The following is a 72,089-nucleotide window of genomic DNA, read 5'->3' as shown; positions in this document are numbered from 1 at the left end:
GTCAGACATTAATGTCAGGTGTGACTAGGAAAATGTATGATTCATAATTTGAGAGAATGCTGGTCAAAATAAATTTGCATTTAAATCATTAGCATAAATGACATTGAATTCCATAAAGCCAGACTGATCATAAGCTGAATAGTGAAGTGGGCAAATTAAATTTGTGACCCCATTCACGTCTCCTTCCTGTGGCTTCCATCTTCCTTTTGGTAGCTTCATTCTATTCATGCCATCCTATTCCCCTCCCTGCTCTCACCAATACCAGTTTCCAGGGAAATGACACAAGTTAGCTTGGTGAGTTGAGTGATTTCCTGAGTCCTAGAAAGGGACATAGCTTTGAAAAAAATGTCATAGGGGAAAAAATATATAAAGGCCCACTCTTTGTAACCTCCCTCTCAATCAGATTAACTGCTTGTATCTCTGTTTTGCAGTTGAGTTACTCCATAAGATTTTCCCTGCTGCTAATACAAAACAAAAAAAAACCCAAAAATGAATACAAAAACTCAACAACATCTGAGAAGTGTTACAGTGACAGGAACGTGAAGCATGGCTTTGATTGGATTCCTGACTCCAGTAGTCATTACCTAAGCAACTTCACCTTTTTGAACTTAATTTCCCTCATCTGAAATCCTTGAAATAAGCAAAGAAAATATGCTCACAGGATTGTTATAAAAATGAAAAGAGAAATGTTAGTCAAATAACTACCATAGTGCTTGACAGGTAGGAAGAATATGAAAAGTTACTTTCTAAATTCCAGTCCTACTTCACTGTATTTTTTGATGTTTGTCCCTTGTCCTTTGCTATGTTGAGGTTGCATATAATCATTCATTTGGATGTGGACAGAGTGGTAAAAGCAATGATGCCGTTCAGTATGGCACTTAAGTCAAGGATTGCTTCGAGGTAGATAAAACATTATGGGCTCCTGAAAGCATTCCATCTACCTCCAAGGGCAAAAGGTCCATCTTGAGAGGGACTTGCCTATTAAGAAGATGCCTTGAAAAGGAGATCCTCAAGTAATCCTATATAATAAAAAAACTAATATGCAAATTGTCCCCTTGATCGGGGATTCAACCAGGAGTTTGACCAGTGGGCAGGGCCAGCCCACCAATCGCCTGTGACTCCTCCTCCCATCCAGCCAATCAGAGTGGGCCAGCTGGACTCCACCCATGCACGAATTCATGCATTGGGTTTCCAGTACTAAATAAAAATCCATGGCAGTGTAATCCTCCTGTCCACAGCAGGCCATTTTTTTCATTTTGGCGTTTGGAGAATAAAGCAACCTTGAACTTCCATTCCTGGGTGAATCAGAGCTGGTACAGATTGAAAGCAACAGCTAGACAGTTTCCCCATCTGCTTCTCTCTTCATTGTCCAGAGTGGCCCTGCCCATTGAATGACGAGTGAGAGAAAAAAAGGACACGGATTCTCATATCCTTTGTCAGGCTGCCGGTGATGGCCTCACGGAGTTTATCTGATCGGTGAGATAGACCAGAACTCCTTAAAATGTGGATTTTTGTTTATTTATTTTTATTTTTTAAATATATTTTATTGATTTTTTTTTACAGAGAGGAAGAGAGAGGGATAGAGAGTTAGAAACATCGATGAGAGAGAAACATCTATCAGCTGCCTCTTGCACAGATGTGCCTGCAACCAAGTTATATGCCCTTGACTGGAATCGAACCCGGGACCTTTCAGTCCGCAGGTGAACGCTCTGTCCACTGAGCCAAACCAGTTTCGGCAAAATGTGGACTTTTAAAAGTAAATCTTTATTGTTGGAAGTATTACATATCTTTTTTTCCCCCATTGCCCTCTCCCACACTCTCTTCCCCCCAAGTCTTCACCACCCTATTGTCTGTGGATTATGCATAAACTATATGAGTTCATTGGTTGATCTCTTCCTCCTCTCCGCCCTCCCCTGCCTTCCCTCTGAAGCTTTACAGTCTGTTCAATGTTTCTGTATCTCTGGGTCTATTTTTGTTGATTAGTTTATGTGGTTCATTAGATTCCACAAATGAGTGAGATCACGTGAAATGTTGATTTTCCTAAGTGGATTATTCAACCCTTCTGGCCTCTCTTGTTTTCATCCTGCTATACACTTCTTTTAGCTCTGAATAATTTCCACTCTACAAAGTAATAAAAATACCATTTATTTTTTATAGCACCTTCAAGTTTTCAAAATGTTTTTACATTCCTTATTTCGTGTGATCCTGGCAAAAATCTCGCAGTAGAGCATCTTATGTTGATTCTTTACCGAAGAGGAAAGGGAGGTTCAGAAAGAGCAAATGACAGCACAATTCTCTACATGATGCAAACGCTAGAAAATTATAATTGCCTTTTTCCTCATCCCAAGCATCCTGATAGTTAAATTGCGCTTTTTTTGATGGGTGAGGACTGTATTTTAAACCTCTGTCTTACCACCTAACACTAGGCTCAAGTTTGGCTGTTTCTGCTTGTCAATTCAGCAGGATGCTGATGTGTCTTTATTTCCTTTTGCGTTTATTTTGAAAAGGGTGTAAAAACAAGTGCCCTTTCCTTTTTCTTTGATACTTGACTAACATTTTCCTAAAGTCACCTGAGAAGTGTTCTTTTCCTTTTTAAAGCCCTACAACCATTTTTAGTAAAAGCTGTGCCTTCCATGGATACCTAATTAACAGAAATCCAATAAGTTGTAAAAGATTTACTGCTCCCCATGGATCTGAGCAAAGTAAACTTTCCTCAATTTAATTATACAACACCATTTATCTTGAGGTGATTTGGGTGACTGGAATAGAAAATGGATCATTTATGTTTTTCCATAGTTAGTTTTAAAATAGCACATTGTGGTTCTTGGTGTTTTTTTTTGTTTTGTTTTGTTTGTTTTTTGGAATAATTACTCTCCTTTTTATTTCACTCACGATCATGGTTTGTGAGTTTGTGAGAATTTCGATATTTGAATATGAAACACCATACCCCCTCAAGATTCATGAACGTTACATTCTATGGAAAAAGTTACCTACAGAAACTAAGCTTCAATAGCAGTTTAAACTTTAAATAGCAGTTTAATTTAAGTTCCTGAGATTTTTTTTTTATAATTACTTGCTAGAAGGTACTATAGTGTGTACTTTCCTTTGCAAATGTCTTACCGTCTTGTTAATAATCAGAACGCATGAAAGCCCCTTTCTACAATTATTCTTATGTGCCGTAGGATTTAGGATGTATTCAGTAAACATAAAAACAAGGTGGCTATGTTGATATGGTTATAAAGAAAGGATGCTAGGCTAAGAGCCTTAACCTATCTATTATCTATCTATCTATCTATCTATCTATCTATCTATCATCTATCTATCATCTATCTGTTGATCAATCTATCGATCAATCTATCTATTGATCGATCTACCTACCTGTCATCTATCATCATTTAACTTTTCCAAGTATCTGCAGGTGTTTGCATGTGCACATTCATTCAGTTGGCTCTCTTGTGTTACTAACAGGAAGCTTCAGAAAAATACCTACTGCCCATCATCAGGAGTGATTTGGGCCTGAATTTAAACATCAGCTCTATCACTTTCAATAGCAATACAATGAAAAATTACCTTTCCTGATTTTTAGTCTCCTCCTCTGTAAAATGGGAAACAATACTTACTTAATAGGTTTTTGGTGTTGTTTTTTTTTTAAGGACTAAATGCAACAATATATGTATTGAGCATAATACAGTGTCTGTCATAGATATTCAATAATTTCTTTTTTTCACAAATCCTGTCTATTTTGATGAATTAACAACTTTCATTAAAGAGAGAAAAGCTAAATGGCTGGCTAAGGTAATAGTTCAAAACATGCTTATGAATTTCTAGTAGCCCTGCACTTAACAAATCAGTAAATCAACCAAAGAGTCTTTCAAATAATCAACTTTAGTTAGACATCAAGGTTTGTGTTTTTTCCCACTGAATTCACCACTGTTTCAGAGTTGGACAAAGCGACTGGGGTTTCTGTAGTAAAGATAGAGTTAGGACTTCCACCTGAAACTATTTATAATGGAATGCAAAGATCCAGGACACATCTATTGTGGTTAATCAGCGATCATCCAAAAATTGTTATTTTACACATATGAAGGCTACAGGTTTGAAGACCAGAGAGCACCTGTCTTATTCCTTTTAGAGGCCAACAAAATTAGGAATCCACAGAAGAGAGTAATTTTATCATGAAATAAGGGGAGAACATTGGAGAGAGCACGGTCAACTATGGTTATATATATTTTACCAGATCACATTTTATTTTCTTTATTCTTAAAAAAATATCTATGTGTTTTCTAAAAACACCAGGCTTCCTTTTGTGCCAAGGTGAGAGTTTCTCCCCTGCCAACAGTTCTGATTCAAACAGCTCCATGTGGTGCATTCATTAAGGCAGATGAGAAAAAGCAGCATGTTACAGTCTGTTACAATTTTGTATTCGGATTCTGTGAAATATTTCAACTAGTACTAATGTGATAGTTGTATTTGATAACAAGCTGACAAGTTTGTTCAGTTCCACTTATTTCTTCTTCAGATAAGCGATGCTAAAAATCTCCCGGGCAGTGAGCCCTAGCAGCTACCTTCATTACTTTTTGTTGCTGCTTTTCACAGCCTTTTGACATAGATTTTGTTGTTGCTTTTTGAAGTAGAAATGGTCAAGTAGCGTGCTTCTGATTGTATTCCGCTGCTCAAACCTTCCCATTTGTGGACCTCACATCTGTATTTGATCATCCTTATATATATCTATTATTTCTTGGTATTTTTGCTCAAACTATTGTTGTACTGAATTGTATTATACTTTGATTTACCTAATTTCCTTTACTATTATAATAGTAATTTTATTATCTCCTTAAAGTAATTTGTTTCATTCATCTATTTTTGCCCCCACCCCCACCCCTAGGACATAGTGCATAGAGGATGCTGCTTAAACACATGTTTATTGATTCATTGAATGGTTTGCACATCAACCAAAAGCTCCCTAAGAGGGGAAACGGTGGTACTGGCTACTTTACTCTTGTACAGATCTGCCAGTCCTTAGCTTTAAAGTTTCCATTTTCATCAATCACTCCCTTCTACTTAATCATCTTGAGCTAAAAAGATAATGAGTGAAAAAAGCCTTTTATTACTTATAATCAATATTTGCATATATGCCCTGACTTCTTAATTAATATTTTAGGTTTCTATTTGTGGATGTGGGCCAAAACTATCTTCATAACTTTACTATAGATAATGATAGATAGCTTAGGTAGATTAGATGATAGATAGACATCACTAAAGAAAATATGACAGAAACTTGGCTATAATTTTGTGTTTGGAATTACCTTTTATTATTTTTTTTTTTTTTAACATTCCAGGATGAGATGGTTTTTATACTAGAGGCCCAGTGCATGAAATTTGTCCACTCAGGGAGGGGGGTAACCCTCAGCTGGGCCTGCACCTTCTTGCAGTCTGAGAGACCTCGGGGTCTACACAGCATCTATTACTATCCATTATAATTTATATTATTAAAGTTTTTGGAAAGCAAGTATCATAATTTATATAAAGATTTCTTTATTGACTGATATGTAGGCCACTCTGTAATATTTTTCCTATTAAAAATAAATATGGAACCAGCAGTTTCACACTCAGATATACCCTGAAGAAAAATGTGTTTACCTGAATACAAAAAGACATGTAAAATATTGTTTTATAGCAGTTTCATTCATAATATTTAAAAATAGGAAATAAACTAAAGGTCAATTAAAGAGTAGATAAATTGTAGAATATGAATACAATGGAATGCCAAAAAGGGAAGAAAAGTATACCTACTACTTATAACAGATCTTGTAGATCTTACAGAAATAATATAGAGTAAAAGGAACATACACAAAAATACAAAAACTATATGTTATTCAGCTTTTATAAAATCCTGGAACACAAAACTAATTTATGGTGATAGAAATGAGGAGAGTGGTTACCTAGGGTTGGGGGACACAGCTGGAGGTCTCATTGCTATTGACATTGAAGACAGAGGAGCCTGCTGGAAATGTTCTATATCTTGATCTGAGTGGTGATTACATGGTATATACATAAGTAATAATTTATTGAACTATACACTTAAGATATGTATCCTTTGTGGTGTGTATTTTATACCTTGTATAAAAATCAAAATAATATATTGCTGTAATAAACACTTTTATTCATAAGATATTTTATCTCCTCTTTCTGGGTAATTCCTTAATTTAAGTCAAAATAAATAAACGTTGTATTTATTTTAAAATATTTGGGATTATTAGGAAATTCAGGTCTTCTAAGGCAGAGTCTTTTATGTATTTGCGCCTTTTCAGTACAGATTCAGCACTGTTTTATAATAGTTCTGGGGGGAAACCCTATACTATTAGAGGAGGCATGAGTTGTTTGGGGAATATAGTTTTAATGGTTTTTGTCTGCTAATAGCTGTTTTATTGCAGATACAGATTCCTGGCTTCTTGTTTTCACCTATACTAGTACTAGAGGCCCGGTGCGTGAAAATTCATGCCCTGGAGGGGGAGTCCCCTCTCACAGTCCAGGAGCCCTCAGGGGCAGGAGGTGACCCGGAAATCAGAAGAAGGTGATGTCCACATCACACCTCTCCTGTTGCCTTGGCCAGCCCTGGTTACCTGAGCGTCAGGTGGCCCTGGCCATCTGGGCAGCCACCATCCAAGGCTTGCCAATGCCGTGGGCCAGCCCTGGGTGGCTGAGGAACTGAGGGGACTGGGGGACTCCAGAGGCAGGTGTGTGGCAAGGCTGGGCCTGCCCTCGGGTGGGTCCGGCCTTGCAGAGTGCCTGCCACCCAGTGGGGCTGAGAGGACTGGGAACCTCCATCTTGTGGCTGTGGGTGCCACCATCTTTGAGGGTGGGCATTTCCCTCTTTATTAGGTAGGATATGCTGCCATGTTTTCAAAGTGTTTCTGGTTATCTCCCCTCACATCCATAATGGTAAGCTGAGAGATTCGAGTATTTCTAATTACTGAGAAAGCCAAATAGGACATCCACTCTCAATAGTATGAGTGACATTTCAGTTGATTCTTGACTGAAGGGTTTTAAGACTATACAATTTCCTCCTTTAAAAAAAAGTGACACATTTGTAAGTCTTTTAAAACCCATGTTGTTATTTTAAATCTGTGACTGAGTCTTTTGAAGTATTTCTATGTCACGATCCATCATTTGTACTAACTCCACTAATTTAATTAATATGTTACATGACAGCATTGACACATGTCATGATTGTTTTTTGCTATCTTTTGAAGCTTCTCTCTGCATTACCAAGACCTTACTTCTTTTAAAGCATTATAAATTAAGGAGATGATATAATTCTGGAAAAGATGATGGCTGGGAGTCAAAATATCTGTGTTCTGTCGCTGGCTCTACATTGTAGTTTAGACTCAGATGGTTGATGGATACTTTTTCTTCACTACAGCAAGACATGTAAAAAGAATTGGATCAAGTGGGTTTTATTTTTGCGCCAATTTGGGTCAGTGAATAGTCTTTGAATTGAGATTTTTAGTAAACCTTATTGTAAGCATAATGATAGAATATACTGACCCTTGGTTTCTGCAAAAATCATATGAAATCTTATTGATAACACATGTTCATATAAGACCCTTTATTTCATGGTCTTCCCCGTCCCCCAGAAAGGAAATAGAGATCTATCAATCTCTTTCTGTAGCTGCTGCACTATTTCCAATGCTAATGCTGGTTCCATTTATAGGAATTCTTCCTCCTGCTTTATCTCTGACAACTTAAACGTATCCATTGAAAAGAAGGGTAATAGGAGACAAGAAAGGAAGCTATAGTTTAGGAGAAAGAATTTTTTTTTAAACTTTGTGTTAGAAGCAGGTCATCTAAATATAGTAATTCATCTTTCTAAGGTTAAACTGAGCTCCAACTGTCCTGAGCACTTACCCTTTTCAAGGAAGACATTTTTGATGAAAATATATTTTGACCTTTTTTCCCTATCTTGAAAACTAATGGGATTATTGTCTATATGACTTGGTTCTGGATTAAATGCCTGGTGCTGCCTGGCATTCATGCCCTGGGAGCACAGCTGATGGGGACACACATTGAAAGGTGACAGAATTCACATTCTAAACACATCCCCAGGGGAGGTTAGAGGCACTAATATGACACATCACACACCCTCTCTGCTAGGTGCTGCATAATCACAGTGTTGAAATGGACATATTTGTCACAGACAATCACAGGAAACTTTCTGAAGCTATAAATAATAGCAAGGACACCTATAATAATTTGCAGATGCAGAGAGAAGGCACTTTATCTTGATGTAACCTGCACAGGGCAGAGTGCAGGGGCATTGTATTGAGTGCTATCCTGCATGGGTTATTGCATGACAACTTAGAGCTCCCCAAACCCAACAAGTCTCCCCGAGTTACAGGCAATCTTACAAGAGTAACTGGCACAGCTCCCACGAGGACTATTGCTCCCCATTGACTTAAGAGATTTCCTGAGATAACGATTTAGGTACTCAATAAAGATTTACTATCAAGTACCAACATTTGTTGGCCATATACCCTACATGCTTGATACTGTTCCAATAATATACAACTTTAATTAATCTTTATAACACCTCTCTTTGAGAGAAACTAGCTTTTACCCTTATTTTATGGATAAAAGAACTATGCCACAAGAAAGTTAAGGGCTGGTGTTAACTAATGCACTATAAAAGGTAATTCATTTTAATGGTTATGAGTGTGGTTTTTCAGGCCCTATTTGTTTTTAATATAATCCCATCTCTTCTATTTATCGATTCTGTGACATTAGTCAATATATTTAAGTTCTCTTGGCATTAGCTTCCTCATTGGTAAAACGTGGGTAGTAATTATAGCTACCCCAAGGGTCAGGAGGATTATATGAATTGAGGTAAACCTATTAGAGTAGTATCTGACTCATAATATGGGTTCAATATTTGCTAACGCTACACTGTTCTGTTTTCTGCATTAAGAATGTTTTATGTTCAAGCACTACAGTGATATGAAAAACTTTTTATGTCTCTTTCCCCTATTAGGCTATTATAGGGACATAGTTTAACTCATGCTAAGTACCTAATAAGATAGATGTCACACATAACGTCACTGAATTAATGCATGAATAAGGCACACTGCCTCTTTTTAAAGGGTGTCATGATTACGATAGAGGAACCAGAACTAGAATACAAAGCAGTGTGTGCAACGTGATGGTAGCAGAGCTCCTCATACCTTTTCCTGGTCCCTGTGGTATTTTTGGCAATAATCGTTTTATCGTATTTGTAGTAAATTACAATGTTCCTGCTTTCTGCTTTCTTTCTCTGAGAGAGAGAAAAATACACTGAGCTCTCCTGGGGCAGCCCAGCAGTCATTCCATCATCTTCTAAACTGTAGTGCCTGGCTTACAGCTTGTATGTATGTTGTGAGTTTGTGTGTGTGTGTGGTGTGCATGCATGCATATATGTGTGCTTTTGGGTGTGCATGCATGTGTATAGGTGAGGTGGAGAGGGAGCCTCAGCGCTCCTGTGGCAGCTGTGTTGTAATCAAACTGAAACAGGAGGAAGAGATCTGATGGACGGGCCCTGGTCAGCCCCTTATTTGCTGCTTGGCCTTGTGCAGAGCACTGGGAATGAGCTGTGGATGTCAAATAGAACCACTGTGCCCTTTAATTCCCTTCTCCATAGCTCCTTAGTAACTGGGATCCTGAGTAGAAGCTATTATAAACAGTTGTGTGACTCTAACATGGATTTTTCCAGGACAAATAATAAATTCTTCGGTATATATGCGAATGTATCCTGAAACTGAAGGGAATCTAATATCCATTGCCAGTAAGGCTCTAAGCTTCAGGAAGCAGTTTCTGCAGGAAGATAAAGGGACGTAGCTGAGTAAATGCGGGAGTTCTGTAAGTAGGTCATCTGTTTTGCAAATTCCTCCGGTGTACATGAGCAACACAAGGCCAGGGCTTTGCATATCTTCTTTCAAAAACAGGCAAACCAGCCCTGGCTGGGTGGCTCAGTGGGTTGGAAGGTGGACCTGTGCATCAAGAGGTTGATGGTTTGATTCCCAGCAGGGTACTTACCTGGGTTGAGCTTTTATCTCTAAATATATGGCACACAAGCAATCGATATTTCTCTCTCACATGGATGTTTCACTCTATGTTCCTTTCTCTCTCTCTAAAAACTAAAAAAACAAAAACAAACAAACAAACAAAAAACCCCACACCACACACACAAAAAAACAAACTAATAAAACAGGAGAACCATCGCAAGCTCACAGTCAATAGGAGCTCCACCCCTGCCTCTGGTTTCTTGCAGACGTGAAGATTTAGTGCCCACATATTGCTAAAGTGAAAGAAGAGGTCAAGAACGCAGTCAGACCTGAATTAGCACAATGGGACAGAAGACACTGCTCCACAGGCTGTGTTTTCCATCATTCTCTCCTCTTTAGTGCGCGCTCTGTGTTTTGATTGTGTCTCTTTGCAACTATAGTTGTAGAAAACCTTCTATCTGAGATCAGTGAGGTTAAAAAGGAGTTGTCATTTTGACAGTTGCCAAACAATCTCTTCAGAAGATCGCAAGGCCTTTTCATTTTATCAAAGATGAAACTAATTTTCAGAAGGTCTCAGGTGAGAGCTATTTTCAACTATAGTGGCTTGTAATCAACAGATACCTGTTGGGACTTAAGTATGTATTAAATGGTAGTTTTCTAGGTCTTCTTAATACAAAACAAAATGGTCTTTTCACAGGAAGTCAAATCCCTGGCTATGAAAAATGGCAGAGCAGTTACCAAAGGGCATCTGAACATAACGCTTGGAGAATCAAAACGTGCTTTGAGGAAGACAGGGTCTCAAAGATAATTTTTTCTAGTGTTCAAGAATTATGATACTCCATACTGAAAAAAATTCTAGTGAGGGTTTATTTTTTTTGTCTTAGGAGCCTAAATAGTGTTGGTAGTTAGTTGAGTGGTGAAGGGAAAGGCCAAATACAAGGAAAATAAAAACAATTGAATAGAAAACCTCAAATATTTAATGTATTCACTAGACCACCTTAGGTTGTTCAGAACCCAGGTAGAAGAATTTAGCTATAATAGGTTAATACTCTAAATACAACTGTTGTCATACTTTTTATATGACATTCTAGCTTTTTATAGACTCATTTAACCAGAGGTCTGGATTCATGCCTTCAAAGGCATGATCTGTGTCTTACTCCTTTCCACATCCTTATGGCTAGCATAGTGTCGATCAAATAATAGATGCTCAACACATTTAAATAGAAGTATATTTACAGAATGAGATCCTTGCTTATATGTAAGGGTGTTGCATATTTCCTAATGAATAATTTACAGCAATCTGTTTTTCAAGCCTTATTGTAAGAAAATATCTGCAAGACAAATAGATCCTCCTAAAACCTGGCTCTATTTTGCATAATGTCCTCAAATTGCAGGGGATAAAGCCTTTGCCTCATTCTTTATTTTCTCTCTCTCTCTTGCATACTTATCATTCTTGATTTGCATCATAAAGGTATTCCTTTTGGCTGCTTTGAGTTAAGGTTACTTTATAGATCCATTTCTCATTACATTTTCTAACTTGTTAAAATCAGACACTTGTCTTCATTGTATGTCCTCTATAGCACTTAGCACAGTGCCTCATAGATATGAGAAAGCTTGTTAAATTGAATTACATTGATAGTGATCACAAGGTTGAGAAAATAGGATGCTTTAGAAAAGATTAAAAGAACACAGATTGTTTATCTTAAACAAAAAAATCAAGTGCTATTCTAAGAGCTACAAATCAATAGAGATTTTATATCCCTAGCGGGGGAAATGAGAGATAGTAGAACAGCGGGGTGGTTACAAACTTCTCCAAAATATCTCTTTATTTTGGGGCAGAATGGCCAAGGATATACCTCCTTTTTTGCTTTCTAGTTTTATGAGCTGGCATCTTTAGACAGCCATACCTCATTAGCCCTAGTAGTCTAAATAATTTAATCTTAAATTCTACATGTATTTATATTTGAGGAGCTATGGTTTTGCAAATAGAATCATTTATTACAAGTAATTGTTCTGCTGTCACAGCCATATTATCCTTATGAGTTTAACTTGTTTACTGTATTTCACTGAATCATATACACTATTTTATCAATCTTACTCAACAGATATTTACTGAGTACTTAATCAGGGGCATGCTATCAGATCTATAACAGACATCTAAAAATAAAATATAGGCACTGCCCATGAAATGCTAATAATCTGGTAGAGGAATATGCAAGTACAAGAAAATTATATAGCAACATACTATGCAATTATAGGAAAATTGAACCATTAAGTTCTGTGGGAGCACACAGATGGGAAGGAAATGATTTTTTGGGATCAGTGCTATCTAATAGAATTAGAATGCAAACTACGCATGCAATTTTAAGTGTTCTAGTCATTTTAATAAAACATTTATTTAACCCAATATAAAAGTCATCAATGAGATAGTTTACTTTTTATTTTTTAACTGAAACTTGAAATCAAGGGTGCATTTTATACTTCCAGCGCATCTCAATTTGGATCAGCCACATTTCAAGTGCTTGATAACATGTGGCTAGTGGCTCTGATATTGGACAATCAAGGTTAAGAATTTAAAGATGGACATTTAAATAATTTGATCGTGAGTTGGGTCTTAGAGGTTGAAGAAAAATGCTCAGATCTAAGAGGAGTTTCTCTGCCATGGGAACAGCATATACAAAATCACAGGGAAATCCAGACATATTGCCCGAAGTTTCACATATGTAGGCAGGACAGAGAATTAATTGGAAAGAAAGGATGAGGTCAAAGCCTTTTAGTTATCATTGAAGACCCAATAAGACTAGAATCAATAGCTAAGAACTCATTATAATACTACTGGAGGCCTGATGCATGAAATTCATGCAAGAGTAGGCCTTCCATCCCATAGCTGCCAGCACTAGCTTCCCTCTGGCACCCGGGACCTGGGCTTCCCTCACAGCCCAGGCTTCCTTCGGAAGGATGTCTGGTCTAATTAGCATATTATGCTTTTATTATTATAGATTAGGTCTTATAGCTAACTAATATTACTATTTTAGTATTACATGTCAGGTAATGTTCTAAGCATTTTGTACATATTCACTTGTTTAACCTTTGCAACAACTCCATGAAGCAGGTATCATTATAATTTGCCCAACTAAGTAGAATAAACAGGATTTGACTCTGAATCTGGGCTCTTAACTGCTATTCTATATCACTCAAAAGATCACTCCCTATTCTATACTATATAGACCGAGTGCTGAATTTAATGTTCCGTATAAATCAGAGGAGGCTAAATGTTTAAGAGCTCACAGAGTTATAAAAGGAGCTAATGAAGCAAATTTGTTTTCCTGAAAATAAAAAAACTGATTGAAGACTACATAAAACTCAAAGCTGTAAAAACAAATATGGTAAACAGTTCATTCTATTTTAGGAATGTAGTGCCTGCTGTATAAATAGAGCCTAATGTTATTTTATTAATAAATAAGATGAATAAATTTGAAAAATTTATTTCACCCAGGTGAAAGAAGTTTTAGGCATAAAATAGGCAGGTTTGGGTGTTTTAGGAATAAAGAGGGTTCATGGGGGAGGAATGCATACGTGGGGGCTTAGAGCCGCCAGAAGGCATGCGTTCTCAGAAAATAGAAAAGTGCCACAGGATAAGGGAAGAGGAAGACATTTTTTCACAGAAGATAAGGAAGAGCCACAAGTATGATGAAAAAGGAAACAAATGTTCACGGAAGACAGAAAAATGCTGACAAATGGCAGGAAGAGGAAAACAGATTTTCACAGGAGGTAGAGAAATGTTACAAGATAAGGGGGAGAGTCAGAGGGAGCAGCATATGGAGTATAGGCCTTGAAGCTGATATTCTGCAGAACGGGTGACCAATGAGAAGAGAGCATGAAGAAAAAAAAGAAATACAGCCTTTATAAACTTTAGAAAAAAAGGGGGGGGGGGCTTTGTGGGTTATCCCCATTGGAACCCACTCCTTACATGGGAGTTTGTATTTGTTTCCCTCCTTTCCATAAGTTTCCATCCTTTTCATCTGCCACCTTTTTCCAGGACTTCATTCTTCAAATCCATCTGGACAAGTACCCAGGAAAGAAATCACCCTTGCATCCTGCTCAGTAAAAGAACACGAATCATAGGCAATTTCTATTAATCCTCTACAATATAAAAGAAAAAAAATACATTTATGTTGCAGATAAGAAACACACCTAAAATATAAGCAGTTTGGAAGAAAAAGGATGACAAAGTTATACCATGCAAACACTAACCAAAAGAAAGCTGGTGCTGTATCAATATCAGGAAAAATGTAGATTTGTAGGCAAAAGGCATCCCTATAGAGAAAGAGGAACACGTCATAATACTCTTAAACACAAACTCTCATGGCTGAAATTCTTTCTAAAACAAACGTTTTAGAGCCATATGTTAGTCAGAACAAGGACAGGGTCCAGGGCACTCAGTTGAAACCAGAAGCAGCAGGGCTAGTGGAGAAAACATGTCAGCTATTCTGGGGTGGATGGGGCCCTTCTCTGTAATGAGTAGGGGGAAGACAGGTATCCGGTGTTATGAAGGAATTTCCATTGGCTCTAGATAAGGGATGGGAGAAGGTGAAGCAGGGCTGGTTCTAGCACAGGTACATAGTCTGTAAGAAAGAAGTGTTTGCCCTTTTGGATTGGTTGTGGGCAATGGTCTGGAAAATTCATGCATAGGCAAGATGAGGTGGCACCTAGTGGTTGGCTATTGGCTATTCATGGAAATAAATACCTAAAAGTTAATTCAGAGTTTCAACATCCATTCAGGAATGTAAGCAGTGCTCTGTTGGTTTTGTCCCACAGTTGTTAGTTAATTAACCTCTCTGCCTCTTTCTTCTACCCTCCAACCTGCTGCAATTTTATTTAGCACATCACAGAATGCATATAATACATATATATACATATATTTGTCAGTGATAACTAATTAGATAGATTCATCAGAAAGGTGTAGCAATGTTTCAAAAGTTTCATTTAGCTAATTACTTAGGTTCCAAATATTTAAAGTAAAAACTGAAAGAATTAAAGGAACAATGGAAAAATTCATAACCATTGAGGGCAAATTTAACTAATTCTCTCAGGAACTGACTGAGAAATGCAGACATGAAAGCTGTAAGGATACAGGAAATTTGCCTATCGCATTTAACAAACTGGTAATTGATTCAGATGGAACTTTGCACTCTCAATTGCACATCACTCATTACTTTAAGAACACAGAGAAGTTTTGCAAAAATTGATTAGAATGTCTCAATAAAATGCAAATAAATCTACAATAATATAAGTGTAATATGCTAATTAGACCTGACGAAGCCTGGGCAGAAGCCTGGGTCCCTGGTGCCAGAGGGAAGCTGGTGCCAGCAGCCATGGGAAGAAAGGCCTACTCTTGCACAAACTTTGTGCATTGGGTCTCCGGTTTAATTATAAGAGTATATTCCCTAACAATAATCAGCTTAAGCTATAACAAAACAATTTTTAAATCCTCACACGTGTTGAAATACCGTATTTTCTGGCGTATAAGACGACTTTTGAAACGAAAAAAAGCCTGCTCAGATTGGCCAGAGTCAGAGAGGCGGTCTATTAAAAAAAGAACTGGTGTTGCCTCGGAAGTGGGGGGTAGTCTTATACAGCGAATATAGGGCCAAACCTATGTTTTAACTGTAAAATTAGGGGGGGGGGTTGTCTTATATGCCGGAAAATACAGTAAATAAATATACTTGTAAATAACACATATATCAAAATGGAAATGACAACTGAATTTAGAAAACTACTTTGAATTGCACACGTAACAAAATTCAACATAGTAAAACTTGTGAATGTAGCTAAGATGTGCCTGGAGTGGAATTTATTCCAGTGTATGTATATTTTAGGAAAAAAAATTTTTCAGTCCATAAGCTAAATGTCCATCTCCAGAAAAGAGAATAACAGCAAATTAAACATAAATAAATGGTAGTGCAAAAAATAAAAAGAAACATAATTAAACTGATAAAAAATACTAAACAGTGATTATTTGAAAAGATTAAAAAATAAACTGTCAAGAAAAAAAAAGTATCCACATTAAATCTTCCTAAATACTGGAACAGCACTTTGATCTCATTTATTTTCTCTCTTGTCTCTATAATGAATAAAATTAATTATCAAAGCTGAACTTTCTTTGTATCATAAACGTGAGGAAAAGAGTCACGAATTGAGCCTTGAAAAATAAAACTTTTTATTTCCTGTCATTAAATACATTTTGCACATATTTCATGTATCACACCTTGCTAGACTATCACCATTGTTTTGCTTCTCGAGTCTTCCCCCTGCCTCACCCAGCGTGCAGCTGTAGCCTCCCTGAGGCCATCAGAGTAAGAGAGTAAAAGTGGAGAAGAATCTGGCTCAGAGAATCTAGGACACTTTTATAGGCTTTATGATACTCTCTGCTATTATGAGAACTTGTGACGCAAAACCTCAAACACAGCATAAAAATAGATGAAGCCGTTTATCAAGCAGCAACATTTTCATCTTTTTTCAGTTCCGCTCTCTTCTAAAAAAAAAAAAAATCTATATACCCTGATCAGCTGAGGGAGTGTTTCCAGGAGAGTTGGAAGGTCAAGGCTGCCAATGTGACCATCACGTCTAACTCAAAGTTGTTTTTCCCTTGGCAGTTCCAGGGATTATCAGGATTATCATATTTTTGAAAGCCCTGACGTATTTTTGATATATTGAGTTCAACTATTAGTAATTAAAAACACTCCTGTTAGTTATTATTAACACTTAGCCTCAAGGATATGGTTAGGCCCATGCACAGGCTCTGCCTTGGCATACATGATAGATAACAGATAGCAATTTAAATGCATTCAGCCAAAACCAGTTTGGCTCAGTGGATAGAACATTGACCTGTGGACTGAAAGGTCCCAGGTTCGATTCAGGTCAAGGGCATGTGCCTTGGTTGCAGGCACATCCCCAGAAGGGGGTGTGCAAGAGGCAGCTGATCCATGATTCTCTCTTATTGATGTTTCTAACTCTCTATCCTTCTCTCTTCCTCTCTGTAAAAAATCAATAAAATATATTTTTAAAAAATGCATTCAATTTGATAGATATGGGATTCTAAATGGTCTCAGCTATAAGATGTGGTAAGCTTAAACAGTCAACTCTAGATGTTCTCTAATCACAAAAAGAAATAAAAATAGTTTAAGATAAAAGAAATGTCATCAGATAACACAGATTATAGATAAGAAGTTGCAGTCTGTTGGAGCTTTCAAGCACTTCTGAAGGGAAGATAAGGAAGAGGAACATAGGACAAGTCCAGCATAAAGTGTCCACAGAATGGCATTTTAATAATTTTTGGAATACTATGGGCACACCAATCCTTAAAGTTTTACAGGAGAGTAAAATAATTGCCAAGGGACATCTGACAGAAATTAATAAGAATAGGAATCTGCCTGCAAAATATCTAGACCAAAATATCTAAACATTGAGGTAATTAGCAAAAGGTTGGATATATGACACTTTGAAACAGAACAGAGAAACAGAACAGGATTTATATCTAAATCCGACCTAGATATGATAAGTATGGAGAAAGCTATTTTTTTAAAAATAAATGATATTAGGGCAATTGACCATATTAATTCATATCAAAAGATATTAATTCCATGCAGATAGAATATAATTATTAAAACAATGTAAATTATCCTATCTAATAAAGAGGGAATTTGCTAATTGATCCTCACACCCTCACATATGGCCACTCAGTGTACTTCTCTTGAGTACCTCATTTATTTGATATCAAAAATACTATAAATCGTGCACCTGATCAGTTTTCCCCTTTGCACTTGCTGATAGAAAGCTCAGGGCAAATAGGTCATTGATCTCCAGCAAAAGACTACAATACTTTTGGTACCCATTTGAGATACAAATACACTGAGTGGCCAGGTTATTATGCATTCAGAGATCATAATAATCTGGCCACTCAATATATATAATCTCCATATCCTTGGGTGAGGATTCTAAATAAAGAAAGAAATAGAAACACATGTTTCTAGTATTTTTTTCTACAAATATGTAAAGACCAACAACCTTATTACAAATAAACTAGATATCAGTATAATTACTAAAACGATCAAATAAATAAGAAACACAGCATTTAATTTAGCAGTTTCTTCTGGGAAGAGGAAAGGGATTCCACTGGTAAATGACACACAGTGGTTTTTAAAATTTTTGTTAAATGTTGGTTTCTTATACTGGTTAGGGAGCTGATAGTTTTTTGTTTTTTTTCTTTGTACTTTATGTGTACTTTTTATTTATTCTTTTTATATATGACATTTACATGGTAAATGGGAACCTGGGCCCCCTCCCACCTAATGGGAAGAGGATGAAGGCCATTAGGCCACTAGTAAGAGCATTATAAAAACTTGGGAGCCAGGCCAGTTCCTCAGTCAAGAAAACAGTGTGTTGATCTCACACAGTTTGTGGGAAAACAAGTCTCCTCCCCCTCCATGCCCTGTCTGCATTGCTTTCTGTACTTGGTAAAACCTTGTCTTGGGGATGGCAAAACAATAGTAATGGCCAACCTCCCAACCCCCTTTACCTAGCTCTGTGCTGGGGTCCAGCAGCTGGTGTGCCAATAAACATCAAGGGCGGGCCGCCACTGATGCGAGTGTAAGCCCTTAAAAACCCGTGTCTTTCACAGTCAGTCCTCCAGGGTATTTATTTGGGAATGCAGCTTTCTGGGTGGGATACCAGCACTTTGTATAACAACATGAAAAAAACAAAGTTGTGTTGTTTTTTTAATTGAGAGGGAGGCCAGACTGGTCATTTGAGAGCAAATTTACTTCATTGTCTAATAAGCAATGCAAAGCAGCAAGGTGGTACAAAGCCACCACTAGGCAACATGGTTCTGGTTCTTTTAGTCCTATTAGCTCACACTCCACCCTCTGGGATATATAGCACCCAGACTGGATGCAAAACTTGAGCAATTTCTCATCTCCTTTTGGATTTTTAAAAAATATATATATTTTTAAAATTTATTTTAGAGAGTAAGAGAGAGGGAGAGAGATACAGAAACATCAACGATGAGAGAGACTCATGGATAGACAGGCTGCCTCCTGCATGCCACAACCCTAGCAGGTGCCCTTGACTGCAATCAAACCAGGACCCTTCGGTGGGTAGGCCAAGCACTTTGAGCCAAACCAGGTAGGGATCCTTTTGCATTTTCTTAACCAGCCACCCTGTGCAACTTCAAAGCACACAATCAGATGTGGTTTCAGATTAGAATTCTACAGACGACAGCTTTATTTTCTATATGAAGAACACAGGCAGTGGTAAGAGAAAGCAGTATATCCTGTGTAAACTATTGGGTAGCAAGCAGAGCTTGAGAATAGAAGCCTGGGAGGTCCTAGACAAATCAGCCTAAACCAGAGTGGACCGCCTGAATCAACATTTAACCGGGGTAGAACTGAAACTTCATTTGACCTGCACACACAACTTTTAAGTTGTTCTGTATATAGCTAAATGCATGTGGCTCTTATCCCATAACACAATTTAGCCATTTATGCTAATCATTTTTGTTTACAAATAATCATTAAATGATTGTTTTATTTGTGGAGTTTCAGATTTTAGAAAATAAAGTTCAGAAATACAGAAACATATTACGATGACAGTGCAAGAGTTCCTGTATACCTCACCTTTATTTTCACTGTTATTACGGTAGTATCTGATAATGTTACTTCATAGACAGAGGCCAGGCCTGCTTCACTAATCTGTGTCTAAATCACCCTGCACTTACAGAAATCACCTGTGGAGGAAACCTAACAAACACCAATCAAAATCCTCTAACTCAGCTGTGGCTAGTTTATCTTGTCCCGAAAAAATACACCTGCTGACCCTGTATGGAAACTCCAGACCATCTAGCCAATCCTGCCCTGTTTCTTTGTCGCCTCTTCCAGTGCTCTGCAAAGTTTGTTCTTGCTCTCAATTCCTCTGGAAGCCTGCTTCACTGCTTGCAAGGCACTGTACTCCCCCAATCCTTGGACGGTTTTCCCTTGAATAATGGATATCAAACGCGTTGCTAAGTTGTTTTAGTCTTGTCATTTGACAAGTATGGCAATGAGATGGGATCTGAAGGCCGCTGCCAGATTCCGGGATGAAGGTGCTCACAGCGCCCACGCTTTTGGTTTGCTGTCTCCTTGCATGGTCAGGTAAGTTTCTCTTGGATTGAGCTTCCCCTATTTTTTATGCCTAGCCCTTTGTCCTAATCCAGTGGTTGGCAAACTCCTTAGTCAACAGAGCCAAATATCAACAGTACAACGATTGAAATTTCTTTTGAGAGCCAAATTTTTTAAACTTAAATTTCTTCTAATCAATGCCACTTCTTCAAAATAGGTGCTCCCAGGTCGGGGTATTTTGTGGAAGAGCCACACTCAAGGGGTCGAAGAGCCACATGTGGCTCACAAGCAGACTTTAGCCAGCTCTTAGGGGAATTATCTTAACTTTTCTTTTGGCTATCTTTGGGAGTCGCTGTGAATCCTGGGAAGGCAGCGTTTTGTGTGTGTTTTTTCACCCTCTCTTGGGTCACTTCTTGGGTTTATGGGGTTGTTCAATAATGCTAGGATATTTTTCTATTTGTCTTGGCTGAAACTTCACAAGATATTTGAAAGGATTTTTTAAAAACTAGCTCCAGGGCCAGAAGTTGGAAGCTTATATTCAGAGCCTGATAAGACCTTCAGGGGACCTTCTCACTTAAGCTAAATAAAACTATGTACCCAGAGGGAAAGAAAAACATTCCGAAGACGAACAGCTCTACTCTAAAACACAGAAATATTGATTGCTATCTTAGTTAAAGATATTCCTGATATAAAAAAGCAAATTGAAGATACTGTAGTTGAATGGGTGGGTCATTCAGGTTGCAACCAGTTTTCTGAGGAAGTGAAATCTGTCCTTGTTGTGTAAAGTCTGTCTTCACAAGAACAGAAATGCAGCTCTAGAAGCAACTCAAAGTCTACCTGTCCTTTAAAACAGACTGATTAATTTGCCTCTCAGCACAACCATTATGGCTTTTCTCAGTTTAGGTTCTTACAAGGGTATTTCTTAGATCACAAGATCTTACACATCTAGAGGAAATGATGAACAACGTAGACGGATGAACAAAAACAGACTCAGAGAAAGAGAAGCACTGAACAGACTCTCAAACCTCAGAGGGAAAGTAGGGGAGGGTGGGGGTAAAGGGGAAGAGATCAACCAAAGGACTTGTGTGCATGCATGTGGGCCTGGCCAGTGGCCATGGACAACGGGGAGAGGGGTGGGGGGGGTTGAGGGCATATATAGGGAGGGGTTTGGGATGGGATTGGGGGGATGAGGACAATTATGTGATACCATAATCAATAAAAAAAAAAATGGGGGAAAAAAACTGTCTCCAAATCCAACTATTCCTCTCAAAAGGCTTGTAGGCATTGTAAAATTCTGAATTTAAGAAACAAAAGTCCTTCTTAGAGGAACTTGCATTCTTTCCCTGTGCCTTTGAAATGTAAATGTTCTATCCGATCCTCTCTAGGAAATTTTATCTGAGTTATCTTGGTTTATACTCCAGTGTTACTTTATTTGTCTTGTTGTTCACACTGTTTCATTCTTGGTGATTCGGAGCTCTTTCAGTGGTGTCTGCATCTCAATGACACCCCGTCGCTGAGGTTTTATGGGGCACATCCTTTCTGGAACTGCATGAAACTCCAGGCTCATCCTGTGTTATTTCCTGCTCCAGTCATAAAGCCATCCATTTATGTAATGAACCTGGTTCGTTTTATTGCAGAATATTAGAAACCGATAGATGGGCTCTGGTGTGTTCCTTACTACTAGTAATAGAGTTATTACTTCTAGTCCTTCAGCTAACAGAACAAGGATGTAAGTGTGCATGTGTGTGTGTGTGTGTGCATTTCTATGTGTAATCGTTGCTTTTCTATTAAGATGAACATAGATTTATGCTGATGTCTCTAACTCTAATTCAGCAACACATGGAACATTCAAGTCTTTTGTCCTTGCTTATCTGTAACCTTCCTTTAAAATGATAAAAGAAAAAAAATAAAATAAAATGGTGATAAGCCCTGGCTAGTGTGGCTCAGTTGGTTAGAGCATTGTCCCTATGCACCAAGGGGTTGCGGGTTTGACTCCCAGTCAGGGCATATATCTAGGATGTGGGCTCAATCCAAGAGAGGGGCATGTGCAGGAGGCAATAGATTGATGTTTCACTCTTGCTTTGATGTTTCTCTCTCTTTCTTTCCCCCTTCCTCTCTAAAATCAATAAAAAATCATGTATTTGGGTGATGATTAAAAATAAAAATAAGTAAGTAAATAAATAAATAAATAATTAAAGTGATGATAAATCTGGCTTCTACCATCCATCAACATTTTATTAATCATTCTATTTCATTATAAATGTTTAGTAGTGTCACAATTGTTACCCGAATCCCATGGGAAACAAGTTGATCAACTAGAGCAGTACTAGAGTTGCAATGCTTATGTCCTGCTCCTTTTGGCTTTAGTTTTCACTTTGGACTCAGTTATTTGTCATCATTACTTATTCATCATAACTTTTGGTGAGATTGTAACACAGTTAGATTGTTTGTCATTATTTCCTTTCCATCTTGACATTCTGAATCCTCCAACATTATTTTTGAATTAAGATTCACTAGTGTAGAAGCTGCTGGAGGCATGAATGGATATGATGCTGTTATGGCTCTAGTACACAGAAATAAGGATAGAGAGAAGGAAAAATCAAATAGGTAGCACCCATATAAAATAAGAATAAGAATTTGATAATAAGAATCTGCCCTGGTTGGTATGGCTCAGTTTTGGTTGAGCAACATCCTGTGCATCAAAAGTTTTTGGTTCAATTCCTGGTCAAGACACATCCCCAGGTTGCAGGTTTGACCCCCTAGTTGGGGTGAGTGCAAGAAGGCAAATGATTGATATTTTTTTCTCACATGTTTCTCTATATCTCCCTTTCCTTTCCCCTCTCTCTATAAAATAAATGTGTGTCTTGGTGGGCTAACACCTTTCATTTTAGGAACAAAAACATGACTTTGTGGTCATCCTTGATAAATTTGTTATTTGTAACTGTAGACAGTTTTTCATATTAGGTGTATAAAATTTTCTTATCTTTGAAATTATCATAAACTTGCATAACCAATAGCTTTTTTAGTCTTCTTGGTCAAATGAAATAATGGTTTAGATACTACTTTTGAAAATGTTTGTGTATACTATTAGATTATTTTTTAAATATTTCTAAGGATTGTGCCATTCATTTCTTAGTTCCTTCACAGTTATGATAAGGTGGCCTGATAGAGGATTAAAGGGAGAGAGAATATGGAAACTGATAGTAGCTCACACGTTCAAGAGGTCGTTCCATGCTGTTATGATTTTATATAATTTCCTGCTATTGTGATGTGGGTGAGTCCTCAGGTGGTCATTCTACAGATGTTCCCCAAAGTTTATGTGCTTTGTTTTGAGATGAAATCTCAAGATTCCTGAAATTTTGGGAACATTTAGTTAGATGTGGGTTTATTGAGAAAAGAAAGTCAACAGGATATGCTAATGGACTGAGTGTAAAGTGTAAGATACAAGAGAGGGACCATAAATGATTATGCCATTTACTAAAATTTTGAACACAGGATAAGGGGAATTCAGTTATAGGCATGTTGAATTTGAGTTGCCTTGAGAAACCAAATAGAAATGTCATGTACATATTTTTTTCTATCCTAGTCTAAAGTCCAGGGGAAAGGTCAGGGCAGGAAATTTACATTTAGTAGTCATCTAACTATAGTTGATGTTTGATGCCAGAAGAATTGGATGCAAACATCTGGAGAGAAAATATAGCTAGTAAACTGACTGTGTTCAAGGACCAACCTCTGGGGCATGCCAACTTAGAAAACAGGACAAGGCTAAGTTTTCTAAAAAGGATACTAAGAAGGAATGGCCAGCCAGGAGGGAAAACAACAAAACAAGAATTATGGAATTTTTGAAAGGCAAATGGAGTAAGCATTTTAAGAAAGAAGGGATAATCATTGGTCAGACATTAACATGTAAGGTAATCTTGCAGAGATCACATTCAGTAAAATTATAGGGTCAAAGCTGAATTGGAATGAATGTAAAGAGAAGATGGTAGGAGGGAAAGTAGAACTATCATGTTAAAATGCTAAGAGTAATGACGGTGAGTAAGACGGTAAGACACTTTGTGAAAAATATAGTTATAGAATTACTAGAAGCTCGATGCAAGATTTGTGCTAGAATGGGCTTTCCTTTCCCTGTCTGCCAGCACTGCCTTTCTACTCCAGCCCAGCCCCTTTCTGCTCAGGCCCTAGAGCCACCTCTTTGCTCTGTGGGAGCTGTCTCCTTTGCCCTGCCTTCCCAAGCTGCCCAGAGGCCCTGAGAGATGGGGGTTGGAGGAGGGTGGAGCAGAATGCCTGTGTCATTGCCATGGCAAAGATGCAAGCGTCTGCCCCCCCCCCACCATCCCCCAGTCACTCGGTGTATCCAAAATAACAACCATCTTTGTTGAGTTGCATATAGCTCCTGATTGGCTGGTGGCGAGCAGAGGTATGGTCAATTTACATGTTTGTCTATTATTAGGTAAGATATATAAGTATACTCATATATCCAAATATGTACTATGCTTAATATAGTAGTATTTACACAATATGGGTATATGCATGTATATTTTATATATACAATTGTATATAGACTAGAGGCCCAATGCATGACATTCATTCTAGAGTAGGCCTTCCTTTCCTTCGGTTGCTGGCACAGGCTTCCCTCCTGCACCCAGGACTTGGGCTTCCCTCGCATCCCTGGCTTCGTCTGGAAGGACATCCAGTCTAGTTAGCATATTACATTATTATTATTATAGATAGATGATACACCATATTACGTAGGCAACGCATAGAATACTTAGAAGTACGTGTGATATCTTTATGGGGAAACAAACTTAAAATGTTTTGATATAATGTAGCATTAAGTGACAGTTCTTTACTGATTTTTCATCTTTAATGTCATAAATTTTTTGGATCAGAAAGCATATACATACAATTTCTCAACTTTTCCCCCCACTCTGAAGTATAGGAGAGGAAAAATTAATGATGTGCTCATATCTTGCCTGGTGTTATGGGATTGTTGATGTAAGATCACAATTTAGTTAAATTAACCAAAGGAAAAGCTCAAAATTTTTTTAGAAGTTAAAATGATAGAAAATCCAAGAAGTAAATCTTAAAATTTTGAATAATGAGATATTTTTTCATACTTAAAATAACAAAAAATAGCTCCGTAAATATTTTCTATACTGAAAGATTAAAGTCAGTAGTACCTGGACAGGCTAAGTAGCAATCTCAGAGAGTGAATAAAGAAAAATTGAATTTATTTAAAGAAAGGGGATGAGATAGGAAGATATCTAAAGGGCAAGGCTAATGGGTCCGTAATGGCAGCCCCTAGGGTCAGACACTGGTGGGAAGCTTTTGTAGTCGGTGTATTTTAGGGGCTTGGTTGGTGGGTTTAGGCAGTGGGATTGGGGCAACATGAATTCAAATGTGCTTCTTGGCAGTTTTGGTTCCTTATATAGTATGATTCTTGGTGTCCAGCATCTTCTGTTTTACAAGTCTTCCTGATCTTTGTTCTCCTGGGGCAAGGAAGCTCACAAAATGATCATTATACAGCAAGCTCACTTATACAATAAGTCCTAACATATACTTTTCTATTTTTTCTTTTACACGATTTTTAATTTGTAAAACTTAAACATTTGGGATACATGTACTTACAAACTTATATTGGATAATTTCTGTTCTAGATTAAGTCCCCAAGAAAGCTCCACATTTTTTTGTCTCTTAAAAAATTTCTATCAAGTTTCCAATTTAATAGAGCAAATGGAGTACTTCTATTGATTAAAGTCACTGATTCACAAAATTTTGTGAAATCTGTTTTTTATTTGTAATGAAACAATACCACAGATTGCTTATTTATTTATACTGGCAATCCCTAACTTATTACCAAACTTACATCACCCATTATTAACAATATTTATTCTTTTTTACATCATGGATAGATTACGTTTCCTCACAGCTGAGATCTTGTATGATTTCCCCAGAGATGTTTCAATGGTTTCTAGAATGTAAGCCACTTCTTTCATAAAAAATTAGGGCTCAAAACTGCAGTAACTCAGGCCAATATGCTGTACATTCAGTGAAAGATCTATAGCAATATTTGTGAAATGAATTGAAGTGATAGATCAACTCTTATAGCTGATTATTCCCTGGGATTTGGTATGTGAAACTTTGTTATTCATGCTTACTTTCAGACACTTAAAACTTAGTTCTTTCATCCCATTTTGAGGGCCTAGTTGTATAGTACTTTACAATTTTCAAATTATTTCCATGTACCTTGAATTATTTGCAATATACATATTAGAAAGAAAGACATATACATTAGTTTAGGCTCTTATAGCTTAGTTCATAACACTATGATTATGAAACAGAACTCAGAAATCTATTGGGAATTATTCTTATATTTCATATGGAAATAAATATTTGATATGTTTCTAATATTGATATAAAGAAAAAGAGTTCACATACTGAATATATTAATAATTTCAATAGGATAAACACTGCAGACATGAGAGGAAATTTACTCTCATCATGGGCACATCCCTTAATTTTTTATATGTTGGTCTGGTTGCATTATTGCATTGTCACTTGAAGTTCATTGTTTGAGAAACTTAACTATCTCAAGGGATTAATTTTTAAAAAATTCCAGCCAATATATATATATATATATATATATATATATATATATATATATATATAATATATATTTTTTTTTTGTGTGTGTGTGTGTGTGTGTGTGTGGCATTAGAAAAAATAAAACATTTTTTGGGAAATTTTTTGGGATTTTTTTCTAGCTTATGAGTTCAAGATAGGAAATGTATATATATTTGAATATTATGAGTGCTAGGGGTAGGAAGCGGCTATAGGGTCAAGCCTCAGACTGAGCTGTGGCAGAGCCACATACAAGCCCCAGCTTGGAGGGAAGAGTCCTCCTAGCACAATTATGCTTGACCTTATAGTCAATCCTCTCTTGTTCCTAGGTAGCTAATGGGCTGTGGGAGGTGCAGCAAGTGTTGCCAAAACAAGGCTTGAGCAATGAAATAAATTTGAAACTCACAAGAACATTGTAAACATGTTGACCACTCCCTTATTTTACTTAGTGTGATCTGACTATAAAATAAAGCTTCAGTTTATATGCTGTGTCACTGTTTCTTCATCCAGGCACAGGTGAACCTACGTAGCCCCAATCATATTCTCTTTGTCTGTCTTCTTTAATCCTTCACCGCCCCTCCTCTGGTTCACCCCTGGCCGTGCTGGGCGTGGTTCAGCTAGGTACTGAATAAGGCTCTTAAAACACAAATTTGACTAATACCAAGTCTTGTAGTTAAAAAAATTGAACATCTATCTAGTAGGAAGAGTAAACTCATAAGCTATCAATCATCCTGCACTAAGGGTACCTTTGAAGAGGCTTGAGGAAAGTGCAAAGGAAGCCCAGGAAAGGGAGAAACTAATACTGCACAAGGGGCGCTTGGAAAGACTTCCCAGACAGGGTGATATTTGGATTGGAGCTCGCTATTCCGCTTCTCCTTTAAATTTCCTCAGAAACTCTGTTATTTCATACATAAAGAATATAAAATGCCAACATTTACATGATAATATCCCTCTACTTTGGTACCCTAGAAGGATGTTCCCTATGTGGGAGCATTGCCAAATGCAAAGGCAAATGACTAGAATAGCTCCCTTGGAAAATGTATGGATACCCTAGGGTCACAATTTTTAAGACTTTAATCTTGCAGACTTTATTTTTTTTTTTTTTCCGCCTTAACACTTTCTATTGTTTAGGAACTATTTTAAGGCATAAAATTGCATGTAGGCATAACTACCTAGTCATTAAGCTCTTAAGGCTTACTTTCCTAATTCACTTTCTATTATTAGCTGGGCCAGTTACAGTGCAGGCATTTTTAGCCTCACCTGGAATAGAATACGGTACCATTCCCCATTACTCTTTTGAATGAGCAGTATCTGATTAAAACAATTTATTTTCTTTGGAAAAGTCCCATAATCTTAGTAGTAGGATAGCACTAATGGTAAGGTTCCAGTTTTAAAATCTTTTTTTGCCGGAGTTCTGCCTCAGTCACAAGTGAATAGAAAGAGGAGAACCAACTTTCCTATTCCATATAAAGTTAATAATAATGGAAATATGCCTGAGGAGGACGTTAAGGAAACCAAAAACGAATGTGCAAAAACCAACGAAGCAACACTGGTAATTAGCTTTGAGCACGCAACATAAACTGAGGAACCAAAATAGAAACAGAGTCATAGCCGCATCAGACAGACTGTCCAATCTGTGAGAAGGTAGCGGGGTGAGGGGTTAAGAGATCAACCAAAGGATTTGTGTGCATGCATGTGAGTAAAACCAAGGGACATGTGGGGGGTGGGGGTGGGGGTGGAAGCGGCGGGGGAGAGGTCAGTGGGGGGGGGGGGCGGAAAGGAGACATATAATACTTTAAACAATAAAGAATTTAAATTAAAAAAAAAAAAGGAGAGAGAAGGGAGTGATTATATTTTTAATGACCTGCATTGGGCCATCTAAATGCCCACCATGTCATGACCCAACAGCAGGCAGGTTCATTGTGTCAAAAGAGCTTCATTGCTGCTTCTGAGTCTGTTGGCTTCCAGTACCCAATGGAAATGTAATGAGGGAGAAAAAAAAAAGGCGAATACAGGAGCAAAAACCCAATTATTAATTTCAAGCTGTGATATTCCTGTAAGCTTCTTTTCACTGATTTTATAATGGTTCACAATTGTCCTGTGTGGGACTAGTAATTTTGCTCTGCTCACCTCATTTAAATGGTACCATTTGACATTTTGGGGTTATCTAATAATGGAGTCAGCCAGGCAATCAGCTTTTTAGTATTATGCATTTCATGAGTGAAAGGGAAAAACATCTTAAAAGACAGGCTGGCTAGGTTTAATTTCGTTGGATATTAACATTTTTCAAAAGGAAAGCAGCATTAGTGATGGAAAGTAGGTTAGAACATTGCTGGTTTGCTAATAAGGAAAAGTATATTTCCCCCCTCAAAATAAGGCAGTGCTACTGAATGAAATTTCAACACATGCAAAGTAGCATGATCCTTTTTCTTTATGGACCTCTTGATTTCTGAGCATTAGATTCATTAGAGGAGGAGAAAAGACTACAAATATTCTGAATATTAAGATGACGGATCGGTGAAAGAGTAAATAGCAGCAGGAATAAAAGGAGGTGGCATTTCATTCTCTTTGGGGCTGGAAAAGGAAGGGGAGGAAGTGGGTCCCGGCACAGTTTAAATGGGTAATCAGGCATGTTCAGAAGTGCTGTGCAGTGGCATTTAGCGGAATTCTAAACTCTACCTCCTCTCATTAAGTTGATTCATGGAGTCAGTAACAGGAATAACTGGCAAGAGTGGCCTGCTGTGAAAATGGCCCACGTCCCACATCCGTCAGTTTAACCTCCAGGAAAAAAAGGGGCCTGGAAAATGCAGTCCCGCACCTGCATGTGTGCTGCATTGTCCTGGGCGTCTAGATTAGCTTGTCACCTGCTCGTTACCCTCATCACCTGGGTATGTGCTACGTAAGTGTAGCTGTCCTTCCTAAAGGGGCCAACATTCTCTTATTGCTTTCTTTCTTATCAGTTTTCATAGTCCCCAAACTGATGAGAAAAGATGCGACGCCAGTATTTCTTTGGTGAGGTTGGCAGAATTAGTGGCGGAAGAAAACCTGTAAACTGAGATTATTTTATGGAATATAATTATTGCTTGAATAATAGCTGGAAAAAGATTTAATGAAACTAATATTTATATTTAGCCTCTTAAATTAGTTTTTTTTTTAATTTACCACTGGTTTTGTGTAAGCTTAGCTATTTTCATCTAGCAGTAGCTAACTGGCACCATCCTCAGGAAATTATTGTACAAGGTCTTTATAGTGAAGTAACCATGAATCCTAAATCCCTCCCTTTTCCTCCTGGCCTTAGAAAGAGATTAAGTGCTCTTTCAGTTCACTGATTTATTTCCCCTCCTCAGGGCCGGACAAAGGAGAGCTCCAAGGAAGAAAATGTAATGACCAAGGCTCCTGTCTAAAATAATATGGGGATTTATTAGATTGAGCAGAAAGGATTTTCCTCTCATCCAATGAGCTGGTCTTATTTCCTGTGGCATGTCTTCCCAAGAATCAACTTCTGCATAGCTTTGCATGATACCTTTAAAACAATGTGGGGAGGAAATATGCTTCTAACATAATTTATAAACAGGAGAATTCCTTGGGTATCTCTTTACATGGGTTTCTTGGAAATAATAGGTTTAGAAGTATATTAAGGGGAGGAATATAAGAGCATAAAAAGGTAGATTTGTCTGAAGTTGCTCTCTTAAAACAGTCAAAACAGTGAGGAAGGGTACAAAGCAAATGCAGTCCCCTTTTGGCAGGAAATCTACTCCCAAAGATTTCCTACATCAGTACAATGGAGGAAGGCAAACTAAAGTCCATGAGGATATCCCAAGACGGATAGATTGCAGAATGGTTATCCTAAGGCAAACAAAACCTTTATTAGAGAGCTATGTCTGTGTTACCCCAAACCTTAGCAGCTTACACTAAAACATTTATGTCTCATGGTTTCTGTGGGTTCAGAATTTGGAGTAGATTCATTTGATGGTTTGGAGTCAGGGTTTTTATTTATTTATTTATTTTTTAATGAAATTTCAGTCAATGTGCCAGTTGGGGCTGCAGTCAGCTGATGGCTTGAGTGGGGATGGAGGTTCCACTTCCAACGTGGCTCACCTCTGCACCTGGCAAAGTAATGCTGGTTACTTGGAGGCCACAGCTCTTTGCCACCGGGATGTCTCCACAGACTACGTGAGTGTCTTGCTGGCATGGCAGCTGGCTTCCTGAAGAGCAAGTGAGCTAAGAGGAGAGCTAGGCACAAACGACAGTATCTAAGTCTCATATTTTGAAGTTGAGTACTAATCAAACTGCTTTCTTTAATTAAGAATTGGGAGTTGCTTGCTGGTGGAGCTAAGAATAAACCTGTGCCATAGTGAATAAGCAGAAGAGAAAATTCAACTTTCTGCAAACAATTCAGCCTGTGTCTAAATATGAATACATACTCCCTTTCCCATTTAGTTACCATACACACTTACCTCCATGTTATTTACGCAAGGGGAAATCAGTGGCACCAATAACACAAAATCAATTAAAAATACATTATATAGTGGGCGCAGGGCAGGGAGTAATTGCCATTTTAATTATGTCTGGTCAAATTGCAATTAGTTTGTGTTCCCTGAGAATACACCTGTTAAAAGAGATGCTTCAAATGAGGCAGTCAGGACGTGGGAGGATAGACTGAATCTTCAAAGTTTCTTTATAAAAACTGCAAAGATTTTAATTCCCATATAGCAGTCAAGATGAAATCCTCTCTGATGGTGGTGAGCTTATAGGTAAAATTTTAATATACAATGTGCGGTTTTACATCTTCATGCTTTTTCTGTAATGTTGGTAACTTAACTTCAGCATAGGTTAATACTGAGTCGTATTGCTAGAATATTAGAAAGAAGAAACCGATAAAATGGATTAGACAAGGGAGACAAAACAAAGGCAAAGTATGAGAAAAAGATTTTGGAAACAAAACCTCTGGAGAGATAAAGAAGCTGAGGGAAAGTCAAAATGCCCTTTAGAACTGCACTCCTGTGTCTGTTAGGAGTGACTGAGCTAAGCCTTGTATCAAGGGACCTGCTGATCGGTGCTTTGTTTTAGTATGTGCTTCTGGGGAGCAGTTAGGGTCTCTGAGCTATAAGCTCAGAAACGCATTTTGCATTTGAATGGAGGCTCATTCATTAAGTTCACTCATTTAACCAATATTGATGGGACATTTACAGCGTGTCAGGTGGCTGTTATTATTTTTGAACTTTCACAATCATAACTGCAACAAAGTAAAATCAACTTAATAATCATCTTGCTCTTTATAAAAAGGAAAATAAGAGATGACAAATAGATTGTTCATTCCCAGTCATAACTAATTAAAATGTGTATATGTGGTGTGTGTGTGTGTGTTTTTTTTTTTTTTTATAACAAGTATGTCTTTATTTTAGTTTTATGAAAATGCAATATATGTATGAGGCTTTCACATTAATACTTGCAGCAATCTTGTTTTTCCAAATATGTTTTTTCCTATAAGGTCTTTAGTGTTGCACACAGAGGTTTATAGGAGCCAATTAAAGTCTGGATGTGGGCACATTTTGAGCAAGTGATCTGTATATATAAAAGGCTAATATGCAAAGTGTCCCCTTGGAAGTTCGACCAGGAGTTCGATCTCTTGCTATGACATGCGCTGACCACCATGGGGTGGTACAGAATAAAGGAAAGCCCTGGCCAGCAGCTAGGGAAGAAAGGCCCTGGCTGGCAACCAAAAAGTCCCTATGGACTCTGATCACTGGCCAAGCCTAGGGATCCTACCCGTGCACAAATTTTGTGCACCAGGCCTCTAGTTCTTCTATAAAGAACTCTGGTTTTAAAACTAAATCTGTCTCCTTTTCATCCATTGTAAGTGCTCACTTGTGGTAGAGTGACTTACAAGTTTTAATGAGGCTACGCTTACTCTCATTCTGTCTTTGAATTTTTATATCATGGCAAAAATAGTTGTTTATCAATTTCAGTAAAGATTTGTTATATTTTCTTGGGTAAGTTCAGTGGTCACTATTTGCCGCTCTGTTGACTAATGAGTTTGCTGACCACTGGGATAGGGGCTTAATCACAAGGAACAACAAATGCCTGTAATTATTGGAATTGAGAATCTAGGTGTGTGGTTGGCAAAGGCATTAGTCAACAGAGTGGCAAACAGTAAGTGTAATCAAGAAAGTACCTTGGCATTGAATTTCTTTTGAACACATTTAAATGAAGAAACAATTTTAATGATTTCAAGTACTGTGAGCTACTTAAAAAAAAAAAAAATGTTTTCCCCTCAGGTCATATTCTTAAATACCAATTGTTATACATCTGGTCAATATATAACTTGTCTTATAATCTATAGGAAAGGGGAAATTGGACTCTTATCTAGAGAAAGAGAACAAAACTCTTATGAAAGTTGTAGAATTTCATACAAGTCTTGTACTTATTTTTAAGTATATTGTGTATTATGTGAAAGATTGGGGAAAGGGAGTAACAAAAGTTGCTAAATTACAAACCACTTTAATGTATTCCAAATTAATTAATATCTTAGAAGGTGAATGCTCTTATTGGTTTTGAGTGGAAATGAAAGGATAGCTATAGGAAGTCACCCTTTCTTTTCCCCAGCATGAATTGTATATGATGGTAAATGTATATATTCTGTGTTGATAATGATTAGACTACCTCTCAAAATTTCTCAGCATAAAGAGCAAAAACATTATGAACTGAAAGATGTGAGGCAAAATTTAAACCTATTAAAATTGGTGATGATATTACAGCTATGGCACAGTTTGAAGTAAACATGCCAAAATATTATACATCAAATATGTAGACAATGGAGCTCATGAATATGGTCATTTTTCTGTTTCTATGCAATAAGTATAATAAAATCAAAGTAGATTAGAAATCAAACCACCTCTATGGTGGTCATATTTTACTGAAATTTGCTGGATTTCTACATTAGTAAGTAATTTAAAACCTAAATTTATCTTTGTTTTGAAAAATTTTCAGACACCTGTTTAATTTCTTGGATGTAAGGAGTCGTATGAGAAACTCTGTGTTTTGAAATTTTTAGTGTTCTTCCTCTTCATTGATGTTTATGTACTCAGATGCTCCAGGAATATGCCTGCTCTGGGTCTTTGCACTTGTTATTTCTATCAGTAATCCTCACTCAGTCATCTTGGCTAATTCTTCACTATTAATCATCTATTTTTTAACAATATCACAGTGTCTGTGAGGACTTCCCTATTTGAAATTTTATCTTCCAAGTACTCCTTGTCCTCTTTCCTCCTTTAATTTTTTTCTACTTCAGTTCTTCCCACTTATTATAATGTACATTTTACTTATTCATTTATGGCCTTTCTTCCCTTACTATAGTGTAAGCTTCATAAGGGAAAGGAATTTTTTTTTTTTTCTCATTGTCTTACTAGATGCCCAATACACAAAAATTTGTGCACTCTGAGCGGTCACTCAGCCAAGCCTGTGCTCTCTTGCAGACCAAGACCCTTTGGGGGATGTCTGCCTAATGGGGAGCAGGCCTAAGCTGTTAGTTGAGCATCCTTAGCGCTGTTGCAGAGGCAGGAGAGGCTCACACCACTGCCGCTGCACCCACCAGAAATGAGTTGGCTTCTGGCTGAGCAGTGCTCCCCATGTGGAAGCACACTGACCACCAGGGGGCAGTTCCTGTGTAGAGCATCTGCCCCTTCATGGTCAGTGCGCATCATAGTGACTGGTCATTCCCAGTAGTTCAGCTATTAAGGTCAATTTGCATATTACCTTTTATTATATAGGATTTTCAGGACTTAGACTAAGGCTTATGACATAGTGAGGGTTCCCAAATGATTGCTGCATGTTGTTGAATGGATAAATTTGAAACTTATCTGAAGTGTTGTTTAATCCTAAACTTTTCAAAGACGACAAAAATGATCCTTATTTTTTTTTTTTTTTTTTTTTTTTTTTACAGAATCACAGTATATGGTCAGAAAAATCAGTAATTTCCTAGTTAGTTAACTTACAAATACATAATGAGTTTCTTCACTATGTATACAGTTCCTCCTCTCTGAGGAATTACAGAATCCCATATCTAGGTGGAAATAAAGAAAAAATATATAGTCCAAGTTTTACTAGGTAGGCTTTTTTTCTTAAATAGTCTTCAGGGGTCCTCAAACTTTTTAAAGTGGGGGCCAGATCACGGTCCCTCAGAGAGCTGGAGGGCCGGACTATATGAACTACTAATTCCTACTGTAACACCTCGGCTGCGCTCACTGCCCAAAAAACCTGGCGGGCCGGATCAGACTCCTCTGCGGGCCGCATGTGGCCCGCGGGCCGTAGTTTGAAGACCCCTGGTAGGTTCTTCATTGTGTTTTGATTACTTCTATGTCATTCTCACTTTGTTTGAGTTGTACTGTATTATTACTTTCTCATATGTGTTACTAATTGCTGAGAATTCTCTCTCTCTTTCTGTCTCTCTTTCTGATTACTTTTTAAGATTCAACCTTAGCCAGACACCAAAGTTACACAGTGTGTTGATAAAAGGAAATCCACAGAACCTCCCCAAATTCTCAGGCTTAGGTCTTGATATTTTTGGCTTAACCCACCCACACATTTGTCATGGCTTCGTGCTTTCCATGTCCTTTAATGATTCCTCTTTGAACTCACTTTCTATATGTGTTTCCACCATGCTCAGGATTTATCTCTTCCTCCAGCCTTGGTTCTATCTGGGCTATTGATTTAATTCTTTATCCCGTGAAAACTCCTCTTCCTTTTCCTCCTTTAACAATGTATACATGACTTTCAAAGTAAAACCTGCTGGCTGCATCCAGGTCCCATGATATTTCTTCTATAAAAATGCTTTCATGAGCAGCCTTGGATTATTCAGTCCTTATAGGTGAGAATCATATAATCTTTTTCTGAAACTCTTCAAAGTTCAGATTTAAGAACAAACTCAGAATTGATCTTATTTCTATAGTCCCAGTTATGACTGTTTTAATTGAATATGACTTATTTGCCATCATACAAAACCATCTGTAGCCTCTTAGTGCCCAGAAACTTCAATCTCAGCCATTGCATTCCTTTTGACGTGTGTATGCACCCTCTTTTCATATCTAAACTTTTATGTGTAACTTTCTATTCACCCTTTATACCTCATTCTATTGTTCAACTGCCTTTGAGGCATACAAATGTGAAAGGAGGGCTTTCTAAGCTCCTGGCTTTCTGGTAATGAGAAAGTTGGCTTCGTGCTGTCTGTGATTTGTTATAGAAACCATTGAACTCTGATTCTTTCACCACCACACATACTAGTACTTTCTTCCTCTGGCTTCCCAGATTTATGATCTAATCACTTGATACTGACTACTTCATAGGTCATTTACTTAGTGATTTTATATTTTTTCTATTAGTGAATCACTTTAACTCATTTAGGAAAACTGTGTGTATACATAGATATATCATTAAAATTGTAAACTTTAGCTTGACTTTGAGCAAATTGTATATACACTCTTCCTTTAAGCATTGATACTTCAAAAATTAATTACTGAGAAGAATCAACCTGCTTGCTATATAAGAGGTATCTGTGAATTGTATTTCTTCAAATTCTACTTTAAGCTACTAATTTCTATTTTCAGATTGACTGCAATTTAACTTATGACAATTCAAGTAAAAAATGTTGAGCAAATCAACTTTGAGATAGAACTGAAACATTCAAGGAACATTGAAATATTGACCAGCATTTGAAGTCAAAATGGAATTTCTATTATATTAGCTTGTTTTTAAAGCACAGAAACTAAAAATTACAAAATAATAGATAAAAATCAGAGTATAATAGCTAGCATACAGTATATTTCAGAACAGATAAGATTATTTATTTCTGATTCTTATAAGATTTCAATAAATACTTTAATAGGTAGGTTTGTATTATGCAAGTAAGTAACTCACTGAGTTTTTATGCCAGTACAAACAAAGGAGTAATAAATGTTTTGTATAGCAAAAAATCATTGATCTATATTTTGTGGTCTAGTGTTAAGTATTTGAAGTCTATCATTTATTTAGGATTATCTATTAGTTATTTTATTTTGCCTTTCAGAGATAGTGAAAAGGAAAAGGTAAGTAAAATATTACATTCTAAGTGTTTAAAGGTATAATTTGGAAATGTTTTACTTTTTGGCAGAGTGAATACATTAAATCAACAAAAAATATAAATGGTGGTGACCCTTGAATAATTCAAGTCATAACCAGACAATGCTTATGACTATCTGTCAGAAAGCAAATTTTAAAGATTCATTTACTCTGACAAAACCCAGTTCATTCTAGCAAGAGTAAAGATAACTGGCATTAGGCATGGGATTCTAGGCAAATGCAAAGAAAGCTGAACATTTTGATTTATGATAAATAAGAATTTGTTCCTAGTTTTCCATATATTCATATTAGTTTTTTAGTGGAACATTCTTGATATTAAGAGGTTGAACTCAGTCTTTTATCATCCTGAGACAAAAATACAATAGAATTAGACTAACACAAATAACCAATAATCAAATTGGATTGATATTCATAACACTATTTTATACTTACCTTTTGCTCGTGAGTTGCTATGCTTATAATCAAATGACTCAAGTAGATTTTGCTTTAGACAATTACTTTTACAAAGCAAAATCTCACTATTGTTTCAAGCAATGTCAAAACTCATCTTACCAAGAAGATCAGATATCTTGTAATATCTTGTTCTGGGTGTGTCTATAAATAGCTCTATCATTTGTGAAAGATTTGACTTGTCTCCAAAGTCATTGAACAACTAAATCAAATTAGTTAGTTTAATTTATTAATGTGGTAGTATAATGGAGGGAAAATGATCTTTGTTAATCAGTAATTTTAGATTAGAATTCAGACTTTACTCCTTGCTGGCTTTATAGCTTTGGCCAAATTACTTAAACTCTCTGAGCTGTAGTTTTATCATGAACGAAATGGGAATTATAATACTTAGCAGCTGTGTCAGGAGGACAAAATGAGATAAAATATATGAGAAGAGTCTATAACAATGTTAGGAACTTACTGGATACTAACAGATGTTAATTTATTTTCCCTTTAGTTTTTTCTGGCCTCACTTCTACACACACACACACACACACACACACACACACACACACTCTGGCCTCACTTCTACACACACACACACACACACACACACACACACACATGCACACACACACTTGACTAATTAATTTACTGGTTAAGTAAGTTATAATGGTAAAACTGCTTTTGTACTCTTTATATACAGCAGAAGGCACACAGTTCTTATGGATATTTTTGGAGACTTATGACATTAATGATTTTTGTTGACATTATTTATATCCCAAGATAGGTTTGAAGGTTAGCATAAGTAAATGTTCTTGATTTTCTACATTTTATGACAGTCAAAATAATGTTAGTGATGATAATATTGATGCTGATTATTTCTTGCTTAGGCGATCCTCTGTTTTGATGGGATTGCTGACACTAGTAAGAGGTCAGGTGACACAAAGACCCCTGGCTCTGGACATGCTGGTTGTGATGAGTAGCTCCTTTGGTTACTCAGGTGTGTTTTAAGTCTCTGTCTCCTCAGTTCTCATCTCCAGGTCTTTCCTCTTCTGGGTTGGAAGCTGTATCAGTGCAATGAAAGTCTTTGGGTTCATGCAGATGTTTTAGACTACAGAGCCCAACCAAGTAAAATATTTTGTTATCTCCTTATTTCCACCTCTATCCTGAGCCCTCATTCTCCAAAACAGGATTGGGCTTTTATTTGTTTCATTCTTGAATAGAGCCATTTTGAAATTTTCCTCTTAATTTTGCCCATTATTCCATAATCTCAACAAAAAGAGAATCATACCAATCTTCAGCATTCTCAAGTAATTTGATTCAATTTGCCACAGTTAGTACAGTTATTATTATAATTGATAGTTATCCATGGAGTTGGGAAATAAGTTTGGTAATATTCCATAGTTTCATGATTTTCCCTGTGTTTATTTTTCTTATCTCAAAGGGCTTCAGAGAGAGAAATTATATATAAATTTTATTTTTTATTTGGCATATGTTGTGCAAGCCCCTTACCTATTTTATACTACAGTTGTTTTCAGTTTCTGTGGGATATTGGTTTTAGAGAACTTATATAAAACTAGTGCCCCGTTGCACAGGTTCGTGCACATTGAAAGGAATTAATTAGAAGGTTGCTGGCAGGACAGGACTGGGCCAGGCAGGCTGGACACACCCTGGAGCCAACCTCCCGCAGTCCCTCCCCAGTCAGCCGCACCTGGAGTTGTGCTGCAGCTTGAACAGTATCTGCAGTGAGCTGGGTCCCTCTGGCAGGTGGGGTCCCTCAGCCTGGCCTGCGTGGATCTGGCCGAAACTAGCTATCTGACATCCCCCAAGGGGTCCTGGATTGTGAGAGGGCAGTTCTTGGGTGATACACCCAGGAATCGGGCTCCCTCCTCTCTGTTTCTGGGGTGCATCACCTGAGAACCACCAGCTGCCCATTCACTGCTGCTCAGTAGCTCCTGTGTTGAGTGTCTGCCCCCTGGTGATCAATGCATGTCATACTTACTGGCCTGTCAGATAGTCGGATGGTTACTTGGCCTTTAATATATATAGATGGAGAGCAGTTGAGGGTGACCAGGCCTGCAGGGGAGAGCAGTTGGGGGAGGATCAGGCCTGCATGAGAGGGCAGTTAGGGGTGACCAGGCCAGCAGGGGAAGGCAGTTAGGGGCAATCAGGCTGGCCGGGGAGCAGGTAGGCATCCATCAGGCCGGCAGGAGAGTGGTTAGGGGGTTATCAGGCTGGCAGGCAGAAGCAATTAGGGGCAATCAGGAAGGCAGGCAGGCAGGCCAGCAGTTGGGACTCAGCAGTCCTGGACTGTGAGATGGATGTTCGACTGCCTATTTAGGCTTGATCCCAGTTGGACATCCCCCAAAAGGTCCCAGATTGGAGAGGATGTAGGTTGGACTGAGGGACACATACCCCTGTGCATGAATTTTGTGTACTGGGCCACTAGTTTACATATACATAAATAGATACATATAGTATATTTAGATGATATGGATATATAGATATAGATGTAGATATATAGATGACATATGAATATAATCTTAACATATTTACTGGCCTTTCAGAAGTAATGAAGGCTTTCCATGAAATGTTGAAATAATGTGAGCCTCCTTGTCTTTTTCCTTCTCTTAAATAAAATATTTTATAATCTCAGCACAATTTAGCATCTGTTGAAAAAACAAAGTTTTTATCCTATCTTTATCAGAAGAAATACTAAATTCTGTTATATAACATTTTTTTATCTTGGATTTTTTTTCTTTTTTACTAATGTAAATTTATTTTTCAGATCTATGTAAGTACAGCCCTATACTTAGAAATTTTCAGAGCAGGTTATATTATCATTATTAAACAATTAGAGGCCTGGTGCATGAATTTGTGCCCGGGTGGGATCTCTTGACCTGGAGGTCCCGAGGGGAGGTTATGGCTTCTCGGAGACTCCCTGGCAGCCCTGTCACTTGTGTTCACACAGGGGAAGGGCTGTGTGTGGCAGAAGCAGCTGTATAAATGCGGGTTTAGGGGAAAGTCCTCCGGAATCACTTGGACAACTTGTGGATGACAAGGATCAGGGCCATGTTCTTGTCCTTGAGGTGCTGGTTGTCAGCCTGGAGGTTGGACAGGCCCTTCAGCTCCTCGTTCAGCTCAGTGACCTTTTGCTCCAGGGCCCTGCACTCAAATCTCTCCCGCTCCAAGAGGGCTGGCCTCTGTGCAAAGCATTCCTGCCTCTGTGGTGCGCTCCAGCTCCACCTTGAGCTGCACCAGCCAGCAAGTGGTCTGGGTCAGGGCCTCACGAAGTCTCTCGTCCTGAATGCACAGCTCTGTGTAGAGCTTTCTGAAGCCTCTCTCAGCCTCTTCTGATTTGAGCTGGGATTCTGGGTTTAGGTCCTGCCGCCTCCGGAGGGAAAGGGCTGGATTCTGGCCTAATGTCCGCTGGCTTTGCCTCCTCCCTACCCCGTCCCCAGGCCCGTTCCTCTCCTGACCACCTACCTCTGTGGTGCTCCCTGGAGGCCCATGGTCCCTGTTCCTGCCCCTGAGGCTCCTCTACTCTCTGGGCAGGGCCATTAGAATTCTTAACCCCAGGGACTTGGGGCTTCCAGGAAGGGTCCAGGCTCTGTGCAACCTGCTCTTGATCAGGATGGGAGAGTCCAATCAGGGGCAGGCCAGCAGGGCGAGGGACGGTGAGGTTGGCTGGCCCCCCTCCCTGATCGGGATGGTTCACTGGCTATAGTGGGTGGCAGCGGAGGTTCACTGGATGCCAGTGGGAGCTGCTGGTGCCCACAGGAGGTGGGAGTGAAAGGCGGGAGTAAGCCACCACCACCCACAGGAAGTTGGAGGGAGTCCTGGCATCCGTGGGAGCCAGAAGAGAACCCCAGTGCCCATGGGAGGTGAGAGGGGGAGGTACCAAGAGCTCAGCAGTTCAGCCCGCTCACCAGTCAATGCCACCTCATGGCAGAGGGAGGGGCTGCAGGACCATAGCCTGGTGTTTGGTCATCTGTCTGGGCGTTTAAGTTATGACGGACCCTGGCTCTATATATTAGGATTACTTTTCCTCCCAGGACTGGAAGTAGAGCTAGTTTTCACTGAAGTTTCATTTTGCTGGCTGCCTTTTTTTTTTTTTTTTTTTTTTTTTTTTCCCCTCTAGTTCCACTGTGGCTGTAGTCCCATTAGAATTCTCAGCTCCACAACTGTGTGCAGGCTCATGGCTAAAGAACCAGTGCTTCATTCAGGCTACTGTCGATCTCTCAAATTCTAGTTTCGTGAGTAGTAGTACATTTTCCCCTCCAGGGTCACCTTTGATATCCAGTTGGTTTAACATTCCGATTTAAGTTCAAGGTAGCTAGAATTTTTGGTCTTTCATGATTTTCCTTATTTTCTTGAAGGTTCAATGATGCCTTTGAAATATATATATATATATATATATATATATATATATATATATGTATATAACATTTTTTAAAATTCAGCATTTAGTTTTGCTTTGTTTTGTATGTGTAAGTGGGACACATTTTCAGACTAATTTGTTGGTCTGCTGGAAACAAAATAGATATCCTAGTCCTTTAACAACATTTTCCACTTTATAATTTTGCTCTTGTTTTAAGAACTTGAGATATGATTCCTCTCTCTGACATCTATTAAAATTTTATTACTAATTACACATTTGGAATGTCACATCCTTACAATATTCCTTATCTACCATAGCCTAATTTTTACTTCCCTCTTCAAAACTACTCATTGTCTGTATGTCATCTTGCAATTAACCATGTATATCTCTGATATCTCTTCTATTATTTTCTTAAAGTATAATTACACTTTTCTGTCATTTTAACTGCTCTGTGAGGACAGTTAATCTGTATTATAATTAGATTTAGATTTCCTAAATGCTAATGTATTTTGTACAGCTGCTACTCTGGTTAGGATGTGTGATGCTTGAATTACATTTAAACTTCCTGGAACTTCATTTCAAGTTGTTTTCCATTTATTTTTCAATCTTTATTACCCTGGATCTCACTTTCCTCTTGCTGTTCTGCATCATTCCCAAAGTTGATTATTTTAAACTCAATGAAATAGAGGAAATGGCTTTATTTTTCTTCTACAAACATATTTGTACTTATTCATTATTTTCCCTCATTAGCTTTACTTTGACTTGGAGCTCAGGAATTTATAACGTGGTAATGAGAATGTGATCTCTTCTTTAACTCTTCATTGATTTCTTCTGTTTTGCTTCTTGACCTCTAGGTATGACATAGTGTCAACAGAGGTTAAATAAGGAATAAGGAGAGACAATGTTTAGTGGGTAATATTGTTATACCACAGCCATAACTGTCCACTGTCACAGCCCAAATGCTGGCTCTTTCATGGAGAACATGTGAGTTACCAGGACTCTGCCTTGACTAATGCTCTCTGGCAAATGTCTTGGTATGACTGCTTCTCCTATCCCTTCCTTGGTGCCCCACCCATGAACTTTTATTGCTGTGGTCTTCTTAGCATAGCAGACAACCCTTTTGCCCAAGGTACCTTTCAGTTCATATGAGCTACACTAGCTTCCCCTGAAAATATCTCTCACTCTTAGGCTGCCAAAGAGGAAGGAGAGAGTGCACCTTATCTGCCTAATAATCCTTTAATTTTCATTATATAGATTCTTGTTTTTAGATTTCTCTTGGATAGAGGTAGACATTGGGTTCTTGCTTCACATGTTCCTCAAACCCATGGTCGGCAAACTGTGGCTCACGAGCCACATGTGGCTCTTTGGCCCCTTTGTGTGGCTCTTCCACAAAACATCACAGCCTGGGTGAGTCTATTTTGAAGAAGTAGCATTAGAAGAATTTTAAGTTTAAAAAATTTGGCTCTCAAAATAAATTTCAATCATTGTACTGTTGATAGTTGGCTCTGTTGACTAATGAGTTTGCTGACCATAAGCCCTTAAGGATACACATTAGTTTCTCGAGAGAACATTCTAATAATACTGTGCCATCGATGGCCACATAGTTCATTTTTTTATTAATTCAACAAATGTTTTCTGAGTGCTTACTCTATGTCATTTACTGTTTTCAGCACTTAAAATATAGGTGGGTTTGCCAGATTTAGCAAATAAAAATGCAGATGCTCAGTTAAATTTGAATTTCAGATAAACACAAAAAATTTATTAGTAGAAGTAAGTGAAGTTGGGGACATATTTATAATAAAAATTGTTTTACTTCATCTGAAATCAAAATTTAACTGTGTTCTATATTTTATCTGGGCCCTTAGATATAAGAGTATGTAAAATAGACATAGCACTATCTTCATGGAGATATATTTTAACTGTGAAAAAAAGGCAATAAATAAAAAATTTAAAATAACTATGTCATATTGTGTTAAAAGCTATGGAAAAAATAAGATAAGAGAGCTAGAGAGTGGCAGGGACCTGATGTTATTTTATATGTATATTGGCTATGGTCCCATTACCAAAGAGAATTGTGAGCATAGACTAGAAAGATTAAAAAAAAAAAAAAAAGTAAGGAAAAGAAATAAAAGATCAAGGCATAAGAACAAGCAAATACAAAGGAACTGAGGTGAAAGAATTTGTCCATATACAAGGGACAACAAATAGAAAGAAGTGAGCGAGTGAAAAAAAGAGAGGTTCAGGTATATGGAGGGATGACTAGCCTGAGGGAGGCTACAAGATTAGCTAAATCGTGTAACCATTGTAAGGACCTTAAAGATTTTATCCTTCGAGGTGGGAAAGCTTTTTAAAGTGGTGAGGAGGGAGGTGGCATGATCGAAACACCTTTTTAAATGGACTCCTTTAGCTACTGTAAAAAACAAACAAACAAACAACAACAAAAACTTAAAACCCATAATGCCTTAGAGAGGGAGTAATTACAAAAACAAGATGTATAATTTGGTGGAGACTTAGTCCAGGGAAGTAGTGCCAGAGAAGAGATAAGAAAAAACCAAGTAGATTCTGGTTGAACTTTGCAGGAAGAATTGATAGAATTTTCTGATAGACTGGATGTAGAATGTAAAAGCAAACAAAAAAGGTCAAAGATGACTCTGATAACATTTACTGGAGGAGCTGGAAGACAGGAGTTGACATTTACTGTGATGGGGGAAGACTGTGAGAAATGTGAGGGAGGATTTGGGAATAAGGAGTTCAATTATGGACATTTTAATTTCACAGCGTTAGATATCCAATTGCAGAGGCTGAAACGGCAGCTACATTTCTTTTTCAGGGAAGAATTCTGGGCCAGAAATAGCCATCTGGGAGTTGTCAGTATTTAAATATAATTTAACAAAAGAGGATCAGGTGAGAGACCCGCCCCACCTTGAAAGCATCTCCAATTATAATACTTTGCTTGTATTTTCTTGGAAAGCCCTTCACTTTGGTAGGAGTGACAGCTCTATCCCCAAGCTATGCCAAGGGAAGGGAAGTTTTCAGCTGTTCCTCCTGCACCAGTCTATAGAATTAATGTCTCAATGGTTCTGTTTTGTTTTGGTTTTACTTATGTATTTTTTTCCTTTTTATTAAATTTAATTGGAGCAACTCTAGTTAACAAAATTATACAGTTTCAGGTGCACAGTCTACAACACATCATCCATATTGTGTGTTCATCACCATTTATCCTCCCTATAACCTCCGACCTCCCCAACACAGCCTATTCCCACCCCACTCCTCTGCAATAACCACACTGTTTTCCTGTCCATGAGCTCGCTCGCTCTCTCCTTTTTTTTCTCTCTCTCTCCTTTTTACTTTTTTTGCTCAACCCCTCCAACTTCTCCTACACCCCTAGGCAGCTGTCAGCCTGTTCTCTTTGAGTCTGTCTCTATTTTGCTTGCTAATTCACTCTGTTCATTAGATTCCATGTATGAGTGAAATCAAATGGTAACTGTCTTTCATTTACTGGCTTATCTCAGCATGATGCTCTCCAGATCCATCCATACTGTCTCAAAAGGGTAAAATTCCCTTATTTTTAATGGTCTAGAAGTATTTCATTGTGTAAATGTACCACAGCTTCTTTATCCACTCATCTGTTGATGGACACTGCTCCCAAATCTTCACACTGGCTGGCTATTGTAAACAATGCTGCAATGAACATAGGCCCTATGTCATAGGGGTGCATATATTCTCTTGAATTAGTGTTTCTTCAAATAAATTCCAAGAAGTGGAATCTCTGGGTCATAAAGCAGTTCCATTTTTAATACTTTGAGGTAATTCTGTGGAGAGCGGCTACAATGTTTAGACGGGTTAAGCCTCGGACTAATGAGAGGGCACAGTCCTCTCATGGTCACGTGCACGTCTCAGCTTGGAGGGCAGGGCCCTCCCAGCACAGTTATAGCCAACAGCTATAGTTATAAGCTTGAACCTGTGATCCGAACACGTGGCTCCACATGCCTGAGTGATGTGGGCTTGTTAGAGTTCTGGTGCATGTAATTTTATTGGACTAGAAGCTATAATGAAAAACTTTCAAGGTGAAGAGATGAAAAATAAACATAAATAAATACTTTTTTTCATTTCCTTAAGGTCCCCATGGGTATAACTTGATGTATGCTAGTTCCTAAGGAGGAAAGGGATTAATCATTTGAGTGAGCTAAAGATAAGCCCTAAAAATACAGTGACATCCTTTCTATTTTAAATCCAGGGAAACGGACAAAACAATAAAATTCAGAGCTCATTCTCTTGGCTTTCCTGACATGTACACTTGCTTTTTTTCTCCTGATTAGCTAAACAGTAGAATAAAAATTCTGAAGTGAGTTGTGAACTAACATTTGGCTTCCTGAATATTTTTACTTTTTTTCCTTAATATTTTCTATTTGATTTACATAACATGATTGACTTGTAAATAAATCATTTTCAGAAGCAGACAACAATATATTGGAACAATGGGAAGATTTCTTATGTTATTACATTTCTTATAAACTAAAAAAATCAGCCCTAAAAGGCAAATTTTCAACATTCCTATTTATATAATTCTTAAGAACCTAAAAAGACAGAATTTCTTGTTACAGTACTCATCTTTAAGGACTGTAATTAAATGAGGGTTATGTCTGTCATATTTTTTTTATGATGAATTTAAATTTTAAACCATATTGCTTTTCTGTGGTATAATTACATGCATTATATTATATTTTATTACTTTTTATATTGTTTCCTAAAAGTGTGTGAGATTTTGAGCTCCTTGAATACAGGGAGTCTGCTGTGACCATAAATGGTATCAATAGAATACTTCCTGAATCAATGGACTAGATTTCTGAGTATATTTCTGTTGTGGTACTCTAACATTGTTATAGGGAATAATGGTAAAGTGGAAGTGACTGTGAATATATATTTTAAGGATTTTTTCTTCTCATGAATATTGTATTTTTTTTTCTCACCCTTAGACAACATGACCACAAAGTAATACTGTCATATTCAGATTTCAGGTAATAATTGTTTTGACACAAACATTCCATAAAACAAAAGTAACAGATAATGTACCTTGGCTAGACCTATTTTTCTATGCGATATTACTAAATGTTGCCTTGCTTGTTCCTTACCCATCTCTATCACAGACTCAGACACATCCTTAACAGGTTCTTAGGAGGAAGTAGGGCAATAAGATAAGCTGCCTGCTTTTTTTTTTAACAACCTTAGGGAAAAACATTAGTCTGAAGCTCTCATTTGTGGAATACAGCTATTCTCAAGTTTTGAGATCTCAGGAATCTTTACATTTTTAAGTAGTATTAAGAATTTCAAAGAGGTTTTGTTTACATTGGTTATATCTACATATTTTCCATGTTAAACTAAAACTGAGAAATTCTAAAAGTCATGTGTATTTACTAATATGTTAAATCAATGCTAAACTCCATTTACCAGTATGTTAACCCAAATAACATACTTTTAGGAAAAACTAACTCTAGTTTCCAAGAAGAGTATTAAGAAGAGTGTCATCATTTTATATTTTTGTTGACAGTTTGTACTTTTTCCAATTCAGTGCATTATTATGTATTGTTTTAACTGAAGTATACAAATAAAATCTGGTCTCACATACATACAGAGTTGAAAGGAGAAGCATTTTATTGTCTTTTCAGATAACATTAGACATTTTTCTTTGTAGAAAGTGAACCCATGTAAATTATTTCTTATACTCTGCTATATGAAAAGGCAATTGATCTATTTTGCAATTTGAATAGATATTTTATTTTTGCATTACTTGAAATATGCTTTAATCATTGGGAAAACATTGTTTTCAGAGTTACACAGATTTCCAAATGATGAAACGTTTCATTATCTTGTATGGAGGTAATATACATTTGTTACTTCTATTTCTAGCCAAGATGGAGAAACAGAGTCCAAATATACTCTCCCTCTCAAAACAGCTAAAAATGTAAATGAAATATACACTGAGTGACCAGATTATTATAATCTCTGAATGTATAATAATCTAGCCATTCAATATATATATATATTTATTAGAGGCCTGGTACATGAATTCATGCATGGTGCATGGGTGGGGTTTGGCCAGCCTGGCCAGGGGGACGGGACATGGGCGTTTGGTTGGCCTGCCTGCTGGTTGAATTCCTGGTGGAGAGGACAATTTGCATATTAGCCTTTTATTATATAGGATATACACTGAATGGCCAGATTATTATGCATTCAGAGATCATAATAATCTGGTCACTCAGCGTATAGAACTATAAATGTAAAGGTATTGGACATGAGGCAATGAAGTGATGTGGTCTCTAAAAGATGAAAAAGTGATGAGTAAGTCTTATTAATTGTTTAGCTTGCTGCTGGGAGAGTTTCTAAGCCGTAAGCCATGGTACTAGGAGAGGAAACTAAGGCAAAGTCTATTGTGCTTCTTCATTTGAGGAGAGGAAAGACTGAGGGGGTCAGAGTGTCTGGAGTGCTCAAAGCAGAGAAAGCTGCACAGGGAGAACTGTGCAGAGATAGGCAGAGGGTCACTCTCATGTCTAACACTGAGAACTGAGTAGTGCCTGTGTTATCAAAGGATTGCACAAGGGAAATTCCTCCATTGCTATTGGGAATGGGCTTCTCGAAATATCTTGTGAAAAAATAATTTTCTAAGACTGGCACGGGAGAATGAGTGATGTTTATTTGCATGAAGTTACATCCCTTGGTTTGCAAAGTTCCATTTACCTCTAGCCAGTCCTGGAAAATGTGTGGCTGAAGCTTCAATAAAGCTAGAAGCAAAGCCAGTGTCCAGAGTGTTCCTTCCATGGTGGAATTGGGTCTGATATGACATCAGGTAGTTGTAGTCCATTAGACCATGGTGTGGAGTCCCCCTGGCTGTGGGTCATGTGGGCTAATGCTGGGGAGCATGGGAGCTCCACAAGCCAGGAACACTGAGCACCAAGAGCAAAGGAGAGAACTTCCTTTGTTCAGGAGTTAAGTATCTCAGATTTCACACTCCCAGGGCCACACCTATTCTGGCTAATGACCTGCTCCAAGGAGTGATTGACAGATAAGCACATTTCCACATCACCCAAACTTTTCTGGGCATGGTCTAAATCACAAGTTCCCTTTGTATTTTTCTTTCATTAATCAACCAATCACCATGTTATTAAAACAGTATCACATGCACATGGGGAAAAACAAAACAAAACAAAACACATTCAAAGCTGGAATTGGAGTAGTTCTTATTTTACTGCCTACAGTGAAAAACCTCATAATTGCCTGACCAGTTTGGCTCAGTGGATAGAGTGTTGGCCTGTGGACAGAAAGTTCCAAGGTTCGATTCAGGTCAAGGCATATAGCTGGGTTGAGGGCACATTCCCAGTAGGGAGTGTGCAGGAGGCAGCTGATAGATGTTTCTCTCTCATTGAAGTTTCTAACTCTCTATCCCTTACCCTTCCTCTCTGTAAAAAATCAATAAAATATATTTAAAAAAAGAAAAAGAAAAAACTCATAATTTACAAGTACCCAGGAAGGTTTTACCTCACTAGTGGAAAAAGTTAGCCCTAGAATAAACACTGATTTAGTCCCACCCAAAAATGTCTAAATACAAGAGCTCAAAAACTCAAACTAAAGGCAGGTAGCTTAATGATGTCTAAGAATGAAGTTCAAGAATATTTGTGCAATTACAAAAATATTCAACACTTACCTAGGTAATATTCAGAAAGTCTCACTCACATCCAATAAAAAATTACTATGCATAAAAGGAAGTGAAAATAAATTAAACCTTTCATGATGGGGAAAAGATCAACCAATTGCAACTGACCCACTAGTGACAAAAAAGTAGGAAGTAATAGATAAGGGAATTAGAATAGTTATTTTAACTCTATATATTCACTAAGGTAAAGTAAAAAGTGAGCATATCTACTAGAAATACAAATAATACTTTAAAAATATTAAACTCTTAAAGATGAAACTAGTTTTTGAGATAAAAATTACACTGTATGGAATTAGCATTAAAGGACAACAAAGGACATGATTAGTGAACTTGAAGGATAAAATTGAAAGTAAATATAGTAAAACACAGAGAAAGAAGATAAGAAAAATGTCAGAGCTTCATGGAGCTATTGGTCTAATACACATATATTTGGACGCTTGAAGTTAAGATGTAAGAGAGGCCTTCAGCAAAATTAAGATAATAATGACCAAATGACTTTCAAAATTGATAACATTAAAAAACCTCCAGATACAAGAAACCAAATGAGCCTCAAACATGTGCGCGCTCACACACACACACACACACACACACACACACTCACACACACTCATACGTACATAACAAAACCATGTGAAAAAACACCATAACTAAATTGCCTAAAGAATAAAGAGAAAATATGAAAAGCTGACATTTATAGAATATATATTCCATACTGAAGTACAAATATAATAATGACAGATTATTTCTTATTTGTAACAAAAAAGTCAGAGGCAGCAGTGTGACATCTTTACAGTACTGAAAAATGAAAGAAAAAGCCAATCTAGAATTTCAAACCCTGAAAAATATCTTTCAAAAATGAAGGAGAAATAAAGATTCTTTAGCAATACAAGAACTGAGATAATTCATTAACTGTAGACCTTCACTATAAGAAATATTAACTGAAGTTTTCTAAGCAGAAAGAAAATATTTCAAATGAAATGGTAACAACATAGATTTTTTTCTTATGTAAATTATAATTGATTTTAAGTGAAAAATAATGATTATAGTGTTATTAAGAATTACAATGTATGTGGACTTACCATGTATGGTAAGGATAAAGACTAGGAGAGGAGAAATGGAAATGTACTTTTGTAAAGCTTTATATTATAGTGGTATTATATCACTTTAAGGTAAATACTGATAAATTAAAAATAAAAAATATAAACCCTAAAACAATCACTAAAGTAGCACAACAAAGTTTTATAACTGACAAGACAATAAAGGAGATAAAATAGGTTATAAAATATATAAATAAAAAGTACATATGTAAATAAAATATTTAATACAAAACAAGCAGGAAAAGAAAAAAATATATAAAAGAAAGGGAAGAAATAACAGATGATGCAAAGGGAAAATGAATAGCATGATAGTAGTTAAGCCAAATATAACTATAAGCACATTAGATATAAATGACTTAAATATACCATTGAAAAGGCACAGATTACTGAGTGAATTTAAAAAGAAAAATCTCAATTACATGTTTTCTATTAGAAGCATAAGCATAGACTAAAGTTGGATAAAAGTAAGAGGATGCACAGGAAGTTATGAATAGATGGAGCACAGAGGAATTTAAGGCAAAGTATTTACTATGTAAAGTATGTATACAAGACATACATTTGTCAAAACTCATAGCACTATATAACATGAAGATTGTATATTGTCAATGATTGACCAATTGTAGTAAAAGCATCACATTAAATTTGAGAAAAATACTTGACAATTCATAAATATTTGGTAACTAATTAATATTTCTAAATAACATATAGATCAAAGAATAAATGAAAAAATAAAATAAAATGCATTTTGAAGTGAATGAAAATGAAAACTGAACACAGAAATCATTGGATTCTACTGAAGCAGTACTGAGAAGAATATTTATAGCAGGTATTGCTACTATTAGAAAAGAAAAGAATAAAAGCTTCAAAATAATTTTCATACTTCTGCCTTAAGAAAACAGGAAAAAAAGCATAAATTACATCCAAAGTAAGTAGAAATCAAAACTTGATTATTTTGGAAGATAAATTAAATAGATAAACATCATGTAGACTGATCAGAAAAAATGGGTAAAGACACAAATGTGAGGAATGGGACTGATGAAATTTAATATACAAGTATATTAAAAAGATAGAAGAGAAATAGGATGAAAAGCTTTATACCAGCAAATTTGACAAATTAGATCAAAGGAGAAAAATCCTTGAAAGATACAAAATACCAAAGCACACTCAACATAGAATAGATAATCTGAACAGACCCATATTTTTTACAGAAATTTTATTTGTAGTTTAAAATCTTTTCTCCATACTTACACCCACACACACGATCTAGATGAATTTATTGGTAATTTCTATGAAATATATACAGAGGATAAAGTATCCATTTTATGTAAACTCTCCCAAAAAACTCAATCTCTGAGGCCACCATTATTCTGTTAACTGAACCAGACAAAGATATTACAAGAAAGCAGCTGAGCATTATTTTCCTTAATTATAGACACAAAAGGTTTTTTAAATACTTAGCAAATTTAATCTAACAACATATAAAATATAATATACTTCATGATCAAGGGGGATTTATTCCAAAGTTGTAAGCTTGGTTTAATATAGAAAAATCAATCAACATAATCAATCAGATTAACAGACTAAAAAAATCATCTTAAATACATGAGAATAAAAAGCACATGACAATGTCCAATTTCTATTTCTGATGAAAACTTTCAGCAAACTTGGAACAAAAGAAAACATCCTCAAAATAATAAAGATCTATGAAAACCCTTTAACTAACATCACAATGAAAAAGCGAATGATTTTGCCCTTTAATCAGAAACGAGGCAAGGATGTCATTACTTCATTCAATATCTGAATGTTTGCTGCTAGCATGTAGAAAAGCAAATATTTTTGGTATATTGTTTTTGTACCCTGTAACCTTGCTAAACTCACTTGTTTTAATAGTTTATTTTTAAAGATTCTTTATATTTTCTACCTGGGAGATACAGTCACTGCACAAGCAGACAATTTTACTTTTGTATGGAGGAATCAGACTTCATTTTTTTTTTTTTTTTTTTAATGTTTACTGACAGCTCATTCCTTCTCTTCTCCTGTGTCCCATATCTGGGCCAGCTTATAAAAGAGCTTGGTCCCAAGGACTCAGGAAATCCTTTTTTTGGGTGCCAATCAGAGGAGATTTAAAGTAAACAATCCCTTGCCCTCCTGCAGGGACATTCACCTGGCTCCAGCCCCAACCCCAATCAAAGCCCTGAACCAATCTCCTTTCCTTTCACTCCAGTCCTTTCAGACTTGTTTTATAGACCTTCCCTGCTCCTCCCAGAGAGCTCACTTTATGAAGGTAATACAGCTTTCCACACCTTCTTAGAGGGTGTGTGTCGCATCATCAGCCTCAAGAATCTAAAATAAGCCTTGGATAGGGGTCACTCTTGCCTTTGCATAGTGTTATGACCACCACTTCTTTCTTTCTCGATTTGTTGCTTTTTATGTCTTCTTGCCTTAGTTCACTGAATAGACTGTCCAGTACAAGTTCAAGGGAAATGCAGAGTTACAATTCAGATCTGCTTACCTAGAGTGGAAGCTGCTGGAGATTATCCTATATAACAAAATACCAGCCACCATAAGCATAACAACTGGACTGACCAGAGACTAGAACCACCAGGGCCCCTCACTGGGCTGGCCCCACCCCCAAGCAAGTGGTTAAGAGTGATCAGTCAGGCAGGCAAGTGGTTAGGGGCCATCAGGTAGGCAGGCCAGTGGTTAGGGATAATCTAGTAGGCAGATGGCCCCTTCCTGGGTTGGCTCTGCACCCAAGCAAGTGATTAGAGGTGATCAGGTAGGCAGGCAGAGTGGTTAGGGATGATCACGTAGGCAGGCCAGCAGTTAGGGCAATCTGGTAGGCAGAAGGCCCCTCAAAGGGCTGGCCCCGCCCTCCAGCAAGCAGGGGTGATCAGGTAGGCAAGCAAGTGGTTATGGGTGATCAAATAGGCAGGAGAGTGGTTAGGGGTGATCAGGTAGGCAGATGGCCCCTTGCAGGGCTGATCCTGTCCCCTCCCCTCCCCCCCCCCCCCCCCCCCCCAGCAAAGAAAGAGGAAGGCCCAAGCCACCTGCGGAGACTCTGTGGCAGGTGTGCAGCTGGCCAGGGATTGCCCCACAGACGGAGGCCGAGGCCAGCCAAGCCATTACACCCCACACATGTTGCCTGCAGAGGGAGGCCATCAGTGGCAGGGGAGGAGAGGGCAGAGCTGCACAGATGGCAAGCAGAAGCAGAGTGGGTGTGGGGCCAGCTGCCTGCAGTTGGGGGAAGGAAAGCCCCGGTAGGCACTGATCTCAGGCCAGGCCTAGAGACCCTACCCATGGGGTCCCAGATTGTGAGAGGGTGCAGGCCAGGGTGAGTGATACCTCCCTCACCCCCAGTGCAAGAATTTTCATGCACTAGACCTCTAGTATCTATATTATAAAAGGCCTGTGGCCATAACGCTGTAACAACCAATAACTGGACAGGACCCATGGGGAACCAAGTAGTTGGCAGTGGTGCCTGGAGTGAAGCAGCCCGGGTCCTGGGTGGGTGCCTGGTGGCAACTGGAGCAAAGCAGTCAAGGTCTCAGATGCCTGGTGGTGGCCAGAGCAAAGCAGCCCCAGTTCTGGGTGCCAGAGGGAAGTCAGTGCCAGCAGCAGGGGCAGAAGGCCTACTCTTGTACGAATCTTCATGCATGGGGCCTCTAGTATATCATAATTTGGACAAATTGCTGGAGACTGAGTGTGGACTAGCCTGAGAATGAGGCCTGTGGCCACTGACAGCCACCTCCCCCCGATTTTGTACAATAGATTTCATTTTCAGAAGCCCACTGTTTCTCATGGTGAAAATCACAGAAAGAGCCCCTTGTGGAATGATAGGAGGAGGGAAAGAGTAATCTCTATGAAATATTCCCAAAGACTTCTCCATAGTACAGTCTTCCCTCCAGGCTGGGGCAGGGAGAACAATGAACCAAACTAGGGTGCTTTGAAAATAACAATACAGTTGATCAACTTCTCACCTACATTGCTACATTGCCCCTAGTGTATTTTGGGGTCAAGGTAAACTTATGAGAACATGAAGAGCACACTGCCTGCTGTGCTGTGAGGATAGAATCCTTTGTCTCTGACTTAAGAGTCTCAGGTCCTCTGCCACCACTTATAGCAAGGTGATGCTTTAATTTGTCATCTTACAAACAGGATAAAATTTCAGACACTTAGTTCTTGACACTCATCATTATTAAACCCATTTTCTTCCAGTTGAAGAACTGATTCACTGAATGTTAACTTGTGATTTTCCCAAGGTCACACAGATAGCAGAGGGGATGGATTTTGAACTCAAACATTTTGGTTCCAGAGATTGCATTCCTAACCATATCTTACACTCTTACCTGAAAAGTTTGAAAACACCTAAAATTGACTACATGATTTGGAAATAATGTCAGAGATTTCTGTTTTGCTAAACTATCTAATTGCTTTTAATCAATGTAAAAATGTTTAAGAAAATCTGCATCTTTTCAAAGAAAGATCTACAAATACCATGTCCAAATTATGTAAATATCTCTCTCCCCTAACCACCAAGATCTCCCTGACCCCCATATCTTTGCCAGGAATTTTAGTTAATATACACTTTAAAGACAGGGAATAGCTGATCATTGTCAAGGGCAGTCTGATTAATGTTGCTCAATAGATTGTCTTTCTAGCCAAAGGTTATTTTTTAATGAGTAGTCACATACACTGTAACTCTTGCTCTGTAGAATCTTAGCAGTACTGACAAGAAGATAGCATGGGCCAGGAGAGTTGAATGCCTTTAATAAATCTGGCAGTCTTCCTTGTGTATTTTCAACAATTTTGTGTTAGTTTTTCCATGGCATCATGTTCTTCCCTTTCCATTCTGAAGATTTTTCTCTTTGAGATAGAAACGAAGTATAGCCTTCTCTGTTCCGCTTGTCAGTATTTGATAACCTGTCCCCAGTCATCAGGTTCCTCCAATCTTTGATCTTTCTTTGATTTTAATTACAAACAATTCCCTTTGGGTGAATCAAAATACTTTAATCAATTTACTCATTTTACTTTTTATTCTAGAAAGTTTGTGTAGATGCATCCAACATTTTTATGTCTTTCATTCCCATTACCTGTGCATGTTTTAAAAACCAATCTCATGTTTGGAAAATTCACTTGAAAACATATTTTCTGGGTAGGAACTTCTATTGTTTCCTACTGGTAGAATTCTTTCCCCAGTCTTTGTCTAACTCTACCCATTCCTCAAGCCCTCATATGAACTTCATTTCCTAAGGACGTCTTTCCTTTAAGTCCAGGTTAGGTGGTTCATGTATTATACATGCAACTGTGCTCCCATCTGCTTTTCCCTCATATGGCACTTGTGAAGTTTTTATTGTCTGTGTTCTTCTCTGTGCTCCCCTTTACATCATAAACTATACGGATAATTATTCTGTCAATAAAACTAATAATGTTGTCTGTGTTATAACAGTCACTTAAATATTTATTGAATGAATGAAACATGGTGGTTTATTCATATTCTTCAATTCCTCCTTGATGCAATTTGTAGCGTATTATTAATCGCATAGTCAGGGTAGCTGTAATAAGAGGGTTCTAATATAATCCATCTTCTCTTCCAAACCGCATACTAAAAAGTCATATCTCTTTTTTGTATAAATTTGTAAGATTCTGCTATCAAAAGTACTAGGTGACAGATATGCCTTAATCCAATCTTTTGTTCTCTATCACAATTTCTAAGCTCTAGCTGTTTTAACTCAGTGGATCGAGCATCAGCCTGGGTCCGAAGCATCGTGGTTCAGTTCCAATCAAGGGCATATGCCTGGGCTGCAGGCTTAATCCCCAGAAGAGGGTGTTAACCAATCAAGGATGCAACCAATCAATGATTCTCTCTCATCATTGATGTTTCTATCTCTCTCTCCCTTCCCCTCTAAAATTTAATATAAATATTTAAATAAATAAATAAATAAATAAAATGCAATGTTTACTTTCATTCAATGCCTTGTCAAATTTGAATTGACTTCAATTTTGACAGTTTTTCCTTAAAGATCAGACAAGGATCATAAGAGCACCAAAATTTCCTGATAATTGATTTTATTTTCTGGAATCAATATTGTCAGCAAAGAAATTGAGAGGTGATTGTACAAATGAGCTTGTTTTCAGATAGTTGAAATCCATTTTCATCTCTCTCAGTCATTTGCCTATGTGAATAGGCATATGTTAATACAGGCATATAATATGTTAATATATTGTATTATGAGATAATACATAACATATATGTGCATATTGTCCATATTACCTATACTAATAATAGAGGAATACAGGCAGTCCTTGGGTTATGTTGGATTTTACATACATCGTTTCATAGTTACATCACCATCTCCCATTTATTTATAAAAAAAGAGTTCTGTCATTTTGACATATTACATATGTGCTTTATGTTTTTTATTATTTACCACAAGTAAAGGTTAGGAATTGTTATCTTTCTTTTAAAAGTTTTTTACTGTTTCACTTCATTATTGCTGTGTATGTGCTCCATGTGAATGATGTAGAATACTTATGTAGGTGGGTTCCGACTTATGGCAAAAATCATGTTACATCACACCTTAGAAACAGATCTCTGACATAATCTGAGGATCTATTATATACAAATTGTCCGGGACACCATCACCATGACAGTAACTACTGAACAGTAGGCTGCATGGGGCAACAAGGCCGGCAGGGGGCTTAGTGAGGGATGAGCAAACAACTGAATAGCAGGCTGTGTGGGGCGACCAGGCCAGCAAGGGGGTTAGTGAGGGTTGACCAAATGACTGAACAGCAGGCTGTGTGGGGCAACCAGGCCGGCGCGGGGGAGGGCAGTTGGGGGCAACCAGGCCAGGCCGGCAGGCAGAGGTGGTTATTGGTGATCAAGCTAGCAGGAGTGGCAGTTAGGTGTGATCAGGCAGGTAGGCAGGCAAGTGAACAGTTAAGAACCAGCAGTCTCGGATTGTGAGAGGGATGTCCAACTGCCAGTTTAAGCTGGATCCCTGGGATCTAGCCTAAACTGGTAGTCAGACATCTCCCGAGGGGTTCTGGATTGGAAATGGTGCAGGCTGGGCTTGAGGGGACCACCCCTCCTTTGTGCTCTAGGCCTCTAGTTGTTATATATTAAAAAGTGTGCATTAACTGTGCAAGCAGTTATACAGTAGATTGAAACATAGCATGAAAGTTTCATCTATAAAAAGTAAATTATATCTATAATATAATACAGTATTTTGGGATTCATTTATTAGCTAAAATAAGAAATATTTATTGAATATGTACTATGTATTCATACTGTTTTTGGTGTTGGTTCAACCAGGAAAAGGCCAGTATAGCTTCAGCTCTTGTGGCTATTACACATTTGAGAAGAAAGTAGAAAACAAGCAACTAAAGTAATTTTAATAAATGATGAAAATTCTAAAAATCAGGAGTATAAGAAAGATATTGGGCCCTATTGGGTAAGAAAAACATGGATTGTTTGCCTCCTGTACACGGCCCAAATAGGAATCAAATCTGCAACCTGGGTATGTGACCTGACTGGGTATCAAACCTACTACCTTTTGCTGAAACTGGTTTGGCTCAGTGGATAGAGCATCTGCCTGCAGACTGGAAGGTCCCAGGTTGGATTCTGGTCAAGGGCATGTACCTTGGTTGCGGGCACATCCCCAGTGGGTAGTGTGCAGGAGGCAGCTGATCGATGTTTCTATCTCATCAATGTTTCTAACTTTTTTAAAAAAAATATATTTTATTGATTTTTCACAGAGAGGAAGAGAGAGGGATAGAGAGTTAGAAACATTGATGAGAGAGAATCATCAATCAGCTGCCTCTTGCACACCCCCTACTGGGGATGTGCCCGCAACCAAGGTACATGCCCTTGCCCAGAATCGAACCCGGGACCTTTTAGTCCACAGGCCAATGTTCTATCCACTGAGCCAAACCAGTCCGGGCCAATGTTTCTAACTCTCTTCCTTCCTCTCTGTAAAAAAATCAATAAAATATATTTTAAAAAAAACAACCTACTACCTTTCGTGCACTAACCAACTGAGCCACACTGGCCAGGGAAAGATTCTATTTTAAATGAGATACTAACTCTTAAATTTATCTAATTAAAATAATCAAACAAGCCAACCAACCTGTTATAAAATAATAAAGTATCTTGTACTTTTCTTGCACACCCCCTACTGGGGATGTGCCCACAATCAAAGTACATGCCCTTGACTGGAATCCAACCCGGGACCTTTCAGTCCACAGGCTGACGCTCTATCCACTGAACCAAACCAGTTTTAGCATATTCTTACCTCAACTATTTCTCAGTTTCTTCCCCCCACTAGAACCATTTCCTTTGTCTGTAATTAACAGGGAGCTGACCATCAGTGTCCTAATAGGTCTTCTGATAAAAGGACCTGACTATGTTCCTTCAAGGCAGATGTAAGTTTGAACAAAATAGACACAGTGTTCATGTTAATGACATCATTTCTACAGCTACCCAATTGGCTCCAGTTCACTGCCTGCCAGTTCACAGTTTCTCTCACTCCTTCTGCAACCTCCAGTCAATCGAAGTCCACATTTGTAATAGAAAGACAAGACTAAAAATTTGAAAGAAAATTATAGTGTTCTATTTATCCTTGTAGGTCTAGCTTTTAGCAAATGTCTGTCACAATCTAAGAGTTCAACATGCTTGAAACAAAAATCAATTTAGCAAATTGAAAAAAGACAGGGAAGAAACAGAATTCTCCCTCACTTCAATTTCTATTCTCAGTAGGTTTGGATAAAAAAATTTACCTACCTGAATAATTTAGTGATCTATGTCCTTTTTTATGTTATGAAAGCTTTCTGATAATAAAGAAGTTTATAAAATATCACTCTCATGGTGATTACATGATTCCAGGGTACATGTCTTTTTAGAAACAAAATTGTGGGTTAATTTGAACACGTGGAGATTATCAAGCAAAGCCCAAATGTTTGAGAAACTTAACAAACCAAAAGGTTTATCCTAAACACTCACACTTGTGTTCCATAATAATTCTTATGAAAAGAAACTCATACTTTTGCATAATTAGATCCAAACAGACAAAATATTTTATACATGTTTATTTTTTTAAATACATAATTTTTATTGATTTTAGAGAGGAAGGGAGAGGGAGAGAGAAATAGAATAATGAGAGAGAATCATTGATTGACTGCCTCCTGCAAGCCCCCTACTGGGGATTGAGCCCACAACCCAAACATGTGCCCTTAACCAGAATCAGACCCCAGACCCTTCAGTCCAAGGCTGATGTTCTATCCATTTAACCAAAGTGGCTAGGGCTCATGAATGTTTATTAATATAATTTTCTGGATAATAAAAGTGTGTGACAGCTTTAAAGATCTCAGTGATTTGTCCCTAGTATGACCAGTTGGGAGTAAATTCTTAAAGTTGCCAATTTCCATATAAAACAAACTTTCAGCATATTTTTAAAGAAACAACACAAACCTTAATTTAGAAATAGCAGAAGGAAAACCATTTTCTTCTTTGAAGATGTGAAAACTTTTAAACATTTATTTTTATTATTTATTTTTTAGTTCAGAGATCAAAATTGTTTGGTTAAAGACCAGGTTCATTTGTTAGGTGAACAAGGTGACTTCCTGCCATTAAAAAGGCATTAAGGCTAAAACTGTTGTACACAAGCTAATTTTGTACAAGCCTTCAAAGATACTAGACTCTTGCATTTTACTCCATGTCATCAAAACAGAGATTTAATTGACTATAATGTAGTTCAATTGAGCCAATAAAAAGTATCATTGATTATAGTCTCTATAGAATTGTAATGGCAGCCATTTATTATTATTTTTTTTACTGTATTGGCAGGCAAAATTGCCTTTTCTCTTCGTCTCAGGTCACTTACCACCCAAATGAGCGATTGTTAATGGAACCAGATCATTAGCTCCTGCTGCACGGTTTCCGTGTCACTGCCTGAGTGCACAGCTCGGTGGACAGAGAATATTCCAGGGTGGCTTCTTCTTGCACCTGAGGAAGAAATTTGGTAAGTTTTGATAAATGGCTCCATTTATAGCATGATGAATTGCCTACCTGAAAATGCTGACGATTGAGTTGGGAAGACTATTGACTGAGGGTGAGAAGGCTGGCTCATACCTGCCAAAGAAATAAGAGGAAAAAAAAAATCTAAATTATTTAAGATAAGGCAAATAATAGTAGCGATAATGATAAAATAGTAATCATAATTACACAACATAGAGTTAATGATTACTGAGAACCTACTCTCTTCCAGATAATGTGTTAAATAATTTACATATGGTAGGTTAGCCCTCCAACAACATTTTGAGGTAAATATACAATTTCAAATGTAAAGAAACTGAAGTTTAGAGATAATGGCACACTTACCAAAGATTACAGGTTAATAAAGCAAAGCTTGAATTCCTGACTCTTCAAGAAACTGCACTACTGTTGATTAGTACTGTCCAATAATATTTTTCTGTTATTGTATGTGAATGTGTTTTGTTATTCAGTATGCAAGCAATTCTGTTTATTGCCAATTTCTCTTCCTTAGACTATAAGACATTTAAAAATTCAGTAGATTATAGTAGGAACTCAGTTTTTTAAGGGAATAGCTGAATAAATGAATGATGCATGACCTACAGTTTTTAGTAAGAAGATAAGCAATGAATGACATTACCAGGATCTCAAGTAAATCAGATAGAGTCAAAGAAAATATTACATATTCCATTTTTCTTCTCTCTGTCATTACTTCCTGGGGACCCATATATTGTGTTGTTAACTTAAGTATGTTATTAAATGCACTTTATGTATACTTTAATGTGCTGCTGAAAGTAATGGGCTAAGTAAATTGGTATAAATTTAGTATTTGAAGAAATCATTTAGTGAATGGCTTTGTAAGGTGAAAAGTCCTTGACTTACATTTGTCTGCCTTTTAGATCAGACCTTTGTTTTTAGTGAACTACAATCAGCTTTTAAAACTTCCCATTTTCCCTTAGAGATTGGAGAAAGCATGAGAAAACTTAGGAGCAAAAAGAAGTAAATCATATAGTTAATTGCTAGTGAGCACATAGACTCTCCCCATACTCCACTTTCTTATACATTTGAAGTTCAAAGTGTGGAAAAATCACTGCAAGTTGACTCATTAGAGCATACAAACACATATACGCACCAACACACACCACAAAACAAAACAAAACCATGCATCATATACTTAATAAAAATTAAAAAATGTACTTGACAAAATATTTAACACTAGAGGTCTATGGGGATCGGAGGCAAAAGGGACTCCACTGGTGCATGATCAGGGCTGGGGAGGGACACGGGAGGTTGGCCAGCCAGGGAGAGACTGCAGGAGGGCTCCAGGGCATGTCCAGCCTGTCTCCTTCAGTCCCAATCAGCCGGACCCCACCAGGAAGCTAACCTACTAGTTGGAGCATCTGTCCCCTGGTGGTTAATGCACATCCTAACGACTGGTCCACTGTCTGCTCCCTGGAACTTGCAGGGTAATTAAAGAACTAGAACATGCATACATGAAAAATAAAACATTCATTTAATATAACATGCCATGGAGTGTAGAATTGCTAGCATTAGAAATGGACTTTCAAGTTTCTCTATTTTGTTTGTCTTTCTTCTGTATTTTCAAGAGCTGGGGTTCTATGAAAATACTTTAAGAATTAGTACAGATCTTAAGGGAAAAGCCAAGCTCATTGAAATACCCTCATTTTAGGAAAACTGAGTTGACATTAATATCTCAAGAGCATCTACTAGTAATTAGCAGAGTTGGGATCAGGAATAATTAAGTGCCAATGTGCAGTAAAGGTAATCTGTGCGCCTGATTTCTGAGAAGAGAGGTATTTGATGAATATCCATACAGCACCAAAGCATGTCCTAATCACTTTTGAAGTCTAGGTTCTAAATATCTCAGTTATCTGTAAATGGATATACCATGTTTAAGGTTATATCCTGCAAATATTTAATTTTAGAATGTTTAGCAGGATCTAAATTTTCCCTTCTATTTTTCTATCATGGGGGCTTCAAAAGAATGTTATTCCAGAGCACAGTCTCATTTCAGGAATTGGCCTAAGCAATGTGTAATTAGGAAGGTAAACATTCTATACAAAGTCATATAATTATCTTCAAAGGTAAAAAAAATAATATTTGGCACTTTAAATTTTTTCCAAATTCTATTTCCATTAGCAGAAGTATTAAGAATTAGCATTCTTTCTTTTTCATTGGGTTATCAAAACAAAATTTCCTCTATACAATTAATAGACAAAATTGATGTGTAGGGGGCAGAATGACTAAATTAAGCAGAATTGTATTTTCTCAAACCATCTTTTTTTTTTTTTTTAAATTAACCCTACTTCCTTGATAGATCAATGTCCATAAAATGCTGTCATTTTTTATTCATTGGCGTTTCTCTTCTGGCATTAGTTGCAAGTCCAATTGGGCCGTGAGGCCTCTGCTCAGTCTTCCAAAATAGTCTTTTTCTTTCTTTTTTTTTTTTTTTAATATATTTTATTGATTTTTTACAGAGAGGAAGGGAGAGAGATAGAGAGCTAGAAACATCGATGAGAGAGAAACATTGACCAGCTGCCTCTTGCACACCCCGTACTGGGGATGTGCCCGCAACCAAGGTACATGCCCTTGACCGGAATCGAACCTGGGACCTTTCAGTCCGCAGACCGACTCTCTACCACTGAGCCAAACCAGTTTCGGCTCAAACCATCTTTAATATGGGATTCATACATTGATCCCAAAAAAAAGTTGGTACTTCAAAATAACATAGTTCTTTGGCCCAGGGTTTCTTGAATTAGATTTACTGTCAAAATATAGCACTCAACACCAGTAATGAAACACGTTCATAAATCATTAGTTATCTGTGTAAAACATAGGAATTAAAGCGGCATTTTTCTTTCATATTTTGGTGAGATTAATATTGTATGTTTATAATACTTAGTGTAATTCCAAACACTTAGAAAACACTGAGGAAATGATAGTGGTTAACAGGTTAATATTAAGTACAACATACTTAATGAGGCACCTTGGTAGGTACTGTGGATAAAGAGATTCAACTAAAAATTTTTAGGTTCGTGAAGGAAGACTTATATACATATATGATAATTGCTTTTAAAATATAAAATTAGGAAAAAGTGAGCTCTCATAAATTTACTTCTGAATAGTTGCTGTAGATGGAGAGACGTTTCTTTTAAACAGAAATAAAAAGCAATGGTTTAATGAGTAAATTCTGTGTGTTTTCCAACTCTTTTCAAAAGACCCAGTAATAAAATAGTATACACCAGGCTGATTTGTTCTGGAAATCTAGGTTTCAACAGCTCCAGAAAGAATGTTGAGATTCTCCACAAGCGCTTTCTAGAATGTGGATGTAGGTCAATGGAAGACTGAGGGAGGCCTCAGTCCTCAAGAACTGAAAAAAAATGCGCCTCTCTGTCTGGGACTGCGGGCTTACACAGCAGACATGTATTTCTCACAGTTCTGGAGGCTGTAAGTCCAAGAAAGAGGTGCTGGCAGATCCAGCCCGTGGTGAGGTCCTCTTCCTGGCCTGTGGGTGGCCACCTTCTTGCTCTTCAGTAGGCCTGCCTTATCTGCAATTTCATTTTCTTTCTTTTTTTCTTTTAAAAAATATATATATTTTATTGATTTTTACACAGAGAGGAATTGAGAGGGATAGAGAGTTAGAAACGTCGATGAGAGAGATACATCGACCAGCTGCCTCTTGCACACTCCCCACTGGGGATGTGCCCACCACCAAGGTACGTGCCCTTAACCGGAATCGAACCCGGGACATCTAAGTCCACAGGCCGAAGCTCTATCCACTGAGCCAAACCGGTTTCGGCTGCAATTTCATTTTCAATGGTTTTAGTTACTCGGGGTCAACTGCATAACTTTTATTACTGTGCATTAATAGGATTGTTCTATATTACTATTATTATTATTAGTTGTTGTTCTTAATCTCCTACTGGGACTAATATGACTGGATTTAACTTTTTTCTTTGCTAAGTCAAATATGAAATCTGTTTTCTCCTCATGACTTGCCTTGTATTTTTTCAAATGTCAAGCACATCTGGGTGGGATGATCTCAGACATGTAAAATCACACAGATCTGATTGCTTTTTATAGATCTCATGAAATTGAGTTTACTTTACTATAAGCTCTTTAAGAACAAGAACTCTGCTGGGCCAGTGTAGCTCAGTGGTTGAGCATTGACCCATACAGCAAGAGGTTGCTGGTTTGATTCCAGGTTGCCCGGGTTGCCAGCTTGATCCGGAGTAGGGGGTTTGCAAGAGGCAGCTGATTGATGTTTCTATTTCTCTCCCTTCTCCCTCTCCCTTTCTCTCTCTCTAAAAATCAATGAAAGCATTTTTTTTTTAAAGAGCAAGAACTTTGTCTTTTTCCATGGTTTGCTTCTGTTAACAGAATGTTTGACAAATGAATGCAATTATTAAATACCTTCGGAATAAGTTCAGTTACTCTGTTTAACAAACATTGACTAAGCGTCTTTGTATCAGGCAGTGTGGAAGGTGCTGTAGGTAAAAAATCAGAAAGAATACAATTTCTTCTCTCAAGCAGTTTATGATTGAATATGGAGATAGGCATATAAATTAATAATGTATGCAAGACAAAATTGGATAGCTTCTTTAATAATGGCAAATCATGGAGAACAATAAGAAATAATAAATGAATTAAAATGGATCAGAAAATATTTCTCAAAGGAAATTTGAGATATGGTTTAAAGCATGAATAGGATTTTGGGAAGTAGTGAAGTGATTAAAGTTTTGGGAACTGTTTGAGGAGAGATACAGATCTATAGAACTGTTTGTTAAAAGCCAGGTGTGGGGAGGGTAGAGATTGTACCAGAACAGAAAACTTGGGAGGGTAGCTTATAACCAGATTGTAAAAAACAATACCATTCTAAAAATTTTGGAGCTTTTTCTATAGATAATGGGAAATATTGAAGATTCTAGAGAATGAAGGTTTTAGATAATTTTAGAGAATGATGTTATTTCACTTTTAAGCAAGATAAATTGGAAGGTAGTAAGATAGATAGATTGGAACGATGTAGAACAGTTTAAATCAAGAATACAGAGAAATATAACTTAGTTGGGAACTACTGCAATGACAGAGATAATGAAAGGGAGAGGGACAGATAAGAGAGGTCTTCCTGTGGTAGACATAGTACTTGGTAATTAAATTATTTTAGAGCAAGAGGTATTAAATATGACCTTCCATTTTAGCTTGGGTAACTTGAAAGATGATCAGTGCTCTTTATAACAATAGGAAACAAAGAAATAGGACAATAACACAGCTAATACTCATATAGATCTTTCCATGAGTTCAATGTTTAAGGCCTATCACACACCTCTGAAGCATGTGCGCTCTTATTATTCCCATTTCTCAGAAGAAAAAATTAAGGAGCAGGAGAGTTAATAAGCCTGCCCAGAGTTAAAGAACTGGTCAGTGTGGAGCTAGGTGTCAAACTCCAGTAGCCTCATCCCCATGTCCCGGTAGTTAATCACTATGTCATTCTGTTTTCCCAAATAAAAAGGAATAAATTGCCAGGAGCAGAGAAGCAGTTGAGTTTTTAGGTGCTGCATTTGCAGTATTGTCTAGACATGTGTGTGGGGATGTCCACAAGCGTTCTGTGGGAATTTAAACCTCTGTGTAAGAGAATGATTACAACGGAACCATCATTAGTGTCCTCTCTGAAAACCGAGGACATAGGTATATAAAAAATGAACCAGAATGGCAAAGGCTTTTTTCTTTATTTTTTAAACTTGGTCTGAAAGATAGAGCATGTGATAACCTTTTCTATTGTTATATAACTAATTTAAATTTTTATAAATCTAAATATGGTTTTCTCTTGTTTCTTTAACTTAGTTAAAAGTAATAAAAAATACGAGCTTTAGTCTTGATAGAAAAGAATATTTAATCTGATTATAGAAGGTCTACTGCCTCAGATATAATTGTATCTGAATATAAAATTCCCTTTGAACTCCAGTTAGCCTTTCTTCTGTATAGCAATCTCAAGCTGAACTCTCGCCCATCAAGCCTCCTTCTCCTTGGCATATTGCTATCTATTGCTGTGGAAAGATAGGCACTTCGAGGGAAAGCATATTAGTTAAGCATCAATTGCAACTTAATGGGCCAGGTATCTGAATTATATTCTCCAATGACATTATAAATCTTTTCTTTAGACTGTTGAGAGAATATGCTATATCTCACCGAAAACCTCTGATGTGGACTTAGCTATCAATAATTTTTTCATCCAGCAGCCAATTGAATAGCTTGATATATTTTGAGAACAAATAGTCCAGAATGAAAATAAAAATACAGTAATATAATCAGCTCAATATTGGGGTAAACATAGTCTGCTGTGAAAGAGAGATGAAGGAGAGAGAAAGAGGCAAGTAGAATGAGAATTAATACGGATACATGAATCACAAAGGCTGTGTTATTTTTCTGTCTTTTTTACTAGATGCTCACATCATTCTCTCTTCAATCAAGTGAGTAGCAGGTGGCATTTTTATGTGCCTGAAAGAGAAGACTAAATCATCCAACCAAGTAATAGCTAGCCGTAAGCCTGGCCAGTCTCATCCAGAAATGGCAAAACCTGTGCCTACATAACTGGGTTTAAATATGATGCACTCACCCCATTTTTCTTTCCGTTATACTCTATACGTTACAGTGTTAGCAAGTAGGGGACAGGCAGAGAGTGATTCAAAGAGGGCACCAGTAAGACTATAAAATCAGGGGCCTAGAAAAGAGGCACCATCATACCTCTCTCACCTGATACCAACTTGAGATGGCACACATTCTTGAAATGTATAGGTAAAATAAAATATTTAAGAGAAAAATGTCATGGAAATAGAAATTTAGTGACCACATTTTCTAATGAGGTGTTAATGATTATTAGAAAATATTTTATAGCATGAAAATTACAGAGACAAAAGGTACAAGAGCTCTCTGAATGTCTACAGGAGGTGGGGAGTGGAGGTATTTGATTCCTTCATACCTCTTTTAATTTATATACACTCATGCAACATATATTATTTGAGAATCTATTGTATACTCAGCAGTGTACTAGGCACTAGAGATTCCGTAGTGAACAGTAAATTAAAATACATGTCCCCCCCAAAATTTATATTCTGGTGGAATCTTTGGGGAGGAGAGAAAAGGAAAACACAGAGAGATATAAAATACATAAAGTAATTATTAAAATATAAAGTATATTGGATGGGTAAAGCACTATGGAGAACAGTGGAGGGGAAGGGTGAGATAATGATGAAGAAAGGCCCATAACTTGAAATATGGTGTTTTTGAAAGCTTCACTGGAAAAAAAGGGCATTTGAGCAAAGACCCAAGAGTAGATAAGAGAATGAGGTATGTGGACATCTGGGGAAAGGGCATTTTAGATATAGAGAATAAAGATTTTTTTTAAAAGATAAAGATTTAAAAAAAAAAAATAGATGCAGAGAAAGCACATGCCCGGCCCGAGGCATGAGTGGGTCTAGATTAGAAAATCTGAGGAGCAGCCAGGACAAGGTGGCTGGAGCACAGTGAACAGTAGGAAAGGCAGGAGGAAATGAGATCTGAGAACACAGAGGAGACAGAACAGCTACTGTAAAACTTTGTAGGCTGCTATAAAGAATTTGCTTTTATTTTGAGTGATATGGGAAACTATGCTTCTATGTTGAAATAGAAGAGTATGAGAGATGAGAGCCTCAGGGAGACCAGGAGGTCACTGCATTAATTCAGAGGAGATATAAGGTGGAGGTGGAGGTAAGTGGTCAGATTCTGGATGTATTTGGAAGAGATACTGATTGAAGATGAAAGAAAACTGTTTCTTGGCAAAGTAATGAGAATGGTGGAACTGCCATATATTTAGTTGGGGGAAACTATAGTAAAGCAAACTTTGAGGGAAAGAACAGGAATGGATTTGAAATGTGTGAAGTTTGAGATGTATATTTGACCCCCAAATGGAGATGCCAACACTATCTCTTATTGTACATTTTGTCTATTTAAATTTGGGGAGAACTCTGACCTAATTTTATATATTTGAGAAATATGATGGTTTTCAATCATTGGGTAGTATTCAAAACCATAAGATTGGGTAAGAAAAACAAGGGAATGAATACATGGAGAGAGGAAAGACTATACAGTTAACGAGACCTAGAGGATTCTGGCCTAAAAAGGTAAAGGAAGAAAGACAGTCAGGACAGGGTTACTTTTAGGAAACTAATAGAAGAAGGTTTATTTCCCCTTCTTCAAAAAAAAAAAAAAAAGTAAATAAATAATGGTGTTAAACTCTATGAATAAGTCAAATAAAATGAAAACCGAGTTTTAATTATTGGGATGAGCATTCAGAGATTATTGGTGACCTTGGACAATAGAAATTCCAGTGGAATGTCAGGAGGGAAATGTCTAAGTTTGTTGGGTTTAAGATAAAATAGGAGGGCCCAAAATGAAAACAAAACAAAACAAACAACACATACCTAAATATAGATAAATCTTTCAAAAGCTTTTTTTTTTTTTTTTGTATAGAATCACAAAGATGTGAAGTTTCTTGGGGATGAAATTGAATCAAAATAGAGGTTTTTTGAGAGGTGTGAGGGAGAGAAGCATAAATTACAATATGTTTGTATGATAATGGAAGGGATTCATAAAAAGGGAGAGACTAGTGATTGATGAGTAAGTGAAGATTTTGGGGGCTATTAACTAGAGAAGAAGGGATGAGATAGGCTTCAAAATGGGAAGTGGTGGCCTTACCTAGTACTTAGCTTATTTATATCAGTGTAAGGAAAGGCAGAGAACAAGGGCACAATATCAGGGAAGGCTGGGTAAACGTGGTCTTGGAAATTTGTGGAAGTGAAATAGAAGACAAAATCATCAACTGAGTAAGCATAAGAAGGTTTAAAGAGAGAGATGAAATGCTTGTCTAGGAGCTAAGAGAGGGATTGGATTAGAAAAACAAATGTAGCACAATTGCTTGACTATAATAAGATAATGTTCTTTTGAATAATGATCAAGAAATTAAAATGATATTTCTTAGCATGTGGGTGTGTTTTCCTCTAACTGTGTTTAGTTGACAAGGCACGGTTGTGTCATCTATATAATCTGCAGTAAAAATCTTGTCAAAAAGATATAAAAAAAAAAGAAAGCTAATTCATGATATATACAAGGGAGTGATTTTAATGATCCACAATGGAATTTATACAAGTTAAGAAGGGAAATAAATGAAGAATGGGGCTTATAGATAAGACATAGCAAGCAAATATTCTGCTCTGCCCTAAATCACTCCAGAGCTAGGTCCTGGACAACTAGGAACCACCTCTTTATCCAAAAGCTCATCAAAATTATTAAAACTATCTAATCCTAAACTTACTCAGCCTACCTATTCTGCCTTGCCCATTCCTTCCTCTGAGAAGGACTAGGGCCCCTGCTTTCCCTTTGCCTCCTGCTGCCTCCTGACCATCCGCGTGGTGCTTCTTAGTGTGCTGTGCCCCTTTCCTTGAGAAGTTTAAGTAAAAATTATATTTTCAATGGCAATTGTCACTTTATCTGTTGATCTTACCATACCTGAAAGAAACCAAAATCCCTGGTATTAATTTTAATACCTAGGTACTCAAAATATGATAGGAGTAAGTGACGGTGAGTCAAAATATAAAATTTTCTAGCACAAGTTGGTGATAACTAGAATTTAAAGATAAGTACAATAAAGAGGAACAATGCATGTTTTAATCTTATAGCCTGCTTTTCAAAGTTTGTGGTTCTTAGAGATAAGGAGATTAGTCTGATATTGACAATGAAGACTATGGTGGCATACCTGTCTACCACATAGACAATAGGAGTGTTGTCATCCTCCACATGAGAAATCTGACAAGGAAGAAAAGTCCTTGAGAGAACCAGGTTTCCATTAGAAGATAAAGGAAGAAGAAACATTAAAAAGGCAAAAGAAACATTCCGAGAAGATATTGAAGATATAGGATTTTTCTGATGAATAACAATGAGTTTGACAATACATAGTGAAAAGACTTTAGAAGGTGAAGAACAATAGTAGATCAGTTACAAAAGGTAACATAATAACATATTTCAAGATTAGAATGTGGGTGATAAGTAGAAGATGGGATTATTTTTTAAGGTGATAATGAAAATAGGGACAAATGCATAATATGGTTAATTTTAATGGTCAACAAATGAAGTGGTGGCCAGGGTGTGGTATTGGAGGGGAGCAGGAGAGATCTCTCCAGGATGTCATGAAATTGCAGAGCCCCTGCTAAAGTAAGCATATAGACTTGGAGCACATGTGTGGTGCCAGAGAACTCCTTACTCTGTGTCCCAGAGCTCCATGTGTCTACTTTGAATATTGCTCCAAGAGAGATTTAAATGCATTTATAATTAATCTTTGGTGAACACATGTCATTAATAGTTGCCCACACACCATTTGCCTTTGTGGGTTCCAGTAGAACTTTGAGTAGTATAGGTGCTTGATATCTCTATCAAATATTTAATGGGGCAAAATTATTTATGTTTGGTTATAACTACAATCTAAAGGACAGTTTCAAAGAAAGGACCTCAAGGCTAGCTGAGTGCACAGAGCAGTGATGTGCAGGGCTATTTTGTGTCCTACATGGTCATTTGTGCTCACACAAAAAGTTTTTTTTTTTTTTACCAACAGTCTGTTGCTGGTTCCATTTTTGAGGTACCTATGTCAGTTTGAAGGAAGTCATTATTTGGAGATAAAGGACCAACAAGAAAGAGATGGCAGAGGGCAAAAAAATGTAAAAATAAAAAAAGGCCGATTAAAGCAGACATGAATTCTCAATCATAGTCTAGCCAATGAGAGCATGCCTCACAGCTTGTAAGGGAAAGCTGAGAGAAAGGCCTTTGAAAAACACTTGTGGGCTTTACCTTTTCAGAGGTATGTTCACTTTTGGACTTGGAGAAAACCATGGCTTCACTTGTTCATTTTATCTTTATAGATTAATCGGTAGGGAGGAATGAGACATGCTGGCAGATCATGTCTGTCTGACATGTTCTATCAAAACTTTGAACTTAGCGGTTGGCAGCAAAGAAATGTCACAAAGTGATTACAGGATAAAGAACTCAACTCCTACACTAACTTGGGGCAGCAGGGGACGCGGGGGGGGGGGGGGAATTGGTGGTGGCGGTGGGGAGGGAGTGAGACTGAACACATTTTATTCCTGACACTAAAATGGGACTCCTTTTTATAATGGACGATGATTTACAGAAGGTCAGTGAAATTGCATCTTTATTGTATTCTTAAAGCTTAGCACAGGGCCAACAAATTGCTCTAAAAGAAAATAACAGTGACTATGATACAGTGATGTACAGAATAAAGGTAGAGCTCTATCCATTCATAGATTGCACTATAAATAGTGCCACCTAGAGTTGTGCAAATTGGCACATCTATGCTTTCCTTAATCAAAGAATGAATCATAAACCCTCTAGCATCCATTAGGCTCTTTTTGTGTGTTAGGTACGTGATAAGGACTCCACACCTAAAATCT

This window comes from Pipistrellus hanaki (genome assembly GCF_964339955.1).
Source record: "Pipistrellus hanaki genome assembly, chromosome: 9".
NCBI classification, from domain to species: Eukaryota; Metazoa; Chordata; class Mammalia; order Chiroptera; family Vespertilionidae; genus Pipistrellus; species Pipistrellus hanaki.
The sequence above is the reverse complement of the archived record's forward strand: the minus strand, read 5'-3'. Positions refer to the sequence as shown.